The sequence below is a fragment of the Corvus hawaiiensis genome, unplaced genomic scaffold (genome assembly GCF_020740725.1).
Source record: "Corvus hawaiiensis isolate bCorHaw1 unplaced genomic scaffold, bCorHaw1.pri.cur scaffold_32_ctg1, whole genome shotgun sequence".
Taxonomy (NCBI): domain Eukaryota; kingdom Metazoa; phylum Chordata; class Aves; order Passeriformes; family Corvidae; genus Corvus; species Corvus hawaiiensis.
In genome coordinates this window covers 2,485,057-2,554,737 of record NW_025963366.1, presented here as the reverse complement: position 1 = coordinate 2,554,737, position 69,681 = coordinate 2,485,057, and the positions used below count along the sequence as shown (strand labels likewise).

Sequence of the window (69,681 nt, the reverse complement as noted above, 5' to 3'; positions counted from 1 at the left end):
TTTTCTTTTACCTTTTTTTCCCCTTTTCTTTAATTTCCATTAGATTGTTATTCTGACTTGGTGCCTCCCACTGGTTTGTTTTCAAACTAGTACACAGCCACAGCTCTTGACCTTTTTGCTGACCAACCCACTTCAATGAGGAAAGCGGTATTTCAACATTGGATGGTATTAGATTATCTGTTAGCAGAAGAAGGAGGAGTTTGTGGGAAATTCAATGACTCCAGCTGCTGTTTGCAAGCAGATGACAGCGGAAATGTGGTCAAATAACAAAGGAAATAACGTCAGCTCATGGACCTGTCCAAATGTTGAAAGGATGGTAATGGGACATGTTTTCATGGTTAACTGGCCAGCTATGGGCTAAATGAATACCATTTCTCCTTTTATATGCTATAGCAACTCTAATCTTTTGACCATGCGCGACACCATGCTGGGTGCAGCTCTTTCAGCAGGTGGTCAAGGGGATGCTGCTAGCAGCCATGCCTACCTGATCCAGAAAGGACTACAAAAGGACAGAAAAGGATGTCACTGCAAATAATAGCAAAAGCCAAGAAGACTCAAGAAGAAAAAATTAAATCAATGGGAATTAAGGTTTGTAAAGACAAATACAGATCAAATAAAAAGAGGAGGGATTAAAAGGAATGAGATGGATGAGTCTTTACAAACAGACCGTGTGAATCAGCCTGTAGACAAAGCTACGAACTTATGGGGAGTGAAGTAACAGAAGAAATGATTAGTTCTCTAGAACTGTTACTAATCAACAGAGACTGTTGATTAATCAAGGCTGTATTAAATTTCTGAATCTAGAGCAAGGCAACAAAGACTTAATAGCATTAGGAATGGTTTCTTTTTCTTTCTTTTCGATGCCAAAAGGGGGGTGCATATTAGAGGGGGGCATAGAGTAGGCAGTTCCGGAAGTCTGTATCTGCCGAATACCTCAGCCAGTGGGGAAAAGGAAGAGGGCGTTGTGGCCAGGAACTTGGCATAAAAAAGGGGCTGCATCCCGCAACCGTTTGACAGACCCCAGGGGAAAAGCCCCATGGACTCTCCCTGTAGTCGAAGAATGTTGCAGGACTCCTCTGTCTCCTTTTCGGACATCAACCTCAGGCATCGTGGATTAATTTTTCCCTGACGGCAGCGACCTGCCGCGTGGTCTCCGTGCTCCTCCCCAGCCCCCTGGGAGGTGTAAAATAGTTCCCGGCGGCTCCCACCGCGCGTTACAGACGGCTGCGCGGCCCCGGGGCTGCCCGCAGTGCTCCCCTGCCCCGCCAGGGCTGCCCGCGGGCTGCGGAGCCACCTCGCCACCGGCGCGGCCAGGGCCGGGGCCCTTCTCGACAGCAGCCGAGGGGCTGCGGAGCGGGCGGCTGCGGGACGATCAGCCATTTTATGCCGCGCCGTGCTGCCGCCTCCATCTAGTGCTCCATCGCGCCGCCGGCCGACCCCGCCTGGCGCGTTCACGCTCGGCCGCGCTCGCCGCCCGCCCAGCCTCGCCGGAAGCTCTCCGGCCCGGGCCGTGCCCCGGCTCCGCCTGCGGTTCGGCAGGGCCCGGCCGCACGCGTGCTGCGTGGCTCGGAGCACCCGCGTTGCGCCGCAGGCCACGGGGAAGGCGGGGCGGGGCGGGCCGGCGCCATCGTGGTAGCGCGAGGAGAGGAGCGCCCGGGCGGGGCGGCGCGTGGCGCGGCGGTGAGCGCTTCTGCTTCCTGTCGCTCGGCGGCCGCCCTCGGCAGGTGCCGTGTGACCCCGCGGAGCGGCGGGGCCGGCCGGGCGGTGCGCGGCGAGGCTTTCGGCCAGCGGCGGCCGCAGCGAGAGGCTGCTGGCACTGCCCGTGCCGGTGGAGAGAGCGGGGATCCGAGGCCGGCCTTCCTAGGGTAACGCGGGGCGACCGCCTTTGCCGCGCTGCCCTCCGTGCAGCACGTGGCCGATTCCGGCGAACCCGGGGTCCCCGCAGCGGCGCGGGCGGGAGGGAGTGGGGAGCGCGCTCGGTGCTCTGCCGGCCGCTCCCGCCCAGCGCTGCGCTCCGCTGAGGCGTTTTCCCGCCCGTCCTGGGGAGGACACAAGGGACACCAAAGTTGGAGCTTAGCTGTCAGGGGGAGCAACTCCCCTCCATTGTGGATGTCTTTTTCCTGCCCTCCGATTCAGCTACCTTGTGGTAGGTGCGGTGGTGCTGAAGAGGGGCGGTGTCTTGGCACAGTTGCTGGCATAGATGGTGCGAGAGCTCCATGCAAGGAGCTTGGAGTGGCATGTGTGAGGGTAGGAGGGTATGGCACCCGTAGCTGAAGGGAAAAAAGGTCAGGGCATGTCATCAGCCGCAGTCGTGCTAAGTTGTTCATCTTTGCAAACTGCTTGCCGAGTTGTTCCTTTCTTAGGTCATGGGGGTTTGTATCAACCAGAACTGCGTATGGTCAGTATTTGCAGAGAAGGTTCCTTGGACTGTTGTTGAAGTGAGTGTAGCAGTTTCTATGGCATTCTGCAAAAAAAGTGACAGGTCTCTCTGTGTTCCCCAATTCTTAACAAAAATGAAGTTAACAAAGCCCTGAAAAGAGGTTTTGCAAAACTTCAGGGATTTTTTCCTACTCGTACTGTAGAGACAACCATAGTCACCTTGTCTTTCCAAAAGTGAAGGTTACCTATTTTTGTCCAAGAGCATCAAGTGCTTTTGATCAGCGTTTGTGTGCATGCATTAGCCTTGTTCTTGTTCTTCCTTGGAGAACTTTTACAGTACTCAGATGATCTGTGTAGGCTGCAGACTGCAGTGGTGAACTTCAAGGCTTCCAGCAGAAGGGAGATGCTGTCCACGTTTTGGATTCTCCTTAGTCTGAACCTTCAGTGTCCAAGAACGCAGCGTTTGGTGCTCGAGGCACCGACTCTGGCGGGCCCCAGGTCAAAGACAGTCCAGCTGCGTTACCTCCACGCGTCGCTGAAGCGACTTGGGGATCAGGAAAAGAGCTGCTTGCTGGGTTAGCTAGCTGGCTTCTTTGCAGAGGGAAAGACGGCAGGAGCCCATGATGTCGGCTCACATTAGCTCAGAGACAAAGGAAGAGAGAGGCTGTTCAGGTCTGGCTTCTAACAGGTTTAATGCGATAGGATGATGATGAGGTGGGATTGATGGGAATCCGCTCCTCGGAGCCTTGTCCTCAGTTTTATAGGGAATTTGAAAACCCCCTGTAACTATTCCTGAAAAGACCTGCCTTGCTAAATTAGTGCCCTTTAAGTCTTGTGTCCCCAGGATAGAACCAGAAACTCACAAAGATAACAGCAGTGGATCTACGGGACTTCCGCAGGCCTTCTGGACTGCAGACATCTCTGACCAAAGGCCACAGATGACATGTACCCTGATCCTGCCAAACGCCCGTCCGCCCTGGACTCAGCTTTGAGGTTTGATTGATACTGGTGCTGATGTAACTATCATCTCCTTCTCTGCGTGGCCTCCCTCATGGCCTTTACCCCCGGTGGGATCGGCCATCGCAGGATTAGGAGGAACCACACAGAGCTATTGAAGCGAACGGCCTGTGATGGTGAAGGACTCAGAGGGGCACACAGCTACAATTAGGCCTTATGTTGCTACCACTTCCCTTAACCTTTGGGGACGGGACGTGTTGGCAGCTTGGGGCATACGGATTGGGACAAATTATTAGCAGGGGTCACTGTGCGCAAGGGTGCACAGTATCCTACGCTGCCTTTGCAGTGGTTGATGAACACACCAGTCCGAGTCAGACTCTGCTTAGTTAGTTGAATTAAGGGCTGTTATCATGGCTTTTCAACGATTCTCACAGGAGCCTTTGAATTTGGTTCCTGAAGCCGACTAGCAAAAGCTCGTATACAATGAATCACCTTACAGTACCACAAAATTCAAAGAATCCTGTTATTCTGAATCGCTTTCTCTCATTGCAGTCTGCAGGCAAGAGACAACTGCCCTGGGCAAAAGTCTGGGTGTGGAATTGACTCACTAACCAGCGGGAAGGCCTGCGTGAGCTTATCGTTTGGGGTCGTGGGTATGCTTGCGTTTCTACTGAATCATGCCACAACCGGGCCAGGAGACACTTGAGAGACAGAGTCAGAGAAGTGGGTATTTGCTTTATTCGGCGCGCCGGCTGTGTGGGGATCGCTCCTCCAAACACACACACCCGGTGCTCTCTACAACACAGTATTATGGGCTAAATTATGAATATTCATCACATTCCTTGGGACAGGTGTGGTTATACAAATTATTTATCGGCAGTCATTAGCATATGGGCCACACATGCGCTGTGTGTCCTGGTGGTCGCGCTGAGGAAGACCTCTCCTCTTCCTCGGGGGTCTTCTCTGAGGAAGGCCAGTAGTCATCCTCTCATGAACTTTTCACCTTTCTCCCTGGGCATGTGTAGTCCTTTGAGGAATGATTCAGCAGTCTCTGAGATGATCCTTGTCCCCTCTATCTTGACAAGATTAGGGTGAATTTGGCTTCTTAGGCTTTGTAATTAACATCTTCTGTCTCAACTAACATTTGCTGTCTCCCAATAGTTAACTTGTGCTTCCATGAGTTAGTTATTGACTGCCCCTTCTTCAATCCCCCCTTTTCTTTGGTTATTTGTAATTCTTTACAAATCTTGCATGTCTTTAATGTAAGAACCCTTCTCTATTTTATTTCTAAGTTTATGCTTTTGTCATTGAGCATAAGCATTGCGATTCTAAGTACATAATATCATACAACAGTAACTACTAATACAAACAGTAAGTAAGAATGCAGTAACACAAATAGCTATTCCAAACAATTGTTTAAGCCAGGATAAGTTGGGTAAGCATGATGTAAGTTTGTTTCATACCTCTTTAAGCCTTCAAGAAGTCTCATCTAAGGTGATTTGATGCAATGTTCACTTTGGATAAATAATTTTAACAGTTTTCTGGGTATGACTGTGAGACCTTTTTATCTTAGCCCACCCATCTGTGCTCATTTTTTTTTCTTGTATCTAATTTAAATCATAATTAGAGTTAGGGCTTGGATCTGAACTCTACTGGCCACTGCCTTTGCTGTTTTGTCTGCCATAGCATTTCCCAGTTCAGGGATAGTGTTACCCTGGGAGTGTCCCTTACAACGCATTATAGCCACTTTGGAAGGTTTTACCACTGCTTCCAGTAACTGCATGATTGCAGTAGCATGCTTGATTTCTTTCTTCTGTATAGCCCCATGAGCATGTACCACCCCAAAAGCATACCTTGAATCAGTCCAAATGTTGATAGGTTTTCCTTTGGCTAACGCCAAGGCTCAAGTTAGGGCTGTTATTTCAGCCTTTTGAGCTGATGTCCCCACAGGTAACGGTTTTGCCTCAATGACAGCGTCTGTGGTTGTAACTGCATACCCAGCGAGCCGCTTACCATCCTTGACATAACTGCTTTCATCAGTGAACCAGTTGTCTGCATTTTCTAGCGGAGAGTCCTTTAGGTCCAGGCGGCCGGAGTCAACTGCCTCCATGGTTTCGATGCAGTCATGCTGTACAGGCTCCTCAGCAGCCTTGCCCTGGAGGTAGGCTGCTGGGTTTAAAACGTTGGTTACTTGGCTACTCACATCCTCCGATTCTGCTAGGACAGCTTGGTGTTTGAGAAAGCGAGATGGGCTTAACCAGTGATTTCCTTTCTGTGTGAGCACTGCTGACACTGTGTGAGAGACAAAAACAGTTCTCTGCTGGCCCAGTGTGAACTTGAGGGCTTCCTCTATGTTCAGGGTCCCAGCTGCCACTGCACGCAGGCAGGTGGGCTCTCCTTGGCTGACCACGTCCAGCTGCTTGGAGAAATAAGCCACTGGCCTTTTGTGTGGTCCCAGCTTCTGTGCCAAAAGTTCCAGCACCAGTCCTTGTCTCTCATGTGAGAACAACAGAAAAGGTTTAGTGACATCTGGTATGCCCAATACTGGAGCTTGCATTAACTCACGTTTCGGAGTTATCAATGCATTATTAGTCTCTGGTGTCCAGCATAGGTGAGTTCCCCCAGTCTCTTTTAGAAAGAGTTGGTATCAAGGTTTCACAATGAGTCCATAGTTGTAAATCTAGAATCTACACCATCCTGTCATTCTCAGAAAAGTTATCAGTTCTTTGGTTGTGGTTGGCCTGGGCATTTGACAAATTGCCTCTTTCCTGTTGTCTCCCGAGGCTCTCTCCCCTCTTGCTAGTTTATACCTTTGATATGTAACTTTCTGGAGGACTAGCTGAGCCTTTTCAGGGGAGACTCTATATCCACTTAGTCCCAGAAAATTTAGAAGACTTACAGTCTAGTTCTTGCAGTCTTCACGGGTCCTTGTTGCTATCAGCAGGTCATCGACGTACTGCAGAAATGTACCTTCTCTAAGTGGCGGTGTCCAGGCTTCTAGTTCCTTGGCTAATTGATTTCCAAATCTCATGGCTCTTGAATCCTTGTGGCAATACAGTCCACGTAAGTTGGCTTTTTCTCCCTGTTCTGGGGTTTTTCCATTCAAAGGCAAAAATTTCCTGACTGCTTTCAGCTAATGGCAGACAAAAGAGAGCATCTTTTAAATCTGAAACTGAAAATCACACTCAGTCACTTTGTAATTTTGTGAGTAAAGTGTCCTCAGGTCCTGAACTAATCAATCACTTTCATTTGGCTTTCGTACTGGTAGAATTGGGGTACTGCAGGAAGATCTACACTCTCTCAACAACCTCTGATTAATCAATTCAGTAATTATTGGTTCTATTCTTACTCATGGTCCATGCCTTAGTGTATATTGTTTAATTGACACTGGTTGTGCCCCTTCCAGTAGTTCAATAATCACTGGGGGAGCCCGTTTTGATCTCTCTGGAATTTCAACATCTTCTACTAATGGGATCACTTAATTTGTTCTTTTACTATCTATGGGTATTTCTCTTTCTTTTATCTAATCTTAGTGGTTTAACTTACACTTTAAAGTCCTAGTCAGGTATCTTCAGGAGGCTTCTTTGGTTGTAGCTTCTTTCTACAGTTTTTGTTATAATAATATTCTTACTCTGCTGTATAATTCTATACATTATGAAGGATTAGTTTTTATGATACAAAACTAACACACAAAACATTTTCATACAAAATGTTCTCATGCAAACATATCTTTACATTAGGGCTATGCTCTGTTTTCCAGGAGACAGATTATAGCACTCTTGTCATTTAATCTTGACACAAATTACAAACTGTGGCTTTATTTTTGGTGGGATTAAAAATGAAATGAATTCTCTTTCAAATGTAGGGTTGTTTGTTTTTTTGGTTTTTTTTTTTTTGGTGAATAAATTGCCTTCATCCCATTCTGCACCTACAACTGAGATTGCAGAATGTGCTATAAATAGGAGGGGTGAGGAAAAGTTAAAACATCCTCCTAAGACATATGGCATGAGATTGAACAGCACTTTAGTTTGAGAGCTGGTAGAAGGCTTTTCTATATCCCTCTTGGTTTAGGAAGGGGGATTCAATCATTTCTCATGTAGCATTTGCTTGTGATTTGTCAAGATTTTTTAATTCGCTAATTAGAAAATCCAAAAAATTTAGCCAGATTATAATAATTTTGAAGCCTTCTGAGGCAGAACTGGGAAGGTTAGTCCATATTGGTAGGATTTCAAATATGTGTAAATTCTTATACCATCTCTCAGGATAATATTGGTTGAGACAAATGATACATCTATAAGACCTTAACCACACCATTTTTCAGTAAAAAGACAAAACAAGTTAGACAAAAATTAAACTCAAGAATATGTAGAATGCTTTAACTACTATTTGATCTTTCACTAAGTCACTTGCAATGAAAACACAAACAAATTACAAACATTAACCAACTGTCAATGCGAGCAATTATGGTGACACTTTAAATTTCATTGGTTTTCACACAGCTCCATCTCATGTGTTGGTAAATGCCTAGAAAAGAAAAGTGAAAATTTGGTCCACTAGACTGATTATTAAGAAGTAAAACTTTCTGGGGCTAACACAAAGTGACAGTGAAGCAATGGTTATCACATTTAGGTGTGATTTTGCTGCTTGCAGTTTCCTTGCTCTCAAACTGCTTTCTTTATCTTTGATGTCGGGACACTTGACATTCCTAGAAAAGAGAAAAGAAACAAACTTCCCCCACCCCCCCCCCCCCCAGAAAATGAAAAATATGTTTGAGTGAAACAAGAGTTTAATTGCATTAATTTATTCATGTGGAGTTTTAGTTTTTATTCTATGAAGTGCTTGTGTCACCACTTTGATTGTCTCCCACAGGTTTTCAGTGGGGTTTCTTCCAATTGATTCTTCAGTGGAGGGAGTGAGACTGCTTTTAAAAGTTTTGCAAGAGTTGCAGGCTGTGAATCAGGCATTTGGATTGCCTTTTTTTTTTTTCTTTTCTCCTCAGGGTTTTAGTAGGCTTCTGCTTTTCGCCCTGGAGCAGTTTGCCTTATCAGTTTGCTCCTTTTGTTCCAGTGATTTTCCTTTTGGACAAGATCAAGTTCGGCAGCAAGCAATGCTACTGCCTAAAACCCCCTTCTCTCTCCTTTTTTTCTTTTTTTTTTTTTTTTTACACTAAGTCCACCCCAGGAGTAGAGAGGTGACTAACAAATTAACCAAGGAAGGACAGCAAAACACTTTGCCCATAGGTTTCTCTACAGCCCCTGCAGATGAGGCTGCATGACAAATACCTGGGCCTGCACAGGGACAACACCATCCCCACAAGGCTGCAGGATTAGAATCTGCCAGTTCTACTTCTCCACAATAATCCACAGACTGGTGGCTGTTGCAGTGGGGATACTGCAACATGCATATACCAAACCAGGAGTCCCGTGGAAAGGAAATATATATGGACAGACAGATTCTTGATAGCTGTTTCAGAGATGTTTATTTCTCCAGCCGCATGGCCGGAGCTCTGCCGAGGAACTGTTCCAGTCACGGGACCAAGGGTCCTTCTGCCCGCGCAGGGAACACAAACCAACCAATGGGAACGAGGCTGAGCAGGGGCAGGGAAACCCCGTGTCTGTGCCCTCAGGGCCCCTCTGCCAGGGCTACACAGCGGGGAGAGGAGACCCCAACAGGAAAGCCCCGGAGATGCCTCACGAGGAGGGGCTGCAAATGCAGCCCAGAGAGATCCAAGGAGGAAAGAGCCCCCCTGTGCCGGGAAGGCAGCCGGAGATCCAGGGGGAGCTCAGAGGTGGGGGAGAAGCCTCAGGGTGGGGAGAAGCCTCACAAGTGCTTGGAATGTGGGAAGGGCTTCAGGTGGAGCTCCAACCTGTGGGGACACCAGAGGATCCACACTGGGGAGAGGCCCTACAAGTGTTCGGAATGTGGGAAAAGCTTCAGCAACAGCTCCAAGCTGATGGAACACCAGAGCACTCACACTGGGGAATGGCCCCACAAGTGCTTGGAATGTGGGAAGGGCTTCAGCTACAAATCCCAGCTGAGGGAACACGAGAGGATCCACACTGGGGAACGGCCGTACAAGTGTGGGGAATGTGGGAAGAGCTTCAGGCAGAGATCCCACCTGATTCAACACCAGGTGATCCACACCGGGGAACGGCCACGAGTGTGGGGAATGTGGGAAGAGCTTCTGGTGGAGCTCCAACCTGATTCAACACCAGATGATCCACACCGGGGAGAGGCCCTACGAGTGTTCTGAGTGAGGTTTCAGACCAGCTCCACTCTCCTTGTGCACCAGCGCATTCACACGGATGAGAGGCCCTTCCGCTGCCCCGACTGTGGGAAGGCCTTCAAACACAACTTGAACCTCATTAGGCACTGGCACATCCACACCGGGGAGAGGCCCTACGAGTGTCCCCAGTGTGGGAAGAGCTTCTCCAGCAGCTCTCACTTGACCCAACACCAACGGAGGCACCGCTAAGGGAAGCCCTGCGAGTGCTCCGAGTGCGGGAAGAGCTTCGTGCGCTGCTCCAGCTCCATCCCCCGTGGGAGGATCGGCGTTGGATGATCCCCAGTGACCCCCGTTGGGCAGAGCCCTGGTGATCCGTGCTCCTGGTGATCTGTGTTGGGAAGACACCTGGCTGACGGGCTCCACATCTTCCTGGCTCCCCATGGGCACCTGGATGAACCCAGGAGCAGGAACATCCCTCAGGACACAGACTGACATTGGGAATTCATTGGGGAGAGCAGATTTAATGAATATTGACCCCCAAAAATCTTTTCCATTCAATCCTATCTTCTGGTGACATCCAGGAATACTGGACTGTCTTGGAGGTCTTTTCCAACCTCAGTGATTCCATGATTCTGATTTTCTCTGGCCCAAGGGCATCTTCCACAACCAAATGGTGATGGAGTGGGGCAAAGACCAAGATTCTGGAGACAATGGGGTGGAAATCCCTCCAGAACAGGTTCTTCGCTCCAACCCAAGCACAAAGATCCTCAGCCAGCATGGACACAGAAATCCTTTTCTTTTGGCTTTGGTTTTCTTTTCATTTATCTTCATCCCTTCAATACACTTGAAACTGGGGAAAAAATAAAGGCATTGAACCAAGAGATGGGTGGGGACATGGGGGACATTGCATGGAGGGAAACGTGGTGGGGACACAGCCATGGGTGAGGACACGGTGGGACAGGGCCAGGGACATGTGGGGACATGGCCATGGCCGGTGCCATGGGGGGACCTTGCAGGGGATGTGGGGGATGCTGGGTTTGAGGGAGTTGAGGGTTCCTGGGAGGGATTTGGGGGTTGCTGAGGGCTTTGGGGCCCCCAGGCTGAGCGGCTCCGGCTGCGCTGGGAGACCCTGGCGGAGGCTCTGGGGCAGCTGCTCAAGGACCCCCTGAGCTGGACCCCCAGCCAGCATTGGGCTCCTGGAAGGGAATGAAGGTCCTTGTCCCCAGGAAGGAAATCCCAGCACCCCCAGGGTGTCAGGGGCAGCTGAGAAGCCGCAAGAGGGAGGGGAAGGCGAGATACAGCTGTCCCCCTCCAAAACTGCACCCCAAAAATCCTGAAACAGAAAAAAGCTGCCAGGAGCTGCCTGAATTGAGGGAAAGGGGGAATGGGACCCCCAAATTGATTTGGGAGGGGTCCTGCTCCTCCTCCTTCCTCATCCCACCTGCTTCTCTTCTCTCTGTTGTTCCTTCTTCTGCTCCTTCCTCTTAAGGAGGCGCCTTTTGGGGTTCCCTGGGTGCTGTGTTGGGGTTCAGGTGCTTCCCAAAGCCCCCCCAGAGCGGCGTGACACGGGGGGGGCACACAGGGATCCCCATTCCTGATCTATCCCCGGGTTCTCCCCCCACAATCTCAGCCCCCCCCAAGTCCCTCCCCAGTGCCCCCCAATAAACGGGACCGGGTTGAACTGGGAAGCTTTATTGGGAACACTGGGAGCAGCCGGGCGGGGTCAGAGTGACAGCGGGGCGAGGGGGACACACGAACCCCCAAAATCAGCGCGGGGATGGAGCGGGGGGTCCCGGCCGGGCCCGAGGCCACGGGGAGGGGCTGCGGCCGCCGGCGGCTCAGGAGCTCTGTGGGCAGAGCAAAGGGGGTGACACCGGGCTGGGGGGCCCTGGGGGAGCACAGAGCTCGGGGGGAGGGGGGACACGACCCCCGGGACCCCCCCTCCCCCACACCTGCTTGCGCAGATAGAAGCCAAGCCCCAGCGCCAGGAAGACGAAGCCCAACACGAAGCCCCCGATCCCCATCGGCATCTTGCTGTGGGCGGTGTCCAGCGCCATCTGTGGAGGTTCTGCAATGGTCAGGACCCCCAAAATCCTCTCACAGACACCCCAAAACCCTCCAAGCACTTTCCTAGTCACCCCCAGCCCACCCAGGACCTCCTGAAATCTTCTCCTCATCCCTTCCCAGCCTCTCCAGCACCCACCAAAGTCCCTCCTGTCCCTCCCAGTTGCCCCCCACCGCCCCAGGACCCACAGACCCTCTCCCAGTCCCTTCCCAGCCCCACCAGGACTCACCAAGACTCCTCCCAGTCTCTTCCCAGCACAACCAACCTCATTCCAACCCCTACTTTTCCACCCCTGATCTTCCAGCCCCTCCAGGCTCACTCAAATCCCTCCCAGTTACACCCAGAACCCCCAAACTCCCTCCCAGTGTCCATCAGCACCCCTGGAACTCCATCTCACCCTCCCCAACATCCTTCAAACCCCTTCCCAGTGCCCCCAGTGCCTGCCCCGCTCCCCCCGGAGCTGTGGGGCCGGGCCGTACCCCAGTGCAGGCTCAGGGGCTGCTCCAGGCTGTCGTGCTCCACCCGGCAGCTGGAGCTGACCCCGCACTGGGGGGAGTTTCCAGCAGCACCAGGAGCTGGTGGGTCCAGTCCCCGTTGGGGACAATGTCGGTGGCCACCACGTGCCCCGAGAGCTCCTGGAACCACCTGAGCTGCACCTGCACAGGGTAGAAATCCATCCCGGAGCAGAGCAGGCGGCTGGGGCCGGGCTAGGAGCTCGAGGGCACCAGCAAGATGGACACGCTGGGGGGCACTGGGAGAGAGCGGTGAGGTTTCGTGTGGCATTGAGAGGGACTGGGAATGGAGTGGGAGGGACTGGGGGGGCACTGAGAGACAGAGGAGTGGATTGGGGGCCACAGGCATCGGGAGAGAGGGTGGAGGTCTGAGAGTGACCTGAGAAGGGTTAGGAGTGGACAGGGAATGGACTGAGAGGGATTAGGAGGGATTGAGAAGGACTATGGGGACACTGTGAGGGACTGGATTTGCACTGGTTGGGACTGTGGGGGCCCTGGGAGGGACTGGGAATGAACTGGAAGGGACTGGGGGGGGGGGCACTAAGAGAGAGGGGAGGTGGTTGGGGGGCACTGGGAAGGCACTGGGCAGAGGGTGGAGGTCTGGAAATGGGCTGGAAGTGGACTGGGAATGGACTGAGAGGGACTGGGAAGGATTGAAAGGGCCTTAAAGTGACTGTAGGGAAACTGGGAGTGCCTACGGTGTCACTGGGAGGGACTGGGAATGGAGCGCGCGGCACTGGGAGGCCGAGTCCAGCACGGGGCAGTCGGCGCTGCGGGTCTGCCTGGCAACCGATGAGTCATCAGAGAGACGCACTCTGATTGGCTGAGGGGCGTCAGCGCCACGCAGGGCTGGGATGGACACGCGCGGAGGCACTGGGAGAGACTGGGAGGGACTGGGATGGACTGGGAGGGACTGGGAAGGACAAAGAGAGGGACGAAGGTGACTGAGAGGGGCAAGAGGCCCCGGGGATGGGCACAAGGAGAGCTGAGGGCTCTGGGGTGATTCCCAGAGAGGTTTTGAGGGGCTCCAGGGTCATTCCCAGGGCAGGGCCCGAGGGGACACGCTCTGCCCCACGCTCACCTCTGCGGCCCACCAGGAATGGGGTGGACACCTCGAGGCTGTGCCGGCAGTGCCTGTGCACCTGGGCCAGCGTTCTCTGCTTGGCTGAGGGCTGCCTGAGGGCTGGGGCTGCAGCAATGGAGGGACACCCTCCTCCAGTGGGGAGGGACACCCACAACGAGGGACACCCACAAGCCCCTCAGAAACCCCGGGGCTGGGCTGGCCCTGCCTGGATGCCGGGAGACACCAAAACCGCTCTGTCCCTGCCCTCTGCTACTGCACAGGGACAGGAAATACAAGGAAAAGCCCAGGAGCTGCGAGAAGGACCAGGAGAGATCCCGCCCCAAGCACCGGCACGGGCACAACAGACCCAGCCTGGGCACAGGGAGGGAATTTATTACCAACCACATCCCAGCAGCACAAGGAGAAGGCAAAGAAATCTCTCCAACACCTTCCCCCCACCCAGCAGGGATCACCTGGAACGGGGGTCACCAGGGCTCTGCCCAATGGGGGTCACTGGGGATCATCCAACACCGATCCTCCCACGGGGGATGGAGCTGGAGCAGCGCACGAAGCTCTTCCCACACTCGGGGCACTCACAGGGCTTCCCTTAGCGGTGCCTCCGTTGGTGTTGGGTCAAGTGAGAGCTCTGTGAAAAGCTCTTCCCACACTGGGGACACTCGTAGGGCCTCTCCCCGGTGTGGATACGCCGGTGCCTGATGAGGTTGCAGATGCGTTTGAAGCCCTTCCCACAATTGGGGCAGCGGAAGGGCCTCTCATCCGTGTGAATGCGCTGATGTCTGAGGAGATCGGAGCTGATCTTAAACCTCTTCCCACACTCAGAACACTCGTAGGGCCTCTCCCCGGTGTGGATGCGCTGGTGTCCCCACAGGCTGGAGTTCCGCCCGAAGCTCTTCCCACATTCCCTACACCCATAGGGTCGTTCCCCGGTGTGGATCCTCTGGTGCTCCATCAGGTGGGAGCTGTGCCTGAAGCTCTTCCCACACTCCCCACACTTGTAGGGCTTTTCCCCAGTGTGGATCCTCTGGTGTTCCCTAAGGCTGGAGCTCCACCTGAAGCCCTTCCCACATTCCAAGCACTTGTGAGGCTTCTCCCCACCCTGAAGCTTCTCCCCCAGCTCCAACCTCCCCCTGGATCTCCGGCCGCCTTCCTGGCACAGGGGGGCTCTTTCCTCCTTGGATCTCTCTGGGCTGCGTTTGCAGCTCCTCCTCGTGCAGCATCTCCGGGGCTTTTCCTCCTCCTCCATCTGGCCATGCCTTAGGAATGACAAGACAAATCCTGGTTTGGGGGGAGAAACAAGGAGTGTGATGCCATGAAGATTTTTGCCTTTTCTTTTATACCCCTGTTATACCTTTCTACAACTTCTGTATTCCTAGTGCCTTTTGCCTACATTCTTGGATTTGTTTGTCAAGCTAAGAAACTAAACATTTTGGAAGCTTTGTAGCTAGGGATCAGTGTGCCCCAGAGCCCAAGGTCCTCTCCAGAACACATTCTGTAAACCAAGATAGAACCATCCGAGGGAAGGTTCCTTGGGGAAGGGGGCTCACTTGAGCCTCTCATTGGGGAATCTTTGATAGACCTGCTAATTAGTAAAACCTATAATGTTATACCCAGTGTTGGCGGGGGGGGGGGGGACACGGAGAGAGACAGAGAGAGAGACAGACTCGGCAGGGTGCATCTCGATGCATATGACCTGGACGTGTACACCTAAGGATCCTTAAAAATAAATACCAAGGTAAAATCCCTTTTCCCCTTCTAACCGTGTATGCCTCTTGATTTTAAGACCAGGAAAAGGCATCAAGTCAGTGCCTTGGGCTGGGAGTTCCTCCTCCCCAAGTGCATCACTGGGCAACCTGTGTCTGTTAAAACCTCAAAAACACAGAGATTCAGCCCAAAAGTCCCACAAACATCAAGACACAGACCCAGAACTCCCAAAACATCAAGATTCAGACAAAACCCCCTCCAAAATACAAACATTCAGCCCCCACAAAAAAACCAAAGCACCAACATGGAGCCCAAGAAACCTCAGAAACACCAAGATTCACCCCCAGGAAAATTGTGGATCCCCCTCCCTGCTCACCTGCTGGATGGGGGGGGCAACGCTCCTGGGGCTGGGGGGAGGCTGCAGATACAGCGAGTGCTGGAACCTTGCGGTGCCTCCTCTTCCTGCTCCTCCTCCTCCTCCTCTATCCCTACTCTTCCTCACACTCCTCTTCCTCACACTACTCCTTCTCCTGCAGAATCCCACCTGCTGCTCCCACGTGCATCCTTTCACCATTCTGGTCTCCAGCCCTGCTCCTCCAGCCTTTCTCCTCCTCCCCCCAGGCCCAGCACCCACCCCTGGCTCGCTCTGCCCCCCAGAGCTCTCGGATCCCACAGCACCAGCAGGGATGCAGCTGCGGCAGCTCGGGCTGCGGCAGCGCTGGGCTCTCGGCCGCTCCTGCCCGCACTCGGCCCCCGCCGCAGCCACTTCTGCCAGCACAGCACGGGCCGGCCCGGCCTTGGCGCTGCCCCCCTCCCACCTCCCCAAATTCCCCTCGCGGGGGGCGCCAAGGCCGGGCCACACGGGGGCTCCAGCTGGGGAGCGCCGGGCGCTGCGGCTCTGCCTGGCAACTGCTGACTCACCAGCGCCGCGCCTTCTGATTGGCTGAGCGCTGCCTGAGGGCCGCGCCTGCACCAAGGGGGGACACCCTGCTCCAGGGGGGATGGCCCGAAAACCGGGCACCCCCAGCCAAGGAACAACAGCAACGCCTCCCTACAAACACATGCTCTCAATCTGCTCGGACACAGCCACACGGACGTGGACACAAGCAAGTGACAGCACAAACCATCAGCTCCACAAGATGGTACTGATTGACACACACTGCTGCTCAGCCAAGCTCCTGCTCAATTCCTCGACTTCCAGAACAACAACAAAGCCTGAACACAACCATGGACATCGTGTCCTATACAAAAGGGGACAATGTTCACGCAGTTTGCACATTCTCCCAGAGGTAATTAAGGACATGGACACCCAGCGGGGGTAAAAAGGGAAGTCAAGAAGGGGTCTCAGCAACAGGGGATGGATGGTGTTGGTGTGCTGGGAAGGGATTGGTTGAAGGGAGTGTGCAGGAATATGGTTAAGGCAAACAGCAGCAGGAGGAATCTATGTGGCAAGAAAGGAAAAGGAAGATGGAAAAGAGGAGGAAGAGAAAAACCTGAGGACTGGGATATTTTTCAGCACCATCTTATCCTCAAAATTTGCCAGCTGATCCAAATCTTCCGTATTCCTGGTCTCCAGGACAGAGATACAAAGAAGTTCAGGATTTCAGGGTGTTTCTCTGTGGTGGGGAGCAGCAGGACAGGGCAGCATGGGCTGGAGGCCTGTGGGGAGCTGTGGGGCTGGGCAGGGGCTGTGGGGCAGCCGGGGCTCAGCGCCGGGCACTGCCTGACCCCAACCCCCCCCGGGCAGGGCCGGCAGTGGCCCCCGGCCCCCAGGAGGCTGCGGGATGTGGAAGGATCAGGATTTTCTTTTCTCGATCTCGTTTGGGTCACTGGAGAAACGAATGATTTTGCAGAAAGCTCAGCAGCTCTCAGAGGATGAGCACCCACAGGCACTGAGGGGGCTGCAGGAGAGGCACAAGAAGCCCCTGCAGCACTTGGCCAGAAAGGCTCAGCAGGGGAATGCAAGAAGGGATGAGCAAAAGGCCAAGGTGAAGGCAAAGGCCATGGCAGAGTTTCTACAGCCCCCCAGGGATGAACCGCAGGGCCCAAGGGGGCCCCAGCACCCAGGGGACGGCGGCGGCCACAAGCACCTGGCACAGGCATTGCCCTCCTCGGCACGGCAGAGCCCACCCAAACAGCCCCTGCCAAGGAATCAGGGCTCCAGCTGCAGGCCACAAGGACACTGCAAGCACAGACAGCAGCACCCTCAGCACGAGCAAGTCCACCCCTGATGGACATGGATTGTCAGGGCTCTCAGAGCTCCCAGCACACCAGGGACCCACCGCACCAGAGCCCTTGAGAACATTCAGGGCGCGTCTGGATCGAGACGAGGCCGCTCCTGATGGACACAGGGGCCTCTCGATCCACTCCGAATCTGAGACCTAAGGGAGGAAATTGTCAAGAAGTTCTTTCATTATTCAGGCAATAAGTGGGAAACATGAGCAGGTGTGTTTTATTCAACCACTATCAGTAGATGTGGGGGATGGGTTTGAAACGCATCAGTTTCTGTTTGTTCCTAATTGTGATTGTAATTTACTGGGAAGGGATTTGGGGGCTGAAGTGGGAATACAAATTCATATTGTAAATGAGATACAGAGGCTAATGCTGCTGTACCTTGGTGTCAAATGTCTGTGTACTAGTTTGAAAACAAACCAGTGGGAGGCACTAAGTCAGAATAACAATTTAATGGAAATTAAAGAAAAGGGGGGGAAAAAAAAGGTAAAAAGAAAACACTGTCAAACTGACAGAGTCAAGGTACAACCTGACACCCTGTTAGGCAGGGTGGTGGTAGCAGTCTGGTAGAATGGTGGCTGCAGTCCTCTGAAGCAGTGATCCTGTAGTAAAACAGTCTGCTCTTCCTCAGGAAGTCCAATGGTGGCTGTGTAGCTCCTGTCCTCTGGAAATCCAGTGGGAAGCCCGTGTCTCTGGTGTTCAGCCTCAGATTATATCCACGATGGGACGCTTGGTTCCTCCCTCTGGGCGGAGCATCTCACAATGGGGTAACGAGTCATGAGGCAAAGTGTTGATTAGGCTCATTAACAGGAGATAGTCCGGAGGGAGTTATCTCTGAGTCAGGCGGCAGGACAATGATGGGCAATTAACAGAAAGATAGTCTGGGGGGAGGAGGCAAGGAAACACTGCCCCACCTGGTTTCAACGGCTCCTGAGGATGGTAATAGAATACACTGCAACCCAGGACAGTCTGCCAAGGCCTCTGCTGAAGGGAACCCAGAAGTGTGGGCAGCCCCAGGGAAATAGGGAAAATTAGATATGGAGCTTCTCCAAATTCCTCTGAAGCATCCAGGACAAGTGGTGTCTAAAAGCAATACCCTGTTCCAAGGGAGGCAAGGAAGGGGTTACAGCCTCTTACTGAGTCCCTGCTAAAGGCAGCGCTTCTGGAGCCAGGCATCTCTCCCTACAACTCTCCTCTCCTGCCAGGCAAGAAACCCCATCATGGACACCAGAAGGAAAGCACAATTTTCAAGGCTTCAAAAGCAGATTAACTGAGCCTCCTGCCCTGGCCCTCCCAGACAGGGAAAAACCATTTGATTTGCATGTGGATGTTAAACAGGGCCATGCCAAAGGAATTCTTGGGCTCAAGTGTTTAAGCCAGTGGCCAGAGAGTGGCCTCATTGTCTGCAGAATTGTGCAGCCCCGGCTTTAATGGGAACTGAGGCCTGAAAACTGACAGCAGCAGAATCTCTGATTGTTCAAGCCTGGCATCAAGGTAAAGCTTTGTTAACCAAAGGAGCCTCTAAATGGATGAGCAGCGCTTGGTTCTTACAGAATGAAACTCGTTGGATGGAACAGGAGGATTCAGAGTTGAGGACAGGGCAAGGGTTGAACCCAGCCTCCTGCTTGAACGGCCCTGCACAGGGGGCTGGCAAGAAACCCATGGCTGCAGCCAAGTGACAGAGCTCCAGACCCGGGCTAGGAGAGATTTACCAGACATTCCCTGGCCTGAGGGAGAAAAGGTGTTTAGGGATGGGTCTGCAAGGGCAGCAGAAGGGAAAAGAGTGACAAGACACGCTGCTCTGAAGGAAAGGGAATGAGACAAAGCGCAGCTCAGCGCCCGCATGCTCAGCTCAAAGGGCCGAGCTGGGGGTGCTTGGAAGAGCCTGGCACTGAAATGCCCCGAGCAGGAAGGCTTCAACATCTTCTGCTAACAGCATGGCAGCTCACAGCGGGGCAGAAGCATTTCCGACTGCTTCAGCAATCCCTGCATCAGTTCTTAAGGCATGTTTGGAACAAATAATTCCAAGATATGGGATTGTGGAAGCAATGGACTCAGGGGAACTCATTTTACAGGAAAGATCCTTCAGGCCGTTCTGGCTGCTTTAGGAACACAGTGGCACCTCCAAACGCCCTGGCAACCCCAGAGCTCAGGTCGGGTGGAAAGAATGAATGGGGAAATAAGGAAACACCTTCTGAAGCTGCTGAGAGAAACCAAGATGCCACGGGTACGGCTGCTGCCATTGGCTTTGGCACGAAGAAGAGCCAGACCCAGGGCAGATATTCAATTATCTCCCCTGTGTTGGGGTTTTAGTTTAGTCTTAGGTTTTCCTGTTAAAGGAATTTTCTCCCATATGCATGTTGCTAGGGGACAAATAGCTGTACTTAAGAAAGACAAAAAGGGGAGTGGGGCGGGCCTGGCTACTCTTTTGTCTACACCTGGGTGTGGGGACAGTTCGCTCTGAGCGTCCGGAGAGAGAAGCTGCAGAGAAAGGAGCTGCTGCTGCTTTCTTTTTGGCCGTTCTTTCTTCCTGCTGGAAGCAACGCCGGGACCCCAAAAGCCGCTTTCCCTGCCCTGCTGGAGACCGAGCTGTGGCTGCCCTGCCCCGCTGCTGCTTCGAGCTTTCGCTACGCTGTAGCCCTGCTCGCCCTGCCTGCCTGGGCCTCCGTTTTCCCATCTGGATACATCTCGCCTGCCACCCGGGATTTGCGTTCGTCCCTGCCATTCCAGCCTGCTGTTCCTGAGAGCCCGGGATCAGCTGCCCAGGGGTTTGTGAAGCCTTTGTTCCATCCCTTCCCGGGATCCCAGGGCACCAGAGCCGCGGGTTTCCCGAGCTCGCTCCGGAGCGCCCCCTGCAGCCGCGGGGGAACCATCGCACCTGCCCTGCTCACCGGGAGCCGCCAGCGATCCCTGCCGGCTGTGAGCGGAACTGCACCCGAGGGGAAATAGCCTGACAGCCGAGAAGGCTGGCACTGGGTTTGTGATTGCTGTTACTGCCATAGTTGTTGTTGTTTTGTTTGACTGGTTATATACATATATATATATATAGTAAAGAACTGTTATTCCTATTTCCCACATCTTTGCCTAAAGGCCCTTGATTTCAAAATATAATAACTTGGAGGGAAAAGGGGTTATATCTGCCACTTCAAGGGGGGCCTCTGCCTTCCTTAGCAGACACCTGTCTTTCAAAACCGAGACAGATCTTGGCGCCCAACGTGGGGCCTGAGGGCATTAAGAGATAGAGGTGAAAAAAGAATAACAGTTCCTCGATAACTTTATTTTGTGTGCTGGATATTGGAACCTTGTTAGGCAGCACTATGTGGTCTAGTTTACCCTGGTTTGGGTGGCATGTAGCCGTGGCTATATTCTTCCCCTTTGCAGCTTCTTACTTGAATATGGGTCCTCTGACTAAGGCTACTATTGCTGTTATCCAGCTTGCCTTATGGGTCGAGAAGGTGAGGAATTCATGGGTTTTTAACTTCCTCCGGAATGTGGGCACATGGATAAACAGCTATCACACACTGAGCACATGTTTTTGGGGTTATGTTAACAATGGTACCTTCTGTGAGGAAATGACACCAGGGGAAGTTTTCTCCCAACCCCTCAACCAGTTCTTTGGGCCCACCCCATCAATTTTCGAAGGGTTTAAATTCCCTCTGAATACTAACCATCTGCTGCTGATAGGCCTACTCTATTTAGCATTCAAGGATAAGTTGAGATTGGCTTGGATATCTACCCGGACACCAGCCCCAGAGACTAGAGATCCTGCCCCAGAACCTGACATGGCCCCAGAGAGTAGAGTTCCTACCCCAGAGCCTGATCCTGCCCCAGAGCCTGACACGGCCCCAGAGACTAGAGATCCTACCCCAGAGCCAGAGCCTGCCACAGCCCCAGACACTAGAGATCCCGCCCCACAGACTGATACTGCCCAACAGTCCACCTCAGAAATGGACAACCCAAACTGGGTGGGGGTACTGGCAAAAGGGATGCAGGAGATGTGCCAAGAGATGGGTCAGGTGCGCCAGGGGATATGCCAGGAGATGGGTCAGGTGCGCCAGGAGATATGCCAGGAGATGGGCCAGGTGCGCAAGGAGATGTGCCAGGAGATGGGCCAGGTGCGCCAGGAGATATGCCAATTGCTAAGGGAATACACCTCCTCAGCTAGTGAAAAACCCTCTCCCTGCCCCAAAGAGGGTGAGTCCGATGGTGCAGCAGTGGAACCCACGGATGTTACAACCGTCCAGGCTTCAGCTGAACCACAAGGACAACCACAGCCAGCAGCAGTCGCCCCTGTGCAAAGGAGGAAGTATAAGACCAAATCAGTACGACCAGTTAATGATGATGGGCAACCAGGGCCCTCACAACCAGCAGGAGAGCCAGAGCCAGAAGTCATCACTGAGTCCCTGTCGCACGACAGTCTCCGTGCTACGCGAAACGACATTGTGCGAAGGGGGCGTGAGCCTTATACCACCTGGCTGCTTCGGGTTTGGGACCTTATGGGCACAAGTGTGCAACTGGATAGTGGTGAGGCAAGGTATCTGGGATCGTTGACCCAGGACCCAGGTGTGGACCAGATATTTGTGAGGGAGCCAGGGCCTCTCTCTCTCTGGGAGCGGCTCTTAATGAGTGTGAGAGAAAGGTTCATTCACAAAGAAAGAATGCAGGAGTATCATCATAGAATGCAGTGGAAGACACTCGAGCAAGGGATCCAACAGCTAAGAGAGGTGGCAATATTAGAGGTACTCTTTGGGAAGGATGGACAGCATGATAACGACCCCGATAAGGTCAGGTGCACAGGACAGATGATGTGGAACCTGGCAAGGCTAGGGCCATCGCAATACACCACCTTCATTGCAACGATTGATGCTGACAATACCCGAGAAACAGTGGGCTCTGTTGCCAACAGGCTCAGGCATTATGACAGCATGATCAATGGCCCGCTGAAAGCTCATGTCTCTGCTGTGGTCCAAGACCTCAAAGAGGACATGAAGGAGATGAGGAAGGAAATGAGGGAGGAGATGAGGGAGGAGATGAGGGAGGAGATGAGGAGGGTCAGTGTGGCACCAGTGCGAGTCACAGGCCCCCAAGTCAGAGCCCGTCGTCCCCCTGCTAGAGAGAGAGGGTACACCCCACGAGCTGAGCTGTGGTTTTTCCTGTGTGAGCATGGGGAAGACATGAGAAGGTGGGATGGGAAACCCACCTCTGCCCTGGCAGCGCGGGTGCGTGAACTCAAGGAGGGAGGCACTAACCGAGGGGGTTCCGCTAAGGTGAAGGTAGCCTCAGCCTCCCGTGACCGAGCTGCCAGGTATTACAGAAGGGAGGATGATATGTCGGATCCCCTTGAAGGTACCTCGAGCATGTACGCCCAGGGAAAGAATGATAACCAGGGCTAGAGGGGCCCTGCCTCTAGCCAGGAAGAGGCACGGGAGAACCGAGTTTTCTGGATGGTGTGGATCCGATGGCCTGGCACATCAGAGCCACAAAGATATGATGCATTGGTTGATACTGGGGCACAGTGTACTTTAATGCCATCGGGACATGTGGGGGCAGAACCTGTATCCATCGCTGGGGTGACCGGGGGATCACAGCAGTTGACCCTTTTGGAAGCTGAGGTGAGCCTGACTGGGAAGGAGTGGCAAAAGCATCCGATTGTGACCGGCCCAGAGGCCCCGTGTATTCTGGGCATAGACTTCCTCCGGAATGGCTACTACAAAGACCCAAAAGGACTCAGGTGGGCATTTGGGATTGCTGCTGTGGAGGCAGAGGGCATTAGGCAATTGAACACCCTGCCTGGACTATCTGAGAATCCTTCTGCAGTTGGGCTCCTGAAAGTGGAAGAGCAACGAGTGCCAATTGCCACCTCGACAGTGCACCGCCGGCAGTATCGGACAAATCGAGATGCTGTGATCCCCATCCACAAGATGATCCGCGAGCTGGAGAGTCAAGGGGTGGTCAACAAGACCCACTCACCCTTCAACAGCCCCATCTGGCCTGTGCGCAAGTCTGACGGGGAATGGAGATTGACTGTGGACTATCGTGCCCTGAATGAAGTGACTCCACCATTGAGCGCTGCCGTGCCAGACATGTTGGAGCTCCAGTACGAGCTGGAGTCCAAAGCAGCGAAGTGGTACGCCACTATTGACATTGCCAATGCATTCTTCTCCATTCCTCTGGCAGCAGAGTGCAGGCCTCAGTTTGCCTTCACCTGGAGGGGCGTGCAGTACACCTGGAACCGACTGACCCAGGGGTGGAAGCACAGTCCCACCATCTGTCATGGACTGATCCAGACTGCACTAGAAAAGAGTGAGGCTCCAGAACATCTGCAGTACATTGATGACATCATTGTGTGGGGGAACACTGCAACCGAAGTGTTTGAGAAAGGAGAGAGAATAATTCAAATTCTCCTGCAAGCTGGTTTTGCCATCAAGAAGAGCAAGGTCAAGGGACCTGCCCGAGAGATCCAGTTCCTGGGAGTAAAGTGGCAAGATGGACGACGTCAGATTCCCACTGAGGTCATCAATAAGATCACAGCAATGTCTCCGCCGACTAACAAGAAGGAAACACAAGCTTTCCTAGGTGCTATAGGTTTCTGGAGGATGCACATTCCCGAGTACAGCCAGATCGTGAGTCCTCTCTACCTGGTTACCCGCAAGAAGAATGATTTCCACTGGGGCCCTGAACAGCAGCAAGCCTTCGCCCAGATCAAACAGGAAATTGCTCACGCCGTAGCCCTTGGCCCAGTCAGGACAGGACCAGAGGTGAAGAACGTGCTCTACTCTGCAGCCGGGAACAATGGTCTGTCCTGGAGCCTCTGGCAGAAGGTGCCTGGTGAGACTCGGGGCCGACCACTGGGATTCTGGAGCCGAAGCTACAGAGGGTCTGAAGCCAACTACACTCCCACTGAGAAGGAAATCCTGGCAGCTTATGAAGGAGTCCAGGCTGCCTCAGAAGTAATCGGCACAGAGGCACAACTCCTCCTGGCACCCCGACTACCGGTGCTGGGGTGGATGTTCAAAGGAAAGGTTCCCTCCACGCATCACGCCACCGACGCTACTTGGAGCAAATGGATTGCCCTCATCACGCAGCGCGCCCGAATTAGAAACCCAAGTCGCCCTGGGATCTTGGAAATAATTACAAACTGGCCAGAAGGTGAGACTTTTGGGTTATTTTCTGAAGAAGAAGAGGAGCAGGTGACACGTGCCGAAGAAGCCCCACCATATAACGAGCTACCAGAGAGTGAAAGACAATACGCCCTCTTCACTGATGGTTCCTGCCGAATTGTAGGCGCTAGCCGGAAATGGAAAGCCGCTGTATGGAGCCCCACACGACAAGTTGCACAGGCCACTGAAGGAGAAGGTGGATCGAGCCAATTTGCTGAGCTCAAAGCTGTCCAATTAGCTCTGGACATAGCTGAAAGAGAGAAGTGGCCAAAGCTCTACCTCTACACCGATTCATGGATGGTAGCCAATGCTCTGTGGGGTTGGCTGGAAAGGTGGAAGAAGGCAAACTGGCAGCGCAGAGGAAAACCAATCTGGGCTGCTGAAGAGTGGAAAGACATTGCCACTCGGGTAGAGAAGCTATCCGTGAAGGTCCGTCATGTAGATGCTCACATCCCCAAGAGCCGGGCTAATGAAGAACATCGTAACAACAAACAGGTAGATCAGGCTGCGAAAATAGAGGTGTCCCAGATAGACTTGGATTGGCAACATAAAGGAGAACTGTTCCTAGCTCGATGGGCCCATGATGCCTCAGGCCATCAGGGCAGAGATGCCACCTATAAGTGGGCACGAGACCGAGGGGTGGATCTAACCATGGACAGTATCTCCCAGGTTATCCATGACTGTGAGACATGCGCTGCGATCAAGCAGGCCAAGCGGGTGAAGCCTCTGTGGTATGGTGGGCGATGGTCCAAATACAAGTATGGGGAGGCCTGGCAGATTGATTACATCACACTGCCTCAAACCCGCCAAGGCAAGCGCTATGTGCTCACAATGGTAGAAGCCACCACTGGGTGGCTGGAGACCTATCCTGTGCCTCATGCTACTGCCCGGAACACCATCCTGGGCCTGGAAAAGCAAGTCCTTTGGAGGCATGGCACCCCTGAGAGAATCGAGTCTGACAATGGGACTCATTTCAAGAACAGCCTTATAAACACCTGGGCTAGAGAACATGGCATAGAGTGGGTGTACCACATCCCTTACCATGCACCAGCAGCTGGGAAGGTTGAGCGGTGTAATGGACTGCTTAAAACCACCTTGAAGGCACTGGGTGGGGGGACTTTCAAAAACTGGGAGATGCATTTAGCAAGAGCCACCTGGTTAGTTAACACTCGAGGTTCCACCAGCCGAGCAGGCCCTGCCCAATCCGAACCCCTACAAACAACAGATGGAGATAAGGTTCCAGTGGTGCACATGAGAGGTATGCTTGGAAAAACTGTTTGGGTAAAGTCTGCCTTGAGCAAAGACAAACCCATCCGTGGGGTTGTTTTTGCTCAGGGACCAGGTTGCACCTGGTGGGTGATGCAAAAGGATGGAGAGACCCGATGCTTACCTCAAGAGGACCTTGTTTTAGGGTGAACTACCCATGGCTCTGTACTTGTATCAATATCAGCATGTATATTTGTATATAATTTGGGTAATGCATAGATTTATATGGTTAAAAAAAAAAAAAAAAAAAAAAAAAAAGTTAAGTTTCATGTAACATGTTAGTATGGGAAAAATTCGGGGTGGATAATGTTGGGGTTTTAGTTTAGTCTTAGGTTTTCCTGTTAAAGGAATTTTCTCCCATATGCATGTTGCTAGGGGACAAATAGCTGTACTTAAGAAAGACAAAAAGGGGAGTGGGGCGGGCCTGGCTACTCTTTTGTCTACACCTGGGTGTGGGGACAGTTGTCCGGAGAGAGAAGCTGCAGAGAAAGGAGCTGCTGCTGCTTTCTTTTTGGCCGTTCTTTCTTCCTGCTGGAAGCAACGCCGGGACCCCAAAAGCCGCTTTCCCTGCCCTGCTGGAGACCGAGCTGTGGCTGCCCTGCCCCGCTGCTGCTTCGAGCTTTCGCTACGCTGTAGCCCTGCTCGCCCTGCCTGCCTGGGCCTCCGTTTTCCCATCTGGATACATCTCGCCTGCCACCCGGGATTTGCGTTCGTCCCTGCCATTCCAGCCTGCTGTTCCTGAGAGCCCGGGATCAGCTGCCCAGCGGTTTGTGAAGCCTTTGTTCCATCCCTTCCCGGGATCCCAGGGCACCAGAGCCGCGGGTTTCCCGAGCTCGCTCCGGAGCGCCCCCTGCAGCCGCGGGGGAACCATCGCACCTGCCCTGCTCACCGGGAGCCGCCAGCGATCCCTGCCGGCTGTGAGCGGAACTGCACCCGAGGGGAAATAGCCTGACAGCCGAGAAGGCTGGCACTAGGTTTGTGATTGCTGTTACTGCCATAGTTGTTGTTGTTTTGTTTGACTGGTTATATACATATATATATATATAGTAAAGAACTGTTATTCCTATTTCCCACATCTTTGCCTAAAGGCCCTTGATTTCAAAATATAATAACTTGGAGGGAAAAGGGGTTATATCTGCCACTTCAAGGGGGGCCTCTGCCTTCCTTAGCAGACACCTGTCTTTCAAAACCGAGACACCCTGGAATCCATGTCTGCAATTCCGTACCCTGGTGTGATAAATGAGTGAATGTTAAATGTTGTCTTTCACATATATGATTCAAACATTTAGAAGTGATGATGGATTGTGTAGAAATAGCGTTAAGGTAAAATGTAGTTAAGTAGAAACGAGATTAAGGTAAACTGTAATTTCAAAATAGTTGTAATACGCTAAGAAATGTATTAATAAACACATGGTAATAAATGTCTTTTGAGCTGAGAAACTACAGAGCCAGGAACCAAGACATCTTTGAGAAACAAAGAAGATAAACCGCATGCATCCCAGGAAGATTGTTACCTCATCAGAACTCACACCGCCCAAGGGAACTGGCAGCTGCCAATGAGGCTGGAGACTGCGGAGGCACCGGAGAGAGGGGGCCTGTCTGCAGTTCTGAAGCGATCCAGAGGACTGAGGCGGTGTCCTGCTGGGGGAAGGGGCAGAAACCGGAGCGGGGAAAGGCGAGTGAAGTGTAAATTCCTTCCTGGGTTAATGAATATGTAACAGTTCAGGAGAGTACTTAAGTCCGCAGTAAAATGAATGGAGGGCGCCTCTGGCAATATTGCCAAGCGCCCCAGAGCTGTGATTTGCCTTTGTTCTACTAATAAATGTTCAATATTACATTGCTAAAAATTTAGCTTCTGTATTCATTTTCTTCAGCCTTAATCCTCTAACACTAAAAAGGTTGTTGGAGAGTTTCTGTTCTTCCCACAGTTTTGGTAACAAGATGTCATAGGTTAGCAAGCATAGTCCCGGAAGGGATGTCCTTGCTAAGGAGTGCTTACAGCTTCCTCTGGGAACTGATAGAACCTATCAGCTGGCCAGTTTGAATATGGACAATTCTTTAAGCCACTTAAAGTTGTGATCACCTCTGTTATCCACATTTAAGAATAGGCAAACTCCCCCTCCAAGCTCTCTCTCGTTTCCGGCGCTGGGACAGGTGGCTGCGGGCCCCGTGTGGGGGCCAGCGGGCCCGGCCAGGCCCTGCTTGGGCCAGGCCGGGCCGGGCCACGGCCATCCTGAAGCCATGGACCTGTTCCAGCCGTGGAACCCCCCCCCACTGCCTTGCCGTGGGCAGCCGGAGCAGCTCGGCTCTCCCCCCTCTCCACTGCGATAAGAAAAATTCAACATTCCAGCTGCAAAGCTGCAAGGCCGAGGTGAGATTAACCCTTTTATTGCTGTGAAGAGCTGAAAACCTGAGGGAAGAGAGAGAGGAGATGCTTAAAGCTGAAATTCTGTTGTGAAGCTATGATATATCAGAGTATCCCCTTGTCATTTCATGAAGATCTGGGGGGTGGAGTGTTCAACTCATAAGCAAAAGCACCTGCGCTGAGATAGGCAGGTGCTGACGCAGCTGTAATTTCATGACAAGTTTGGACAGGGAGAGATGAACCAGATGAGGACTTTTGCTCCAAACGGGAAAGGAGAAACCTCAGTCCCTAGAGATGCTCCCAGAGATAGTCCTAAAGATGAAGATGATGAAGACCCTTTGCTCCCAGGGAAGGAGAAGGGCCTCTGTTTTTGTTTCTGAACGGCTCAACCTTAAAACTGTACCCCAAAAAACTTCAAGAGTGGACCCTCGAAAGCAGTTGCGGGAAAAGCTGCAAGTCGGGGGAAAGGACGCACACGCAGGCAGAGAGACTCCTCTTCCTAAATGGACTGAACAATATTTGGAAGTGAGCGGCTGTCTCGTTGTGATAATGTTTTCATAGCATGATGTTGGGGTTTTAGTTTAGTCTTAGTTTTTTTTTCCTGTTAAAGGAATTTTCTCCCATATGCATGTTGCTAGGGGACAAATAGCTGTACTTAAGAAAGACAAAAAGGGGAGTGGGGCGGGCCTGGCTACTCCTTTGTCTACACCTGGGTGTGGGGTCAGTTCGCTCTGAGCGTCCGGAGAGAGAAGCTGCAGAGAAAGGAGCTGCTGCTTCTTTCTTTTTGGCCGTTCTTTCTTCCTGCTGGAAACAACGCCGGGACCCCAAAAGCCGCTTTCCCTGCCCTGCTGGAGACCGGGCTGTGGCTGCCCTGCCCCGCTGCTGCTTCGAGCTTTCGCTACGCTGTAGCCCTGCTCGCCCTGCCTGCCTGGGCCTCCGTGGGGTTCTCCCATCTGGATACATCTCGCCTGCCACCCAGGATTTGCGTCCGTCCCTGCCGTTCCAGCCTGCCGTTTCAGCCTGCTGTTCCTGAGAGCCCGGGATCAGCTGCCCAGGGGTTTGTGAAGCCTTTGTTCCATCCTTCCCGGGATCCCAGGGCACCAGAGCCGCGGGTTTCCCGAGCTCGCTCCGGAGCGCCCCCTGCAGCCGCGGGGGAACCATCGCACCTGCCCTGCTCACCGGGAGCCGCCAGCGCCCCTGCCGGCTGCGAGCGGAACTGCACCCGAGGGGAAATAGCCTGACAGCCGAGAAGGCTGGCACTGGGTTTGTGATTGCTGTTACTGCCATAGTTGTTGTTGTTTTGTTTGACTGGTTATATACATATATATATATAGTAAAGAACTGTTATTCCTATTTCCCACATCTTCGCCTAAAGGCTCTTGATTTCAAAATATAATAACTTGGAGGGAAAAGGGGTTATATCTGCCACTTCAAGGGGGGCCTCTGCCTTCCTTAGAAGACACCTGTCTTTCAAAACTGAGACACATGAGCAAGAAGAGACTCCTCTTCCTAAATGGACTGAACAATATTTGGAAGTGGGCGGCTGTCTCGTTGTGATAATGTTTTCATAGCATGAGCAAGAAGAGACTTCTCTTTCTAAATGGACTGAACAAGGTTATTATGGAAGTGGTGAACAGACTGAACATCTTAAGGGTTGTCTTTTCACATTGTCAGTGGGAGAAGGGAGGAAGGTGGGGGGAGGAGGAGAGTTCTGAAGGTGGTATAATTTTTTTTCCTTCTTTTAGGTCTGTTAATAAACTTCTTTATATTCTTTCAAGTTTGGTGCCTGTTTTGCATTTCTCCTAATTCTTATCTCACAGCAGATAAACAGTAATGAGTATTTTGGACCAAACCACTACACAAGATTACATCATTAGAAGGCTTTTTCTTAATAATCCTACTTTGATATTGTCAGCTGGGTTTGGGCCAGTGGTGTGAGAATCAATTTTTAGTCTTAGGGGAAGAAGTAGCAAAAATCTTTATTGCTTTGGGGTTTTTTTGTGTATGTGTGTGCGTGGCTGTTATGGCAGAATGGCTGTTATGGCAGAATTTTGGAATGGGTTTTTCGATATTCACCTGTAGGTTGCATTTTGCAAAACTGGAAGAGCTTTAAAACCGACCCTTTTCCTCATAAACAGTTAAAAAATATGAAAAAAAAAAAAGGGGGGGAAAAAAAAGCCGCTTTTGGGGGGGGCCACTTGTGAGTCACCTGATGGCTGCCCTGGAGGAGAAGCTTCCTTCCAGGCAGCCAGCAGAGGAGCTTTGGAAATGCAAATTAACTCTGCTGGGGGAAGTGTGCACAATGTCCCAGGCTCTCCTTGCCTGCCACAGGAATTGGGCTGATTCCCTCTGCCCCTCACCCCAAGCTCTGCCTCCCTGCACTGACGGAATTTGCATCGCTAAAGGCAGAGCCCACACTGAGCATCTCTGACTCTGCAACAGAAATCCCTGAAGCTGCAAAGGAAAACAGCAAACGGAGAATGTTGGGAGAACTTCACTCACAAAAGCGGGGGGGAATCATCCCTCTCCCCACTCCAACATCTGCTGGCACTGTCTGTGTTATACAGGGTGGGTTTGACCACTGGGCTGCTTTTGCTGCCACAAGTTCAGCGAAATCACTTGGGAAGCCAAGGATGTGATGATTTAATCAGAGAAAAGCAGCCAATTGATGCATCCCTGGCTGGAGGGAGCGCCCAAAAATGGGGAAAAGATCAACGGCCACCAGAACAAATCCTACAACACCATGGAGAAGCCCCTGGGAACCCGAACAAATTCATACCAGGTGCCGGAGAACCCACTGATCATTTCAATGCATCACTAGATTACAAGCTGTCCTCCAAATCATAACCAAGCACACAGCTCCAGCTCCTGACCTTCTCACCCACCAATCCACTCCCATGAGCAGCACCACATTTCACCCTGGGATGGCATCAGATTCTCTTTCAGCAGAAGGACCAGGAGGCTGTGGAAAATTAAATGACTCAAACTGCTCTTGGCAAAGAGATGGCAAAGGAAAAGTGGTGAAACAGAGAAGAAAGGAAATAAGAAAGCAGCTCATGTACCACTCCAAATGTGGAAAGGATGGGAATGGGACACGTTTTCGTGGTTCCCTGGCAGACCATGGGTTAAACCAATGCTGTTTCTCCTCTCAGGTGCTACAGCAACTCTCATCTTTTTGCCATGCACCACACCTTGCTCAGTGCAGCTCATTCAGCAGGGGATCAAGGGCATGCAGGTGGCAGCCAGGCCTCCTGACCCAGAAACGGCTACAGAAGGACACAGAATGAGGTCACTGAGAATAGCCCCAAAACCAAAGAAGGCCCAGGAAGAACAGATTAAGGCATTTCTAGAGTTTGTAAAGAAAAGTACTGAAAAAATAAGAAGAGGGGGGATTAAAAGGAAAAAAATGAACGTGTCTTTACAAACAGATGGTGTGAATCCCATTGGAGATAGGGCCAGGGACTTGGAGGTAAGGAACTAACGAGAGAAACCATAAATTTCAGAAAATGTTACAAATTGACACGAACTGCTGCTCAGCCAAGGTCCAGCGAAATTCCTGAACTTCCCGAAGAAGAACAAAGACTTCACAGAGCCATGAATATCGGATGTTATACAAAGTGGGGGTGCACATTAAGGGGCACATGCAGCAGGCGGATCGGGAAGTCTGTACCTTCCAAGGACCTCAGCCACTGCGGAAAGGGACACGGAGATGCGGCCGGGCAAATCGGCATAAAAAGGAGGCTGCGTCCTCCAACACTCGGACAGACCCCACGGGAAATGCCCCGTGGCCTCTCCCTTTGTCCAGGAACAAAGTTACTTTTACAGGACTCCTCCGGCTCCTCTGGGGACACAAACCTCTGGCCACGGGAACTTTCCCGCACACTCCCGGCCACGGGGCAGCCACCTCTGTCCTACCCACAGCAGCCGGGACGAGCCAGCGCTGCTCCGGCACCGGCTCCTGCCGAGGCAGCAGCGGGAAGGAGACCGCGGGCAGCCGCTCCCGCAGCGCCCTCACGCCAGGGCGAACACGGCGCCCACACGGCACAACGAACCCGCCACAGCCCCCTGCCGCCCCCTCCGCCCGCAGCCAGCCCCGAGCCCCGCCAGAACCGAGCGCGGCTCCCACCTGCGCTGGGGCCGCCTCCGAGCTCCGCCGCTGCCGTCTCACCGGGCTCCGGCCGCCGCCGCCGCCGCCGCCGCTCCCGGGCCCGCACCGACGCTCCGCCAATGGCGCCTCTGCTGCGCCACGGCCGCCCTGCCGGCGGCTCCGGGCCCGGGCTGCTCCCCGCTCCGACCAATCAGCGCGCCAGAACCACGACTGACGGCAGCACCGCCCAATCGGAGCGAGGGGCGGGCTCTGCACACGGCCCAGCCCCGCCCCGCGCTCCCAGCGCCCCCCGGGCTGCGTGAGGGGAAAGCCGCAGCTGAGGAGCAGCCCTGGAACGGGCCCGGCCCGAGCCGCCATTCAGCTGAGAAGAGAAACAAAGCTCTCCGCTGCTCCCGGCCCGACCTGCCCAGCCCTGCGTGTGGGGTGCCTCCGGCTCCTTGGGAAGCCCTGCAGCCTCGCTACTCCCGCCCCTAATTCGGAGCATCAGTGCATGGCTTTGATTTCCCCGAAAAAGGGAAAACCGCCCCAAACCCCTTTGGCTGAGTGCACGGGGGGAGAGATTTGTGGCAGAAAACTCCAAAAACTCAGAGCAGGGTAATGCGAAGTAAAAGAAGACCCTTCCAAACCTCTTCCTCCCACCCCTCCCTCCTTCCAGCTCTACCTCCCACCCCGGCAGTGCAGGACACAGGGAATGGGGGCCGTGCTCAGTTCATCCCCGGTGCCTTCTCCCGCTGCTCAGGGACAGGAGTCGTTCCCCTGCTGCACTCTGGGCTCCCTCCCACCAGACAGCTCTCCAGGAACTTCTCCAGCCTGAGTCCGTCCCACGGGCAGCAGTCCCCTCACACTGCTGCAGCCCCGGGGGTCACTCTGCCCCGGGGTCAGTCCTGCAAGGACAGGCTGCTCCGGCAGGGCCCCTCTGTCCACGGGTCTCGCACGGGGTCACAGCCTCTCCTCAGGCATCCCCCTGCTCCGGTGGGGGCTCCTCCAGGGGCTGCGGGGTATCTCTGCATCCCCATGGATTTCCAAATCTCTTCCACATTCCAAGCACTTGTGGGGCTTCTCTCCACCCTGAGGCTTCTCCATCAGCTCTGAGCTGTGGCTGGATCTCCGGCTGTCTCATGGGGGGTCTTTTCTCCTCGTAGCTCCCTGGGCTGGGTTTGCAGCCACTCCTCGTGGATCTCTTCAGTTTTTCCTCCCCGCTGGATTCCTGCACTGAGGAGCTGCTCAAAGCGGCCTCTTCCACGAGGTTCTGCCGCAGGGATTTGTTCCCCCTGGTCTCCATCTGCAGCTCAGTGCCTGGGGCAGGAAGGAGAAGGAGAGGAAGGGACAGGGAGAAGGGAAGAGGAAAAGGTAGAAGGAGAGGAAGGAACAAGAAGAAGAAACCAGGGAGGAAGGAGAGGAGGAAGGAAAGTGGAAGGAATAAGGACAGAACGAGGAGAGGAAGGAGAGTGGAGAAAGAGAGGATGGGATTTGCCTCCATGCCACAGGGAAGGGCAAGGAGATCCCCCCAGTCCGTCCCCGGCAGGACGGCGTCGGCAGCGGGGCTGTCCTGCAGCCGGGGGCGATGCTGGGCTGGGAGATGGAGCAGGAGAGAGGGGGAAAGGGGCACTGACTTCCTCCCCACCTGCCTGGTGGTCCCGGGACATCTTCCTCTTTCTTGCAGCCTCCTTCTCCATCTGGCCATAGCTTTGGAATGACAAATCCTGTTTTCAGGGCAAAAACAAGGGGTGAGTGTGTTAGGTTGGGGGTTCCTCCAGCCCAAGTCCATCTCTAGAAGTCACCAAGCATTTGTGTTCATAAAACCCTTCAAAATATTAAGATCCAGCCACAAAAGCCCTAAACACAGAGACACAGCCCTAAAACTGCCAAAATCTTGATATAAAGGAAAAACTCCTCCACAATAGGAAAATTCTGCCCTTCAAGAAACCAAACCACCAACATTTAGACCAATAAAGCTCAGAAACAACAGAATTCCCTCCCTCACCCCAAAAATTTAGAAAATATCAAGATTCAGCCCAAGAGATCCAAATTCAAACAGAAAACTCCAAGATTCAGCAAAAATAACCTCTCAGGAGTTCTCTCTCTCTGGGTTTCTGGGGGTCCTGTGTATTTTGAGGTTCCCCCATATCTGGGGTTCCCACCTTCTCTGGGCTATCAGGGGTCCGGGGAATCCCAGGGGTCCCCCCTTTCCAGGCTTCCCACTTCAGTGTCCAGGGGGTCCCTGGTTCCCCCGCTCTCCATCTTCCACCTCCCTTCAGGCTGCCGGGAGTCCCCCAGCTCCAGGATCGCCCCTCTCCACTCTTCCCACTCCGTGACTCTCAGGCTTCCCCCAAACCTGGATTTCCCAGGCAGTCCCCAAAACCGGTGTCCCTGAAACCGGTGTCCCGCTCACGCTGCACCGGCACCGGGCGATCGCCACGTGGTACCAGAGCCTGACCCAGGGAGACCAACCCACACGTGGGGGGAGACCCCGCATCCCCCCACCCACAGCCGGGGCTCTGCTGTGAGCTACCAGCGGGAACCCCCCCCAAAAATCCCTCCCAGGGACCACCCAAGATACTTGGGGCAAGCTTCCCCTCCCCGGTCCCCTGCAGAATGCGGGGGGAGCGATGCTCCCGGGGCAGGGGGGCTGCAGATACGGGGAGCGATGGACGCACGTGCTGCCTCCTCTTCCTCCTCCTGTTCCTGCTCCCGCTCCTCCTCTATCCCTCCTCTTCCTCCCGCTCCTCCTCCACTTCTCCTCCTTCCATCCCTTCTCCCTCTTCTCCTTCATCCCTCCTCCTCCACCCCTGCTCCTCCTCCCACCAGGCCCAGCGCCCACCCTTGGCCCCCTCCCCCCAAACCCATCGCATCCCACAGGAGGAGCAGGGATGGAGCTGGGGCCGGTCAGGCTGGGGCAGCGCTGGGCTCTTGGCTGCTCCCAGCCGCTGGGGGGGAAGCCAGGAAGGGGAAAAGAGGGAAGATTGTTGTGTGGAGAAAGAAGTTTGGTGCTTGTGGTCACACTAGATGGGGATTTGGACCCCTTTGGTCTCCCTGCAGTAGCCTGGAGATTTTGGAGGGGGAATACAGAGATGGGTGGGAGATGCCAAGGGATTTTGGGGACAGGGTGAGGGGTTGTGGGAGCCACTTGCTGGGGGGAGTCAGGCCAGCGACTTCTGGGCTGGACTCCTGGTCTGGGCATTCCAGCTCTGATTTTCTGCTCTCTTCCTCCCTTTTTCCAACCTCTCTCAATATTTTCCCGTTGTCCCCACCACACCCCTGAGACACCCACATTCACCTGAGTCCCACTGCCCCCAGGCACGTGAGCTCCCAGCACCACCAGTACCACCAGTACGGCCCCAGCTGCCAGCACACGCCCCATGGCCAGTGCCGGGCAAGTGCCGCCAGCCCCAAAGCAGCCGCGCTGTGCTGTAGAGGGGTCCCCATGGCCCTGCCCCATGTGGCACTGGGAGCACCAGTCCGGACCAGTGCAGAGCACGGGTGGGCAGCATCAGAACCCACGAAAGTGGTTCCACCATGTAGTGGTTTGGCCCAAAATACTCATTACTGTTTATCTTCTGTGAGATAAGAATTAGGAGAAACGCAAAGCAGGCACCAAACTTGAAAGAATATAAAGAAGTTTATTAACAGACCTAAAGGAAGGAAAAAAAAATTATACCACCTTCAGAACTCTCCTCCTCCCCCCACCTTCCTCCCTTCTCCCACTGACAATGTGAAAAGACAACCCTTAAGATGTTCAGTCTGTTCACCACTTCCATAATAACCTTGTTCAGTCCATTTAGAAAGAGAAGTCTCTTCTTGCTCATGCTATGAAAACATTATCACAACAAGACAGCCGCCCACTTCCAAATATTGTTCAGTCCATTTAGGAAGAGGAGTCTCTCTGCCTGCGTGTGAGTCCCTTCCCCCGACTTGCAGCTTTTCCCACAACTGTTTCAAGGGTCCACTCTTGGAGGTTTTTGGGGTACAGTTTTAAGGTTGAGCCGTTCAGAAACAAAAACAGAGGCCCTTCTCCTTCCCTGGGAGCAAAGGGTCTTCATCATCTTCATCTTTAGGACTATCTCTGGGAGCATCTCTAGGAACTGAGGTTTCTCCTTTCCCGTTCGGAGCAAAAGTCCTCATCTGGTTCATCTCTCCCTGTCCAAACTTGTCATGAAATTACAGCTGCGTCAGCACCTGCCTATCTCAGCGCAGGTGCTTTTGCTTATGAGTTGAACACTCCACCCCCCAGATCTTCATGAAATGACAAGGGGATACTCTGATATATCATAGCTTCACAACAGAATTTCAGCTTTAAGCATCTCCTCTCTCTCTTCCCTCAGGTTTTCAGCTCTTCACAGCAATAAAAGGGTTAATCTCACCTCGGCCTTGCAGCTTTGCAGCTGGAATGTTGAATGCTTCTCATCGAAGTGGAGAGGGGGGAGAGCCAAGCTGCTCAGGCTGTCCACCGAAAGGCGGGGGGGGGGGGGGGGGGGGGGTGCGGTTCCACGGCTGGAACAGGTCCATCGACTCCAGGATGGCCGTGGCCCGGCCCAGCCTGGCCCAAGCAGGGCCTGGCCCGGGCCCGCTGGCCCCCACACAGGGCCCGCAGCCACCTGTCCCAGCACCGAAATGAGCGAGAGCTTGGGGGGGAGTTTGTCTATTCTTAAGTGTGGATCACAGAGGCGGTCACAACTTTAAGTGGCTTAAAGATTTGTCCATATTCAAACTGGCCAGCTGATAGGTTCTATCAAGTCCCAGAGGAAGCTGTAAGCACCCCTTAGCAAGGACATCCCTTCTGGGACTATGCTTGCTAACCTATGACACACCACAAGCCATTTAGAACCCCCCAAAAGTGGTGGAAAGCATCAGGATCCTCCCAAAAAAGGGATCACCTCCGCCTCCTAAAATGACTGGGAAATCTCCCAGAGCCGTTTATATCCCCCGCCAAAATTGGTGGAAAGCAGCAGGATCTACCCTAAAATGGGCTCCCCATGTCCTTCCCCGTGGGGCCAAGTGCAAGAGCCAGGTGTGTCCCCCCTCCCAGTAACACATCCCTCAGGACTGGAGGGTGCTGTAATGTGTGTGAACCCTGTTAGTGTGCCCCAGCCAAACCATCCTTAGTGATTCTTATCAGAGCCACCAGGAATGCATCAAGGTTACCGAAATGTAAGCAGCGCTCAATTGGGAAAGAAGAAGCTGAGAAGCAGAATACCAAGGCAGTGAGAAATAGATAAAGAAGGACTGTGCCGCACTGGACTAGAACCAATCCTGTTTTCTGAAAAGTGCGTGCAGAACACGTGGACAAAATCGAGGGACCAATCAAGAAGTGTGTGATCGTGTGCACAGCAGTTGCAAAATGCATAAGTAGAGTGCAATGTGAACAATAAAATGTCTTCTGTGGAATCATATTGGTTCGTTGTTCAGAAATCCTGAGCTCCCGCATGCTGGTGACCTCGTGATGTGATAAACGCTGCGATAATGAAGCAGACCGGACCCTTTGGATTCTGAAGGGGGTTTGTGGAGTGAAAAGGCAGGAGGCCCCGGTCGGAGCCTGCTGCGGCTGGACCATGGAGGGGAGAGTCGGAGGACGGCTCCATTGGAGTTGGGGGAGCCGAAGAAAGCTCCTGGGGAAAGAACTCCGGAAAACGTACGCTGCAGCGGGTGCACCCAAAGAGGTGAGAGGCCGGGGGCTGGAGGATGGGGAAGGGTCTGTCGAAAGAGGAGCGGGCCACGTTCAGGGTCCTCCAGCATATTCTCTTTGAGAGAAGCATGACCCGGAGGTCTTGAAAAGACTGTTAAGATGGGGTCGGGAGAGAGGATTTTTTGCCACCCATGGGAGTGTTCTCAGCACTTCTTGAGTGGGAAAGGCTGGGAATCACTTTTTGGGACGCCATAAGCGATGGATTAAAAGAGACTAAGGGGCTTAGTACGTTATGGAAGTTAATAATAACGGCGCTGAGGCAAATAGAGGCAGAAAAAACAGCTGCGGTAGAGGTAGCAGCCTGTCTAGAGCCAGGCCGTCCCGCTGCTGCCTTTCCGACGTAAGCACGAGAATTCTTTGGGGGAGTAGACGCAGTTATACCGTCCCTGCCTTCTGCACCCGCGGAGACGGAGTTACAGGCTCCGCAGCCCGCACTGGAACCAGAGAAAATGGGAGTGGATGAGCTCCCCTCTCCTCAAGCACCAGAACTGCCTCGGAGGTGTCCCGTGGTGTCCCCCGAAGAGTTAACTTTAGCACTGGGGGGGCGTGTGTGTCCCCCGCTACCCCCATCGCCGTCTGCCTCACCGCGGCTTAGCCAGACTGGGGATTCCAATGCGAACGGCGGGTGTTCAAGGGCAGAGCGATTGAGCCGCTTTGAGAACACAAGCGGCAGGAGAAAGAAAGAGAAAACCAGAAACCGCCACTGGTGGCGGAGGGGAGAAAGAATCCTGAATCAGCTGCTGAATGTGTGTCGCGGTGCCGAGTTTTCGGACGGCGTTGGCCGCGGGGATCGCGGGCCCGGCTCCCCGGGGGGGTGGCCGCGGTGGGGGTCCGTCCGCCCTGTGACTCCTGCCGAGGAAACAGTTTGGCGAACAGAGAAGGGGGAAAACCGCGGGAGCGAGAAGGGGATGCAGGGAAGTTCCAACCGGGGCAAAAGCTGGAGCGGAGCCGGGGAATGCGAAGAACGACTGATCCTCGGCTCAAAGGCCGGAGCGGAAAAAAGAAAGTCCTGCCCGCGGCTCCGCAAGCCGCCCTGCTTCCGACAATCCTGCTCGGCGGTGGCAGGGAATCATACGGGAAGCTTTGATTGAGGGTGAATTTATTGCACAAGCGTTCCCGGGAATTGCTGCCCCCGGTAATCCGAACCAACGCCAGTGGGCGGGGCTCAATTGGAAGCTCGTCCGAGAAGGACGAAAAGCTGGGATGCAGTATGGATTAACCAAGCCGGACGTGCAAACTTTGTTGCACCATATTTTTACTAGTGGTTTAATGACTCCGTTTGACTGTAGAAAGATGGCAGAAATCTTTTTGAAACCCACACAGAGACTGCTATGGCAAGCGGGTTGGGAAAGGCATATAGATGGTACCGTGATTGAAAATCTTGAGTTGCTGCAGGAGGGTGCCCAAAAACCTGCTCAGTGACGGGACCCCTTCAAACCTCTTCATCCCAACATGTGTCTGTCTCATTCCAGACCCCATCCCAGCCATCCTCCCTCTCCCAAATACAGCCTCGTTCTTAGGGGGGCAGAGCTGCTTCAGGAGGCATCGGTGAGTGCAGGGGATCCTTTATCCCCCTCGTGCCGCTCCAAGCTGCCGAGGGCAAAGCCCTGGTTTCTAGTGCTGTGCCAGCTCCTCAAATCTGTCGGATTTAATACCCAAGTGTGGCCAGGACACAGCCCCGGGAGCTGCGCTAATGCCCGGTGGTGCCTGGGAGGGTCTGAGGGGAGGGGAGTTCATAAGGACTCACCGCGCACCCATCTCTGCGCACGAAAAGCTTTTTTAGTGCATGCCAGCGATTTTTCGTGGTTTCTGGGCTCGGCGGGACCGAGGCGGCGGCAGTGGGAGCCGCGGGGCCCGGCCCGTGGGGGCGGCCGGGGGTGAAAAGTGCGCGGCGACCCCAGCGCGGTGCCCGAGGGCTGAGCGGAGCTGGTCGGGAACAACCCCCGGAACCCCCCGGTGCCCGAGGGCTGAGCGGAGCTGACGGGAACAACTCCCGGAACCCCCCGGTGCCCGAGGGCTGAGCGGAGCTGCTCGGGGACACCCCGCTCGTCTCCGCCGCTCCAAGCCGCTTTCTCGGCTCCGGCTGCCGCCGCCGCCCGGCCCCGGCGCGGTCCCGCGGGGTCGCCGCTCGAGGCGCAGCTGGAGGGGCTCGATCCGAGCCGCGCCCCGCCCGTCCCTCGCTGCGGCTCCTCCAGTGACGCTTGGCGGCCGAGAGCCCTCGGGGCGGCTCCAGAAGATCCCAGAACTGCCCCCGGCTGCGGCTCTTTCGGTGACGCGGGGCGGCCGAGAGCCCCCGCTGCTGCCCCGACGGTCCCTCGGTGCGGCTCTTTCAGTCACGGGCAGCAGCCACACCCAGTGCGGGGGTTTTGTTATTTTTTTATTCTATTCTCTAGAGTTTAGTCCATTCCCACCTCCCATCCCAAGCCCTTCCAGTGCGGCTTTTTCACCACCGTCACCTCTCGCCGCTCTCTCGGTGCAGCTCTTCAGTGACTCGGAGCTGCGGAGATCCCCGGGTGAGGCTCTTTTCTTGTATTTTATTCTATTCGCTCTATTTTTTTTGTTTTTCTATTCACATCTCTCTCCCTCCTCGGCGCGGCCCTTCTGGCCACACCCGACAGCTCCCGTTCCGCCGTGCGGCTCTTCAGTGACACCGGGCGCCGCGGACATCCCGGTGCAGTTTTTTCTTCTATTTTACTCCATTCTCTGGATTTTATTCTACTCACCCCCCGCTTGTCCCTCGGTGCAGCTCCTTCAGACGCGGGCGGGGGAGACGCCTCTCGGTGCGGCTCTTTGATTGTATTTCATTCTCTTCTCTGTATTTCCTTTCGTTCCCAGCTCGCCCGTCCCGCGGAGCGGCTCCTTCAGGGACCCGGGGCGGCACAAACCCCTCGGGGCGGCTCCAGCAGAGCCCCGCCCGCCGCCGCTCCCCGAGGCCTCTCCGCTGCTCCCCGGCCATCGGACACCGCAAGCGGACCCGGCCCCTTCTTCCTCTTCTTCTTCTTCCTCCTCGCTGCTGCCGGGATTCAGCCCCCGCCGCCGCCCGGCTCCTTCTGCCGCTCCTGCCCGGCACGAAGCGGCGGTGCCGCTGACGGGGCCGGAGCGCGGCTGCCCCGCGACTGCCCCGCGCCTCAGGGCCGGGCCGGGGAGTGACCGCACGGCTGGGGAGGGACCCCCGCTGGACACGGCAAGGATTCCTGTCCCTCAGGGGGAAGCACGAACTCGCCGAAACTCCCATCCCTTCTCCGTGCGCCGCTGGGCACAGGAGGGAGGGAAACGGGGATTGCTCTGGAGTTTTACATTCAATCCTTACAAAGCAGAGTCACAGACGGAGCTCCCCTTTCAGCTTCAAACGAGGGAATCCAACGGGAGCGCTGGCGCTTCTGTAACCTCAAGCTGTTCCATGATACTCGACACTTTAGTTCTGGCCATAGGAAGCCCTTCAGCAGCAATGTCTCTCCCAGCCACTGGTTTCTGGCTCACACCCAGCTCGGAGCTTGGACAAGAAACCCAAAGTCCCAGGAGAAGAAGCTCTGCTGTTACTTTCTTTTTTCAGAGTTCTTTTTTATTATATTTTACATATCATCTATATATTTTTTTCTTTTTCTAAAATCTCGTGTTTATTCTCTCTTTGCCCCCTCCAGCCCTTGTCCCCCTCCCGGAGGTTTGTGGGGCGCTGCTGTCCCTCAGCCCTTCCTGCCCCGGCACCCGCGGCCGCTCCGGTGCCCTCAGGCCCCGGCTCGAAGCGAAACCACAAAACCCTCTGGAAAGAAAGCCGGTCTGGGGGAAAACCTTGCAGGGGGGATTGAACCCCACGGACAGCGATTGCTGAGTTGGAGATTCCAAACGCTCCAAGGGGCCCGAGGGAACCGCGCTGCGGCCTCGGGGCCTCCCTGGGGCACCGCGGGGACGCCCCCCCCCGAGCAGAGCGACTCTTCCCACCCCCCAAAATCCGCAGCTTCGGGTCAGCTGAGGAAAAGAGCTGGAAAAAGGGGCTGGAAAGGGGACTGGAGGCCGAGGGGACCCCTCAGCCATGGCCCGGAGCAGCCGCAGGAAAATGCCCCGGAAACCAAGGAAATGGATGGAAGTAATGAGGAATTTTGGAACTCCTTCTGCTGCTGTTTCCAGAAGGTCCCGGCCGGGTCCTGCCGGGAGGAGCCGGGGGCGGGGAGGGGCCTCAGGGCTTAATTGGGGAGAAAAGTTGAATTGGGGCAAGGAAACTTTAATGGTGGGGAGAAAATGTGAACGGAGGGGATTTGAATGGGAGGGGATGATTTGAATTGGGCAGAGAAAATGAAGTGGGGGAGGAGCCCCCCAGCCCTCGGCTGTGCCCCGAAGGTGCTGCCAGCGCTTCCCCTGCTCCCACCCCTCAGGCTGGGGGCGCGGAGCTGCAGCTGCTCCCCGGGAATGCCACGGGATAAAAACTCCACTCAAGCTTTTATGTTCCCAGTCATTCCCAATAAGATCCCACTTGCCCCCAACATGGTCCCAGTTGTTCCCAGTCATGCCCTGTATGGTTCCTTTCACTCTCAGTCCCTCCCAGTAGAGTAAGGTAGGGCCCCAATCACTTCCAGTATGAACCCAGCCACTCCCAGTCAGTCCCTCTATGATGCCTTTTGTCCCATCATGGTCCCAGTTGCTCTAAGCATGATCCCAGTATGAGTCCAGTCACCCCCAGTATGATTCCAGGTAACTTCCCAGTAGGAGTCTGGTTTGATTCCTGTCAGCCCCAGTATGATCCCAGTCACTCCCAGATACTCCCAGAACTATGCCAGTCACTCCAACATGATCCTGTCACTCCAAGTATGATCCCAGTATGACCCCAGTATGGGCCAGCTGCTCCCAGGATGATCCCAGTTGCTCCTTGCATTTTTCCAATTGCGCCCTTTCACCACCACTGTGGTTCCAGTCACTCCCAGTACAATCCCAGTCATTCCCAGTATGATGCAAATCACTCCCAGTATAACCTAGCAGCACCCATTGGCCCTCAGCATGTTCCCAGTAGCTCTCAGTGTGGTCCCAATATATCTCAGTATAATCCCTGGTGCTCCAAATCTGGTCCTGCCCAGTCCCGGTCCTGGTCCCAGTGTATCCTGGTGTCCCATTCTGTCCCAGTCCATTCCGGTCCCTTCTCGCAGCCACCGCCGTTTCCCACATCATTCTGCCCCCCACCCCCCAAAGCTGCACCCCCGCCCCCCAAGATGCTGACGGGGATCGGGGGCTTCATGTTGGGCTTCATCTTCCTGGCGCTGGGGCTCGGCTTCTACCGGCGCAAGCAGGTGACGGGAGGGGCCCGGGGGTCGTGCCCCCCCTCCCCCCGAGCTCTGTGCTCCCCCAGGGCCCCCCAGCCCGGTGTCACCCCCTTTGCTCTGCCCACAGAGCTCCTGAGCCGCCGGCGGCCGCAGCCCCTCCCCGTGGCCTCAGGCTCGGCCGGGACCCCCCACTCCGTCCCCGCGCTAATTTTGGGGGTTCGTGTGTCCCCCCCAGCTCCGCTGTCACTCTGCCCCTGCCCGGCTGCTCCCAGTGTTCCCAGGAAGGCTTCCCAGTTCGCCCCGGTCCCGTTGATTGGGGAACAGTGGGAAGGGACTTGGGGGGATCCCGCGCGGGGACCGAGAGTGGAGGGGGCGGAACCGGCCCCAGGATGGATCGGGAATGGGGACCCCCGTGTGTCACCCTTGTGTCGCCCCCCCGGGGGGGTCCTTGGGAGGCACCTCAACCTCAAATCGGCACCCAGCGAACCCCAAAGGCGCAGAGGCCCCCCGCCTAAGCCGCCCCACAGCCCCCACCGACCAACCAAAATTCCCCGCGAGTATCAGATAATCAGAGAAGGCGCTGAACAACCTTCAGCCAATCAGAGCGCGCGGCGCTGGTGACTCACCAGTTGCCAGGCAGACCCGCAGCGCCCAGCGCTCCCCACCCGGACCCCACCTGCGCCCCCCCTCGCCCCCAGCGCCCCCCGCCAGGGGAATTTGAGGAGGGGGCGCGTGGGGGGCTCCCAGGCCGGGCCCACAGCCCAGCCCTGCCCCAGCTCGACCTGCCCCGACTCCATCCCGGCTCCTCCCGCCGGATGCGACCGCGCTGGGAAAACGGGGGGCCAAGGGTGGGCGCTGGGCCCGGGGGGAGCAGGAGAAGGGATGGGGGAGGAGGAGAAGGAGAAGGAGGCATCTTTTAATGGTATTTTATTGAGTCTCATTTTTTAGAGACCAGGATCAATACTCCCCGGGCGTCAGGGCGAGTCCCTCAGGGCTGTGGGGCCCTGCTGCCGGCTCACCCCGTGCCAGCCCAGCGCCAGCGCTCAGCGGGGCTTTGGCTTCCCGTGCCCTTTCCCGTGTCCCCAGCCCACCGTCACCACCCCCGTGTCCCCAGGTCGTGCCCCACCCCTCCCCCCCTCCCCCTCTGTCGAGACATGGAGGATGAGAATTTCCCCACCATCCACCCCAAAGGTTCCCCCGAGGCCATTTCCTCTCGTCCTTTCCCTTGGGAGCAGAGCCCCAGCCCTCCTGGCTGCCCTCTCCTGTAAGGGACTTGGAGAGAGCCAGGTCCCCCCTGAGCCTCCTTTCCTCCAGGCTCAGCCCCCTCAGATCCCTCAGCTGCCCCTCAGAAGTCCTCCAGACCCTTCCCCAGCTCCATTCCCATCTCTGGACATGCTCCAGCCCCTCCATGTGTTTCTTGAAGTTTGAAGCCCAATCGCTGCCCTGTCGCTGCAGGTGCCAAACCCCCAGGGAGACTCCTTGGAAATGGGGGTAGAGAGGAGCCCTTCAAAGGGAAGCGGGTGCAAAAATGCTCCCAATGGCCGAGCGGGTTTGCTGTGGCTGCGGGAGGAAGAGATGCTCCGGGACTCCGCCTCGGCCCCGGAGCGGAGCGGCCCGTGCTGCCCCGGGGCGCGCGGGGCTCGGCCGTGGGGCGCGCGGGGGGGAACGGACAAACGGGCACCGGACACACGGACACGCGGACAAACGCTCCCAGCGCTTCAGCGGCAGCGGCAGCAGCGGCAGCAGCGGCAGCAGCGGCAGCAGCACAAGAGCAGCACAAGAGCAGCGAGTCCACGAACCCTCTGCGTCCCTTCTCCTGCTCCTCCTCTCCCTCTCCCAGTGTCTCGCACCCTCTCCCGCTCTCCCTTTCGTTCCCCAACCCCCCCTCCCGCGGCCTCCCTCTCCCCACGCCCGGCCGGGCCATGCCCCCGGCCCGCCCCCGGCCCCGGGCGGGGCTGCCCCCTCCCCGCCCCCGGGCGTCCCGCCGCGGTCCCGCCTCCGCCCGGCTCTCGCCGTCCTGGCTGTGGCGCTGCTGGGCGGGCATCAGCGCCTGGCTCCTGGGCACCATCGCCAGCCCCTGGCTCCGGCTGGCCCGACCCCGACCCCGACCCCTACCCCCACCCCGACCCCGGCCTCGGCTCCTCCCGGGGCCCGCCGGGGACACAGGCGGCGCGGCCACTCCCGCCGCCTCCGCAGCGTCTTCCCCGCTCCGAAGTCCGCCGCTCTTGAGCGCGGCCGCCGGCCCCGAGCCGCCGGTGTCCGCTTCAAAAGAGCCAACATGTGGGGATGGCCGGCCCGGGGCGGTTGAGCGGCGCTCGGGGGCCGTTCCTGGCCCCGGGCCGAGCGCTGACGGCCGCGTCTCGCCGGCAGGGAAGGCGCAGCAGGGCCTGAAGGAGCGGTACCGGCTGGCTTCGCTGCTGGGGCGCGGCGGCTTCGGCAGCGTCTTGGCGGCGACGCGGCTCTCGGACGGCGCCCCGGTGAGTGGCGGGGCCGGCGGCGGGCGCAGGAGGCGGGGGGCAAAGGAGGAGGAGAAGGAGCATGGGGCTCGGCACGGCGGGCGGCGAGCTCAGCCCGCTGCTCCCCTTGCCTTGCAGGTGGCCATCAAACGGGTGCCACGGAACCGCATCCACCATTGGGGCCAGCTGGTGAGTGAGCGAGGGGCAGCGGGAGAAGCCGGGGCGCGACGGGCGGGGATGAGCCGAGGCCCGGCAGGGTGGAAGCCGCCAGAACGCCTCGAGGGAGAGCGGCCGTGGGGCCAGCGGAGCGCGCAGAGCGTCCCCGGCTGGCTGAGGGCTTGCCGAGCCCCGGCACGGCATCGGCCCCGCTGACGGCATCGTGCTCCTCCCACAGCCCGACGGCACCCGAGCACCACTGGAGATCGTGCTGCTGGACAAGGTGTCCGCTGGCTTCCCCGGCATCGTCCAGCTCCACGAGTGGCTGGAGCTCCCCAGCAACGTGGTGATGGTGCTGGAGCGCCCGGAGCGGTCTCAGGACCTCCTGCACTTGATTCGGGCACGGGGCTTCCTGTGCGAGGAGGTGGCGCGGCACCTGTTCCGCCAGGTGCTGGAGGCCGTGCGGCACTGCACCAGCTGCGGGGTCCTGCACCGGGACATCAAACCGGAGAACATCCTGGTTGACCTGGCCACCGGGCAGGCCAAACTCATCGACTTTGGCTGTGGCACCTACCTGCAAGCCGCAGCCTACACCAGCTTTGCAGGTGAGCCCACGCAGGGGGAGGCTCCTGGTAGCGGCATCTCAGAGCCCAACAGCTCACAGCCCAAGCCGGCTGTGGCCCGGGGGATTGTCCCTTTTGCTGCCAGTCATGGCAGCCGGAGTCTTCAGCTGAGCTGCTTTTGAGCGGCGCTGGCTGAGGGCCCATCTTCCAGCCCTGCTGGCAGCCTTTGCCAGCCACTCTGCCCAGGACTGGCGCTGGGGCTGGGGCAGCCAGCGCCACAGAAACACCCGTGGGTGGGGGTAGCAGAGAGGGGGGGCCAGAACCTGTGCTCCAGCCCGTTTGGTGTGCAGGCGAGACAGGGCTCGGGCCGCTCTGCTGCCCGTGCTTGCCTTGGCTTAAGAATGGTTTCTGGGGCAGTGCAGGCAGGGAGGATGAAAGCGTGGTTTTTCCCCAGCACCAAGTGCGTTTTTCCTTTGCATGGAATGCTCGGGCCTTGCCAGGGCTTCCGCTGCCCTCTTGCGACACCAGCGGCTTCTTTTCCAACCCCCAGTTTGTACACAAGTCCCCGGTGCTGGCGAGAGGGCAGCGGGTGCGGCCCCCGCAGACCCAGGGATGCTGGGGCGAGGCTCTGGGAGCAGGCAGCGTCCCCCTGAAGAACTCCATCTCTATTCCATAGGAACACCGTCCTACAGCCCCCCGGAATGGACGCACCTCGGCTGGTACCACGGCGAGGCAGCGACCGTCTGGTCCCTGGGCATCGTGCTGCACCAGATGGTCTGCGGGGAGCACCCTTTCAGGAGGGGCTGGAACAGCACCTGGGGCCGGCTCTCGCTCCCACGACGGCTCTCTCCAGGTGGATCCTCGTCTCTGCAGCACGGGGGGAATAGCAGTGCTGGGAGACAGCAGCGGGCTCAGGAGCATGCCACACTGGCAGCTGCTGAGGAGGCGGCAATGTCCTGCTCCCCTCCAAAAGAAAGAATTGATGGCAAAGTTTAGGCACAGCCCTGAGCACACGCAGCACGGCCTGGCCATGGCAAGAGTGGGGCAAAGCGGACAGGAGCCTTCTGCAACTGACTGGTGCTTTCTGCTTTCTCTGCGCAGAGTGCCAGGATCTCATCCGACGGTGTTTATCCGTGCTCTCCTCGGAAAGGCCCTCATTAGAAGACCTGTCCTGTGATCCTTGGATGCAGGATATTCGCGTGCCGTAGGAGAATGGAGAGAGCCACACGCACGCTTTGAGCCAGGGAGCCGGTAAGTTCCAGCTGCACACGCGCCTTGGCAAGAGGCAGCAAAGAAAGGCAGAGTTTTTGTCCTGCCTGAATCGCTGCGCAGGGCTCCTCAGCTGGGCACGCGCAGCCCTGCTGCTGGAGCTGAGCTGCTCTTCCCAGCACTGGTGGCCCCCATGCCAGCTGCTTTTGCTTGTCCTGCTTCAGCGACAGCCGGGGCCCTGGGCAGAGCACTGACAGCCTGCTCCAGCCCCAGGGAAGAAGGAGCCCCTGGAGAAGCTGTGCCAGGTGCGGCTGCTGCTGCTGGAGACATGGAGGGTGACATCAAGGATGACAAGCTCTTCCTCCACCTGGCAAGCTGAAGATGATGGACTTCAATTGTGGCACCTTCTCCAAAGCCAGGCTCCACGGCGAATTAACAGATGAGTCCACACGCAGGGGGCTGCTCCCAGATTTGTGCATTGCACAGCCTGGCCGGGAAGCAAAGGTTCCCCCCTTTGCTGGGGCGGATGCAACCAATTCTTCAGTCGGCTGCCAAGCTGCTTTTTGGCAGGGCTGGGGGGATAGGCTGGGCTGGTTTTGAACTGGGAGTCTGCTCCTGGCCCTGCCAACAGCCCCCAGCACCCACCGTGCCCCGTGCTGGGGCTGGGGCAGCCGGCCCGACACAAAGCAAGCCCCATGGTGGGAGCAGAGGTTGGACACCAGAAGCTGTGCATGGGCTGCTTTGCTCTGCAGGCAAGGAAGGGCTTGGGCTACTCCACTGCCCTTGTTGGCTTTGGGCTCAGCATGACTTTTGGGGGCAGTGCAGGGGGAAGGGAGAAAGCGTGGGCTGCCCTGGCCCGTGGGTGGGTTTTTCCCTCCCATGGCAGGCTTGGGCCTTCCTCAAGGCCCCAGCAGAGAGAAGATTTTTTACCTTTTTCCTTGTTTCCCCTTTTTGTCTGTAATCTCTTTTCATTGATTTATGGTTTGTTTTTCCAAAGGAAGCGTTCTAGGTGCTGTCGGGTCCGGATGGCGAAGTGCTTGGGAGCGGCTGCGGCGTGGGTGGGACGTGCCCTTGGAGAAGGCTGAGGACACCGTTTGGGAGCAGCTTTTCTTCTGGCGGCGGGAGGCGTGAGGTGGGTGCCCGTCCTCTTGGCACAGCTGGGGTAAGGGCTTTTGGGAGACGGCAGCGAGCGCAGCAGCATCCCGCTCTGGGCAGCTGCTGAGGAGGTGGCTGTGCCACGGCCGGCTGCAGGCTGGGCACGTGTCCTGCCCTCCTGCTCTCCTGCCAGAGGCAGCAATGCTGGGCAGCTTTGGGCAGCGCTCTGAGCACGGCCAGCACGGCCTGGGCACCGCGGGCGGCTGGGACAAGGGGAATGGGAGCCTTCAGCCGACGGGCGCTTTCTGCTTTGCCTCCTTGCAGCCGGGCTCTGTGGATGCTGAGGCTGCTCTGGGCTCCGCCAGGGCTCTGCTGCGGCTCAGCCCCGGGGCCACGAGAAGCCAAAGAAGAAACGCCGTGACCTGCAGCAGAGACGTGCTTGAGCAGCTCGGCAGTGCAGCTCACGTTTGCAGAGCGTGCACCTCCAGGGGAAAATATGACACCCCCCAATAACAAACTTGTTCAGTAACTTCTGAAATGAAATCAGTCTGGGATGACCCCAATGGCATTTTTCAGCTTGCTCAAGCTGAAGCTCAGCCCTTCTCTGAACAGTTCTCTCCCCCACCTGCCTTTTGCTCCACAAGTGCTCCCTCTTTCCCCCAGTGAGTTCCCAGCTCACTGCAGTCCCCATTGCACTGTAGCCTTCCTTGATGCCCCTGGCCACGAGGAAGAGTGAGCCCCAGGTTTAGGGACTCATGTAGTCACTGCCTGAAGAACAGCAATGTCTCCGAGGTCTGGTGAGATTTGGGTGTCATTCAGAGCTGCTCTCCAGGCCTCAGCTCTGCTCACTGCTGGGTTCCCACTCCCTTTTCCTCGTTCTTCACAGAGCAGGATGAGCTCTGTGAATGCCCTTGACTCTCGCCACTCTTCCCAGCCCAGCCACCCAGCCCAGTCAGGCTTAAGATGGAGCTTCTTTGTCTCCTCTGGCACCTCAGTGCAGTCCCCTCTGCGGGGAGCAGCAGCCCCAGAGCGCAGCACACAGCAGTGCAGGCCGCACCTGGAGCAGCTCCCTGCAGCCATGGCCTGGCTCTTTGTGGCAACCAAATGCTCCCTGTGTGCAGCTGTCCCTGGAGGATGGTCCCAGGGCAGAGCCCAGCCGGGCTCCCACTGCATCCCCTGGAGCCTGGGGCAGACAGCGCTCGCAGAGCTGAGGTTCATGGTGAGCACCCAGAGCTGTGGCTCGCAGTCGGTGTTTGCAAGCATTGTGATCTCATCTCCTGTGACCTGTGGGGAAAAGGAGATGTGCAGCCAGGCCAGCGCTGCCCCTCTGGGCAGGGACAAGGCTGAAGGCCTTTCCTGTTGCCGAGGAGGCGGCATTAAGCCTTAGCGGGGCCTGGCAGCTGTGGAGCCGGATCTCGCCCGCTGTCCGGGACTCGCTGCCCACCAACCGCCCCCACCCGCCGCGCTCCGTTCTGCAGGGACAGAAGGCTCTGGCTGTGCGAGGGTTTCCATCACGTCTGTGTACCCGTGGCTCTGCAACGCACACGGAGAGGGAAAGTGTCAGTCACGGTGCTGGCACACTCCTTCGTTTCCATACAGGACACGTCCCTGCGCACCCCGTGTGCAGATCTATTCAAAGGACAGGCGTGGATAGAGATTTCCCACGGAGCTCTGACTCTGGCGGAAGTCACCTTGGCAGCCAGCAGCCAGGGGATTTGTTTCCCAGCTCTGTGTCAGTCGGTGCCCAAGAGCTGAAGGGAGCAGCATGTAGAAGCAGTTCCTAGATTTCTAGGCAGGCAGTGGAGCTGACAAGCATCCGCATAACTCGCCGTGTTCATCGGGAGGGGGTGCTGCTTCTTTGGGAATACGGCACAACGGAGACACGAGACTTGGAAAAATCCCAGCTCTCTGTGGATTTGTGCAGGAGGGAGAGCAGCAGAAACACTTTGTGTCTGCTTGTGGGGACACAAGGTGCAAGGAGCGGGGCTGGCAGAGGGTGACCTGGGCTGCTGGCAGCTCAAGTCCCATGTGTTGCGTCTGCCTGAGGGAAAGTTCACGAGCCTTCCAGGGCTGTGCTTTGCATTGGTAGCTGGACGGGTGCTGATAACAGAGCGGCGTTCTGGCTGCTGCCTGTTGCAGTGGGGATCCTGCAACACGCATATATCAAACCAGGAGTCCCGTGGAAAGGAAATATATATGGACAGACAGATTCTTGATAGCTGTTTCAGAGATGTTTATTTCTCCAGCCGCATGGCCGGAGCTCTGCCGAGGAACTGTTCCAGTCACGGGACCAAGGGTCCTTCTGCCCGCGCAGAGAACACAAACCAACCAATGGGAACGAGGCTGAGCAGGGGCAGGGAAACCCCGTGTCTGTGCCCTCAGGGCCCCTCTCCCAGGGCTCCATGGCAGGGGAGGGACCCCAACAACAACCTCCGCCGCCAGCCGCCGCCCGCGCGCCACCCCTCTCGGTCGGGCGTTCCCGGGGCTCGCTCCACCACACGCTGTGCAGGGCCAGGCAGGCACTGCCGGGTCCCGCCGCTCCCGCCGCGCCTCGCTCCGCCACCGACACTGCGGCTCGCGTGGCTCCGCCTGCACGCGGGAACTGCCTCGCTGCTGCTCGCAGAGCGCTCGGCGCACGTGGCCTGGGCCGCACGGTCCCTGCGCCAGGCTTCCCTTCACCAAGACACAGCTGACATGGCTCAACAGTCTCGGTAACTAAATAATATTCACGAAAATATTCTTCCATCGGCATATATTTTGACTCCAATATTAACTGTGTCCAAACGGTTTTCCAAAAGCCCTTGGTAAGAATTAAATCCCAAGAAACATAGAAAAAGTTCTTAAACAACCATGCCAGGAAGTGTTTCAGTTCTTTTTGAGCTTGAATCAAGCTAAAATTTACAAATCGTTGTTCAAGAATCATTTTAAGATAAATGTCCATATGTGGCTCTGAGAGCCAAGAGTCTTCCCACGGTTCCTCCATAGTTTAGATATGGAATAGCAAAGCAAAACCAAGAAAAGGAATTCAAAGTTTCCAGGGTTTACTCACACAAATCAGTCGCTTAGGGATCGGGGATCGTTCTGCTCACAAATCTCCACCATTATGTTGCAGTGGGGATCCTGCAACACGCATATATCAAACCAGGAGTCCCGTGGAAAGGAAATATATAATGGACAGACAGATTCTTGATAGCTGTTTCAGAGATGTTTATTTCTCCAGCCGCATGGCCGGGGCTCTGCCGAGGAACTGTTCCAGTCACGGGACCAAGGGTCCTTCTGCCCGCGCAGGGAACACAAACCAACCAATGGGAACGAGGCTGAGCAGGGACAGGGAAACCCCGTGTCTGTGCCCTCAGGGCCCCTCTGCCAGGGCTACACGGCGGGGGAGGGACCCCAACAGCTGCCCAGCAGCGCTGTCCCTCTGCCATTCCTTCCCCCAGCAGAGAGGATGGGAGTGGGCAGGATCCTGGCAGGGGACACAGCCAGGCCAGCGGACCCAAATCAGCCAAGGGGATGTTCCAACCATATGACTCCAGCTCAGACGTATAAAGCAAAGGGAGAGAGGAGGAAGGGCAGGGGGAGCTTTCGTGATTCCTCAACGTTTCCCTCCCGGAGAGACCATTCCGTGTGCTGAAGCCCAGCTTGCTGGGAAGTGTCCAAACATCGCTGCTAATGGCAAATAGAGCTTGGCTTTTTTCCTTAGCCTGAGCACATGCAGAATCTTCTTTTTTTCTCCTTTTCTTTTCCTTTTTCTTTTTCTCTTTTCTTTTCTTTTCTTTTCTTTTCTTTTCTTTTCTTTTTTCTTTTCTTTTCTCTTTTCTTTTCTTTTCTTTTCTTTTCTTTTCTTTTCTTTTCTTTTCTTTTCTTTTCTTTTCTTTTCTTTTCTTTTCTTTTCTTTTCTTTTCTTTTCTTTTCTTTTCTTTTCTTTTCTTTCTCTGTAATAAAACTGCCTTATCTCACCCTGCTGGTTGTTCTCCATCTTATTCTCTGCCCTGGGCCATTGGGAAAGGGACTGATAGAGCCACTTAGTGGGCACCTGGCACCCAGCCGAGGTCAGCCTGCTCCCTCCTGTTTCATGTCAGCAGAGAGTGGCACAGGACAGAGCTGTATGGCTGAAAAACAGGACTCACTTCACACACTCAGCCCTTTGCCTGCACTAGACTCAGCACAGAACGGAGCAGCCGGGTCTTGCTGACGAAGCACTGATGTCAAGACTCCAGTGGCAGAACACCTTCTTTTTCTAATTGAATCTCTCCAGCAGGACAGCAGTCACCCACAAACACCCCTGATTCCTCAGAGCCTGCCTGGGCTGCCCTGCACCAAACTTCAGAGGAAGAAATGATCGCGTTTCCGCACCCTTTCACTCACCGTGATGCGCCATCGGGATGCTGCTGTTGCCTTTGCCTTGTGAGTTGGAGATCACGGCTGCTGTTGTGCCCTTCTGGCTGCCGCCTGAAGTTCTTCAGCCAAACTGCAATTGCCTCTTTCAGTCAGGGCTACCCACTGTGCTTTCATGGCACTGAAGTCAGTCTTTTTGTTACAGGTGTAAGGATCAGCACACACTGAAATGCCCACCAGCCCCCGAGCACGAAGGCGAGGAGAATGAAAGCCATACAGGCCCCATTGCCAGCACTCAAACACAGTCCTGTTGCTGCTGCTCTTGAAATAGAACCAGCTGAGAGAGGCCAGCACAGCAATTGCCTCTGGAGCATGGAATGAAATTAAAAATCCACCAGGACAAAGAAAAACCAGAACTTCTCGACTCGCTTCCTTGCTTCTTCCCAGCAGCAGGAGACGTGCACGTCCAGAGGCATTTTCCACTGCTGCTGAGCACAGCGAGAGCACAGCCTGCTGCCCGGTGCCAGCGGGAGCCTGAGCCCAGCCTGGGGAGCTCCCGCAGCGTCGGCAGCTCAGCGGACGCGGTGCCAGGGCCGCAGCCCCAAGGACACGGCCACCAATTGCGGGGCAGCGGCGCAGGTGGAATGTCCTGCGGCCCAGACTTCCTGCTGCTGCCACACAGTGCCCATCCTTCTCCCCTCCTCCTCTCCCGGCACGGCACAAATTCCACCTGGCAGGAGGCTTCCCCAGAGGGTGCTTGGGCGCCTCGCTCCCCTTTCCACCCGAGTGTTGCTGCGGAGGAATCTTTCACACAGTTCTGTGAGCCCGGGCTTCTCACCTCGTGCTGAAGCTGGGATGCAAATGGCCTTGTGAAGAAAGTCAAAAGCCAAGGGAAAGGATTAGTAATTATTAGAGAAAATTACCCTTCTTCCAGGCAAGGCTGACCAAGTCATTTCCTGCATTTCTCCTTTGGTTACAACCGGCCCTCTCCCACCAGGTCTGGGAAAAAATATGGTTCCAATCTATCTGTAACACTTCTATCTTTGCAGCCTGATCTACCTGCTTGTTGTTGCGATGTTCCTCATTAGCCCTACTCTTGGGGACATGAGCATCTACATGGGGGACTTTCACAACCAGCTTCTTACTCAGGCAGCGATGTCTTTCCATTCTTCAGCAGCCCAGATTGGTTTTCCCCTATGCTGCCAATTAGCTTTTTCCCACTTTTCCAGCCATCCCCACAGAGCATTGGCTACCATCCATGAATCAGTGCAGAGGTAGAGCTTTGGCCACTTCTCCCTTTCAGCAATGTCCAGGGCTAGTTGAACAGCTTTGAGTTCAGCGAGTTGGCTTGATCCACCTTCTCCTTCAGTAGCTTCTGCAACCCGTCGTGTGGGGCTCCATACGGCTGCTGTCCACTTTCGTTTCATCCCTACGATTCAACAAGAACCATCAGTGAAAAGAGCGCAGCGTGTGTCTTCTGATGGCAGCTGGCTGTACGGTGGAGCTTTTTCAGCACGTGTCACTTGTTCTTCTTCATCAGCGAGACCAAAGTTTTCACTTTCAGGCCAATTTGTGATTATTTCCAAAATCCCAGGGCGATTCAGTTTTCTGATACAGGCGCGCTGTGTGATGAGAACAATCCATTTGCTCCATGTGGCATTGGTGGCATGGTGGGTAGAGGGAACCTTTGCTTTGAACATCCACCCCAGCACCGGTAGTCGGGGTGCCAGGAGGAGTTGTGCTTCAGTGCCGATTACCTCAGAGGCGGCTTGGATTCCTTCATAGGCTGCCAAGATTTCTCTCTGTTGGGGTGTAGGTGGCTTCAGACCTTCTGTAGCTTCAACTCCAGAATCCCAGTGGTCGACCTCGAGTCTCACCAGACACCTTCTGCCAGAGGCTCCAGGACAGACCATTGCTCCCGGCGGCAGAGTAGAGCACGTTCTTCACTCTGGTCTTGTCCTGACTGGGCCAAGGGCTACGGCGTGAGCGATTTCCTGCTTGATTTGGGCAAAAGCTTGTTACTGTTCAGGGCCCCAAAGGAAATCGTTCTCCTTGTGGGTAACCAGGTAAAGAGGACTCACAATCTGGCTGTACTCAGGAATATGCATCCTCCAAAAGAGCAGGATAGGCGTTGGATGATCCCCAGTGACCCCCGTGGGGCAGAGCCCTGGTGACCCCCGTTCCGGGTGATCCCTGCTGGGTGGGGGGAAGGTGTTGGAGAGATTTCTTTGCCTTCTCCTTGTGCTGCTGGGATTCGGTTGGGAATAAATTCCCTCCCTGTGCCCAGGCTGGGTCTGTTGTGCCGGTGCTCGGGACGGGATCTCTCCTGGTCCTTCTCTCAGCTCCTGGGCTTTTCCTTGTATTTCCTGTCCCTGTGCAGTAGCAGAGGGCAGGGACAGAGCGGTTTTGGTGTCTCCCGGCATCCAGGCAGGGCCAGCCCAACCCCGAGGGTTGTGAGGGGCTTGTGGGGGTTCCCTGTTTGTGGGACATCCCTGCTGGAGGAGGTAAAACTGGAAGGAGGGAGGTGTGGGGGAAAGGTGTTTTTAAAAGTCTTCTTCTCATTATCCTACTCTTTGTTAGCAATAAATTCAATTCATATCTCCAATTTCGAGCCTGTTTTGCCTGTGACGGTGTTTGACGAGGGATCTCTCCTGGTCCTTATCTCAGCTCATGAGCCCTTGGTTAAATTTTCTGTCCCCTGTCTGGCTGTGGAGGGCAGGGAGAGAGCAGCTGTGGTGGGTGCCTGACATCGGGCCAGCGTCCCCCCACTCCAATGGCACATGTTCCTGTGTGGCCCTGGGCTATGGTGCCACTGTTGCTGTTGCTTTTGTCTTCCTTATGATTTTATCTTTTGCATGAAATGTTTGTGAAGTGCCCCCGATGTCCCTCGTGTCCCCTGGGCACCGACAGCCCCGGCCCTTGCCCTGCTCCCCTCCCACGTTCCATCCCGGCTGGCGGAGCCTTGGAGCTGCCGTGGGGCTGTGGGGCTGCCCCGGGGGCTGCGCCCCGAGCCGGGGCCCCTTCCCAGTGCTCCCAGTCTGCCCATCCAGCCTGGAGCAGCCAGCGAGGGCTTCAGCTGGGGCGGCAGAGAGGCGCTGCTGGGGGGTCCCACCTCCGCTTGGCTTGGGTTGTTCTTCCCAAGCTGGGCATAAACGACTTTGGGAGTTTTCTGCCACAAATCTCTCCCCCCGTGCACTCAGCCAAAGGGGTTTGGGGCGGTTTCCCCTTTTTCGGGGAAATCAAAGCCATGCACTGATGCTCCGAATTAGGGGCGGGAGTAGCGAGGCTGCAGGGCTTCCCAAGGAGCCGGAGGCACCCCACACGCAGGGCTGGGCAGGTCGGGCCGGGAGCAGCGGAGAGCTTTGTTTCTCTTCTCAGCTGAATGGCGGCTCGGGCCGGGCCCGTTCCAGGGCTGCTCCTCAGCTGCGGCTTTCCCCTCACGCAGCCCGGGGGGCGCTGGGAGCGCGGGGCGGGGCTGGGCCGTGTGCAGAGCCCGCCCCTCGCTCCGATTGGGCGGTGCTGCCGTCAGTCGTGGTTCTGGCGCGCTGATTGGTCGGAGCGGGGAGCAGCCCGGGCCCGGAGCCGCCGGCAGGGCGGCCGTGGCGCAGCAGAGGCGCCATTGGCGGAGCGTCGGTGCGGGCCCGGGAGCGGCGGCGGCGGCGGCGGCGGCCGGAGCCCGGTGAGACGGCAGCGGCGGAGCTCGGAGGCGGCCCCAGCGCAGGTGGGAGCCGCGCTCGGTTCTGGCGGGGCTCGGGGCTGGCTGCGGGCGGAGGGGGCGGCAGGGGGCTGTGGCGGGTTCGTTGTGCCGTGTGGGCGCCGTGTTCGCCCTGGCGTGAGGGCGCTGCGGGAGCGGCTGCCCGCGGTCTCCTTCCCGCTGCTGCCTCGGCAGGAGCCGGTGCCGGAGCAGCGCTGGCTCGTCCCGGCTGCTGTGGGTAGGACAGAGGTGGCTGCCCCGTGGCCGGGAGTGTGCGGGAAAGTTCCCGTGGCCAGAGGTTTGTGTCCCCAGAGGAGCCGGAGGAGTCCTGTAAAAGTAACTTTGTTCCTGGACAAAGGGAGAGGCCACGGGGCATTTCCCGTGGGGTCTGTCCGAGTGTTGGAGGACGCAGCCTCCTTTTTATGCCGATTTGCCCGGCCGCATCTCCGTGTCCCTTTCCGCAGTGGCTGAGGTCCTTGGAAGGTACAGACTTCCCGATCCGCCTGCTGCATGTGCCCCTTAATGTGCACCCCCACTTTGTATAACATCCGATATTCATGGCTCTGTGAAGTCTTTGTTCTTCTTCGGGAAGTTCAGGAATTTCGCTGGACCTTGGCTGAGCCGCAGTTCGTGTCAATTTGTAACATTTTCTGAAATTTATGGTTTCTCTCGTTAGTTCCTTACCTCCAAGTCCCTGGCCCTATCTCCAATGGGATTCACACCATCTGTTTGTAAAGACACGTTCATTTTTTTCCTTTTAATCCCCCCTCTTCTTATTTTTTCAGTACTTTTCTTTACAAACTCTAGAAATGCCTTAATCTGTTCTTCCTGGGCCTTCTTTGGTTTTGGGGCTATTCTCAGTGACCTCATTCTGTGTCCTTTTGTAGCCGTTTCTGGGTCAGGAGGCCTGGCTGCCACCTGCATGCCCTTGATCCCCTGCTGAATGAGCTGCACTGAGCAAGGTGTGGTGCATGGCAAAAAGATGAGAGTTGCTGTAGCACCTGAGAGGAGAAACAGCATTGGTTTAACCCATGGTCTGCCAGGGAACCACGAAAACGTGTCCCATTCCCATCCTTTCCACATTTGGAGTGGTACATGAGCTGCTTTCTTATTTCCTTCTTCTCTGTTTCACCACTTTTCCTTTGCCATCTCTTTGCCAAGAGCAGTTTGAGTCATTTAATTTTCCACAGCCTCCTGGTCCTTCTGCTGAAAGAGAATCTGATGCCATCCCAGGGTGAAATGTGGTGCTGCTCATGGGAGTGGATTGGTGGGTGAGAAGGTCAGGAGCTGGAGCTGTGTGCTTGGTTATGATTTGGAGGACAGCTTGTAATCTAGTGATGCATTGAAATGATCAGTGGGTTCTCCGGCACCTGGTATGAATTTGTTCGGGTTCCCAGGGGCTTCTCCATGGTGTTGTAGGATTTGTTCTGGTGGCCGTTGATCTTTTCCCCATTTTTGGGCGCTCCCTCCAGCCAGGGATGCATCAATTGGCTGCTTTTCTCTGATTAAATCATCACATCCTTGGCTTCCCAAGTGATTTCGCTGAACTTGTGGCAGCAAAAGCAGCCCAGTGGTCAAACCCACCCTGTATAACACAGACAGTGCCAGCAGATGTTGGAGTGGGGAGAGGGATGATTCCCCCCCGCTTTTGTGAGTGAAGTTCTCCCAACATTCTCCGTTTGCTGTTTTCCTTTGCAGCTTCAGGGATTTCTGTTGCAGAGTCAGAGATGCTCAGTGTGGGCTCTGCCTTTAGCGATGCAAATTCCGTCAGTGCAGGGAGGCAGAGCTTGGGGTGAGGGGCAGAGGGAATCAGCCCAATTCCTGTGGCAGGCAAGGAGAGCCTGGGACATTGTGCACACTTCCCCCAGCAGAGTTAATTTGCATTTCCAAAGCTCCTCTGCTGGCTGCCTGGAAGGAAGCTTCTCCTCCAGGGCAGCCATCAGGTGACTCACAAGTGGCCCCCCCCAAAAGCGGCTTTTTTTTCCCCCCCTTTTTTTTTTTTCATATTTTTTAACTGTTTATGAGGAAAAGGGTCGGTTTTAAAGCTCTTCCAGTTTTGCAAAATGCAACCTACAGGTGAATATCGAAAAACCCATTCCAAAATTCTGCCATAACAGCCATTCTGCCATAACAGCCACGCACACACATACACAAAAAAACCCCAAAGCAATAAAGATTTTTGCTACTTCTTCCCCTAAGACTAAAAATTGATTCTCACACCACTGGCCCAAACCCAGCTGACAATATCAAAGTAGGATTATTAAGAAAAAGCCTTCTAATGATGTAATCTTGTGTAGTGGTTTGGTCCAAAATACTCATTACTGTTTATCTGCTGTGAGATAAGAATTAGGAGAAATGCAAAACAGGCACCAAACTTGAAAGAATATAAAGAAGTTTATTAACAGACCTAAAAGAAGGAAAAAAAATTATACCACCTTCAGAACTCTCCTCCTCCCCCCACCTTCCTCCCTTCTCCCACTGACAATGTGAAAAGACAACCCTTAAGATGTTCAGTCTGTTCACCACTTCCATAATAACCTTGTTCAGTCCATTTAGAAAGAGAAGTCTCTTCTTGCTCATGCTATGAAAACATTATCACAACGAGACAGCCGCCCACTTCCAAATATTGTTCAGTCCATTTAGGAAGAGGAGTCTCTTCTTGCTCATGTGTCTCAGTTTTGAAAGACAGGTGTCTGCTAAGGAAGGCAGAGGCCCCCCTTGAAGTGGCAGATATAACCCCTTTTCCCTCCAAGTTATTATATTTTGAAATCAAGAGCCTTTAGGCGAAGATGTGGGAAATAGGAATAACAGTTCTTTACTATATATATATATGTATATAACCAGTCAAACAAAACAGCAACAACTATGGCAGTAACAGCAATCACAAACCCAGTGCCAGCCTTCTCGGCTGTCAGGCTATTTCCCCTCGGGTGCAGTTCCGCTCGCAGCCGGCAGGGGCGCTGGCGGCTCCCGGTGAGCAGGGCAGGTGCGATGGTTCCCCCGCGGCTGCAGGGGGCGCTCCGGAGCGAACTCGGGACACACGCGGCTCTGGTGCCCCGGGATCCCGGGAAGGATGGAACAAAGGCTTCACAAACCCCTGGGCAGCCGATCCCGGACTCTCGGGAACAGCAGGCTGGAATGGCAGGCTGGAACGGCAGGGACGGACGCAAATCCCGGGTGGCAGGCGAGATGTATCCAGATGGGAGAACCCCACGGAGGCCCAGGCAGGCAGGGCGAGCAGGGCTACAGCGTAGGGAAAGCTCGAAGCAGCAGCGGGGCAGGGCAGCCACAGCTCGGTCTCCAGCAGGGCAGGGAAAGCGGCTTTTGGGGTCCCGGCGTTGCTTCCAGCAGGAAGAAAGAACGGCCAAAAAGAAAGAAGCAGCAGCTCCTTTCTCTGCAGCTTCTCTCTCCGGACGCTCAGAGCGAACTGACCCCACACCCAGGTGTAGACAAAGGAGTAGCCAGGCCCGCCCCACTCCCCTTTTTGTCTTTCTTAAGTACAGCTATTTGTCCCCTAGCAACATGCATATGGGAGAAAATTCCTTTAACAGGAAAAAAAAACTAAGACTAAACTAAAACCCCAACATCATGCTATGAAAACATTATCACAACGAGACAGCCGCTCACTTCCAAATATTGTTCAGTCCATTTAGGAAGAGGAGTCTCTCTGCCTGCGTGTGCGTCCTTTCCCCCGACTTGCAGCTTTTCCCGCAACTGCTTTCGAGGGTCCACTCTTGAAGTTTTTTGGGGTACAGTTTTAAGGTTGAGCCGTTCAGAAACAAAAACAGAGGCCCTTCTCCTTCCCTGGGAGCAAAGGGTCTTCATCATCTTCATCTTTAGGACTATCTCTGGGAGCATCTCTAGGGACTGAGGTTTCTCCTTTCCCGTTTGGAGCAAAAGTCCTCATCTGGTTCATCTCTCCCTGTCCAAACTTGTCATGAAATTACAGCTGCGTCAGCACCTGCCTATCTCAGCGCAGGTGCTTTTGCTTACGAGTTGAACACTCCACCCCCCAGATCTTCATGAAATTACAACAGGATACTCTGATATATCATAGCTTCACAACAGAATTTCAGCTTTAAGCATCTCCTCTCTCTCTTCCCTCAGGTTTTCAGCTCTTCACAGCAATAAAAGGGTTAATCTCACCTCGGCCTTGCAGCTTTGCAGCTGGAATGTTGAATTTTTCTTATCGCAGTGGAGAGGGGGGAGAGCCGAGCCGCTCCGGCTGCCCACGGCAAGGCAGTGGGGGGGGGTTCCACGGCTGGAACAGGTCCATGGCTTCAGGATGGCCGTGGCCCGGCCCGGCCTGGCCCAAGCAGGGCCTGGCCGGGCCCGCTGGCCCCCACACGGGGCCCGCAGCCACCTGTCCCAGCGCCGGAAACGAGAGAGAGCTTGGAGGGGGAGTTTGCCTATTCTTAAATGTGGATAACAGAGGTGATCACAACTTTAAGTGGCTTAAAGAATTGTCCATATTCAAACTGGCCAGCTGATAGGTTCTATCAGTTCCCAGAGGAAGCTGTAAGCACCCCTTAGCAAGGACATCCCTTCCGGGACTATGCTTGCTAACCTATGACATCTTGTTACCAAAACTGTGGGAAGAACAGAAACTCTCCAACAACCTTTTTAGTGTTAGAGGATTAAGGCTGAAGAAAATGAATACAGAAGCTAAATTTTTAGCAATGTAATATTGAACATTTATTAGTAGAACAAAGGCAAATCACAGCTCTGGGGCGCTTGGCAATATTGCCAGAGGCGCCCTCCATTCATTTTACTGCGGACTTAAGTACTCTCCTGAACTGTTACATATTCATTAACCCAGGAAGGAATTTACACTTCACTCACCTTTCCCCGCTCCGGTTTCTGCCCCTTCCCCCAGCAGGACACCGCCTCAGTCCTCTGGATCGCTTCAGAACTGCAGACAGGCCCCCTCTCTCCGGTGCCTCCGCAGTCTCCAGCCTCATTGGCAGCTGCCAGTTCCCTTGGGCGGTGTGAGTTCTGATGAGGTAACAATCTTCCTGGGATGCATGCGGTTTATCTTCTTTGTTTCTCAAAGATGTCTTGGTTCCTGGCTCTGTAGTTTCTCAGCTCAAAAGACATTTATTACCATGTGTTTATTAATACATTTCTTAGCGTATTACAACTATTTTGAAATTACAGTTTACCTTAATCTCGTTTCTACTTAACTACATTTTACCTTAACGCTATTTCTACACAATCCATCATCACTTCTAAATGTTTGAATCATATATGTGAAAGACAACATTTAACATTCACTCATTTATCACACCAGGGTACGGAATTGCAGACATGGATTCCAGGGGAGATAATTGAATATCTGCCCTGGGTCTGGCTCTTCTTCGTGCCAAAGCCAATGGCAGCAGCCGTACCCGTGGCATCTTGGTTTCTCTCAGCAGCTTCAGAAGGTGTTTCCTTATTTCCCCATTCATTCTTTCCACCCGACCTGAGCTCTGGGGTTGCCAGGGCGTTTGGAGGTGCCACTGTGTTCCTAAAGCAGCCAGAACGGCCTGAAGGGTCTTTCCTGTAAAATGAGTTCCCCTGTCTGAGTCTATTCCTTCCACAATCCCATATCTTGGAATTATTTGTTCCAAACATGCCTTAAGAACTGATGCAGGGATTGCTGAAGCAGTCGGAAATGCTTCTGCCCCGCTGTGAGCTGCCATGCTGTTAGCAGAAGATGTTGAAGCCTTCCTGCTCGGGGCATTTCAGTGCCAGGCTCTTCCAAGCACCCCCAGCTCGGCCCTTTGAGCTGAGCATGCGGGCGCTGAGCTGCGCTTTGTCTCATTCCCTTTCCTTCAGAGCAGCGTGTCTTGTCACTCTTTTCCTTTCTGCTGCCCTTGCAGACCCATCCCTAAACACCTTTTCTCCCTCAGGCCAGGGAATGTCTGGTAAATCTCTCCTAGCCCGGGTCTGGAGCTCTGTCACTTGGCTGCAGCCATGGGTTTCTTGCCAGCCCCCTGTGCAGGGCCGTTCAAGCAGGAGGCTGGGTTCAACCCTTGCCCTGTCCTCAACTCTGAATCCTCCTGTTCCATCCAACGAGTTTCATTCTGTAAGAACCAAGCGCTGCTCATCCATTTAGAGGCTCCTTTGGTTAACAAAGCTTTACCTTGATGCCAGGCTTGAACAATCAGAGATTCTGCTGCTGTCAGTTTTCAGGCCTCAGTTCCCATTAAAGCCGGGGCTGCACAATTCTGCAGACAATGAGGCCACTCTCTGGCCACTGGCTTAAACACTTGAGCCCAAGAATTCCTTTGGCATGGCCCTGTTTAACATCCACATGCAATTCAAATGGTTTTTCCCTGTCTGGGAGGGCCAGGGCAGGAGGCTCAGTTAATCTGCTTTTGAAGCCTTGAAAATTGTGCTTTCCTTCTGGTGTCCATGATGGGGTTTCTTGCCTGGCAGGAGAGGAGAGTTGTAGGGAGAGATGCCTGGCTCCAGAAGCGCTGCCTTTAGCAGGGACTCAGTAAGAGGCTGTAACCCCTTCCTTGCCTCCCTTGGAACAGGGTATTGCTTTTAGACACCACTTGTCCTGGATGCTTCAGAGGAATTTGGAGAAGCTCCATATCTAATTTTCCCTATTTCCCTGGGGCTGCCCACACTTCTGGGTTCCCTTCAGCAGAGGCCTTGGCAGACATTTGACACCAAGGTACAGCAGCATTAGCCTCTGTATCTCATTTACAATATGAATTTGCATTCCCACTTGAGCCACCAAATCCCTTCCCAGTAAATTACAATCACAATTAGGAACAAACAGAAATTGATGCGTTTCAAACCCATCCCCCACATCTACTGATAGTGGTTGAATAAAACACACCTGCTCATGTTTCCCACTTATTGCCTGAATAATGAAAGAACTTCTTGACAATTTCCCCCCTTAGGTCTCAGATTTGGAGTGGATCGAGAGGCCCCTGTGTCCATCAGGAGCGGCCTCGTCTCGATCCAGACGCGCCCTGAATGTTCTCAAGGGCTCTGGTGCGGTGGGTCCCTGGTGTGCTGGGAGCTCTGAGAGCCCTGACAATCCATGTCCATCAGGGGTGGACTTGCTCGTGCTGAGGGTGCTGCTGTCTGTGCTTGCAGTGTCCTTGTGGCCTGCAGCTGGAGCCCTGATTCCTTGGCAGGGGCTGTTTGGGTGGGCTCTGCCGTGCCGAGGAGGGCAATGCCTGTGCCAGGTGCTTGTGGCCGCCGCCGTCCCCTGGGTGCTGGGGCCCCCTTGGGCCCTGCGGTTCATCCCTGGGGGGCTGTAGAAACTCTGCCATGGCCTTTGCCTTCACCTTGGCCTTTTGCTCATCCCTTCTTGCATTCCCCTGCTGAGCCTTTCTGGCCAAGTGCTGCAGGGGCTTCTTGTGCCTCTCCTGCAGCCCCCTCAGTGCCTGTGGGTGCTCATCCTCTGAGAGCTGCTGAGCTTTCTGCAAAATCATTCGTTTCTCCAGTGACCCAAACGAGATCGAGAAAAGAAAATCCTGATCCTTCCACATCCCGCAGCCTCCTGGGGGCCGGGGGCCACTGCCAGCCCTGCCCGGGGGGGGTTGGGGTCAGGCAGTGCCCGGCGCTGAGCCCCGGCTGCCCCACAGCCCCGGCCCGGCCCCGCAGCTCCCCACAGGCCCCCAGCCCATGCTGCCCTGTCCTGCTGCTCCCCACCACAGAGAAACACCCTGAAATCCTGAACTTCTTTGTTTCCCTGTCCTGGAGACCAGGAATACGGAAGATTTGGATCAGCTGGCAAATTTTGAGGATAAGATGGTGCTGAAAAGCATCCCCGTCGACACCTTTTTCTCTTCCTCCTCTTTTCCATCTTCCTTTTCCTTTCTTGCCACATAGATTCCTCCTGCTGCTGTTTGCCTTAACCATATTCCTGCACACTCCCTTCAACCAATCCCTTCCCAGCACACCAACACCATCCATCCCCTGTTGCTGAGACCCCTTCTTGACTTCCCTTTTTACCCCCGCTGGGTGTCCATGTCCTTAATTACCTCTGGGAGAATGTGCAAACTGCGTGAACATTGTCCCCTTTTGTATAGGACACGATGTCCATGGTTGTGTTCAGGCTTTGTTGTTGTTCTGGAAGTCGAGGAATTGAGCAGGAGCTTGGCTGAGCAGCAGTGTGTGTCAATCAGTACCATCTTGTGGAGCTGATGGTTTGTGCTGTCACTTGCTTGTGTCCACGTCCGTGTGGCTGTGTCCGAGCAGATTGAGAGCATGTGTTTGTAGGGAGGCGTTGCTGTTGTTCCTTGGCTGGGGGTGCCCGGTTTTCGGGCCATCCCCCCTGGAGCAGGGTGTCCCCCCTTGGTGCAGGCGCGGCCCTCAGGCAGCGCTCAGCCAATCAGAAGGCGCGGCGCTGGTGAGTCAGCAGTTGCCAGGCAGAGCCGCAGCGCCCGGCGCTCCCCAGCTGGAGCCCCCGTGTGGCCCGGCCTTGGCGCCCCCCGCGAGGGGAATTTGGGGAGGTGGGAGGGGGGGAGCGCCAAGGCCGGGCCGGCCCGTGCTGTGCTGGCAGAAGTGGCTGCGGCGGGGGCCGAGTGCGGGCAGGAGCGGCCGAGAGCCCAGCGCTGCCGCAGCCCGAGCTGCCGCAGCTGCATCCCTGCTGGTGCTGTGGGATCCGAGAGCTCTGGGGGGCAGAGCGAGCCAGGGGTGGGTGCTGGGCCTGGGGGGAGGAGGAGAAAGGCTGGAGGAGCAGGGCTGGAGACCAGAATGGTGAAAGGATGCACGTGAGAGCAGCAGGTGGGATTCTGCAGGAGAAGGAGTAGTGTGAGGAAGAGGAGTGTGAGGAAGAGTAGGGATACAGGAGGAGGAGGAGGAGCAGGAAGAGGAGGCACCGCAAGGTTCCAGCACTCACTGTATCTGCAGCCTCCCCACAGCCCCAGGAGCGTTGCCCCCCCCATCCAGCAGGTGAGCAGGGAGGGGGATCCACGATTTTCCTGGGGGTGAATCTTGGTGTTTCTGAGGTTTCTTGGGCTCCATGTTGGTGCTTTGGGGATTTTTTGTGGGGGCTGAATGTTTATCTTTTGGAAGGGGTTTTGTCTGAATCTTGATGTTTTGGGAATTTTCTGTCTATGTCTTGATGTTTGTGGGACTTTTGGTTTGAATCTTTGTGTTTTGGAGGTTTTTACAGACACAAGATGCCCGGTGATGGCCTTGGGCAGGAGGAACCCCCAGCCCAAGGAGCTCACCCCTTGTTTTCCCCCCAAACCAGGATTTGTCATTCCCAAGGTGTGGCCGGATGGAGGAGGAGGAAAAGCCCCGGAGATGCCGCACAAGGAGGGGCGGCAAACACAGCCCAGAGAGATCCAAGGAGGAAAGAGCCCCCCTGTGCCAGGAAGGCGGCCGGAGATCATGGGGGAGCTTGGAGCTGGGGGAGAAGCTTCAGGGTGGGGAGAAGCCCCACAAGTGCTTGGAATGTGGGAAGGGCTTCAGCCGGAGCTCCAGCCTTAGGGAACACCAGAGGATCCACACTGGGGAAAAGCCCTACAAGTGTGGGGAGTGTGGGAAGAGCTTCAGGTGGAGCTCCAGCCTGATCCAGCACCAGAGGATCCACAATGGGGAGAGGCCCTACGAGTGTGGGGAATGTGGGAAGGGCTTCACCAACAGTTCCTGCCTGATCCGGCACCAGGTGGTCCACACTGGGGAACGGCCCTATGAGTGCTTGGATTGTTGGAAGAGCTTCGGACAGAGCTCTGAACTGAGGGGACACCAGCGCACCCACACCAGGGAGAGGCCCTACGAGTGTTCTGAGTGTGGGAAGAGGTTTCAGAGGAGCTCCCAGCTCCTTGTACATCAGCGCATTCACACGGATGAGAGGCCCTTCCGCTGCCCCAATTGTGGGAAGGGCTTCAAACACAACTCCATCCTCGCCAGGCACCAGCGCATTCACACCGGGGAGAGGCCCTACGAGTGTCCCCAGTGTGGGAAGAGCTTTTCACAGAGCTCTCACTTGACCCAACACCAACGGAGGCACCGCTAAGGGAAGCCCTGTGAGTGCCCCGAGTGTGGGAAGAGCTTCGTGCGCTGCTCCAGCTCCATCCCCCGTGGGAGGATCGGCGTTGGATGATCCCCAGTGACCCCCGTTGGGCAGAGCCCTGGTGACCCCCGTTCCGGGTGATCCCCGCTGGGTGGGGGGAAGGTGTTGGAGAGATTTCTTTGCCTTCTCCTTGTGCTGCTGTGATTTGGTTGGTAATAAATTCCCTCCCTGTGCCCAGGCTGGGTCTGTTGTGCCCATGCCGGTGCTCAGGGCGGGATCTCTCCTGGTCCTTCTCGCAGCTCCTGGGCCTTTCCTTGTATTTCCTGTCCCTGTGCAATAGCAGAGGGCAGGGACAGAGCGGTTTTGGTGTCTCCCGGCATCCAGGCAGGGCCAGCCCAGCCCCGGGGGTTGTGAGGGGCTTGTGGGGGTCCCCCATTTTCGGGACATCCCCTCTGACGGAGGGTGTCCCCCCCATTCTTGCTGCTCCAGCCCTCAGGCAGCGCTCAGCCAAGCAGAGAACACCCTCAGCTGGGGCCTCGTTTTTGGCACACCTGAGACCCTGGACATCTCCATCCTCATCTTGGAGTGCACCTGAGCTCCTGGATATCTGGGACTGGGCAACTCCAGGAGTTAAAATGCTGGAAAAGGGGATTTTGGCCACTGCCAGCACTGAAAATCCCAGGAACAGGGGGGTTGGGGAACAGACAGACCCCAAAAATCCTGGGGACAGGGGGCTTAGGGAACACCAAAACTCTGAAAATCCTGGAAAATGATGATTTTGGGCCTCCTCAACGGTTGGAAAAAAAAAAGGTCCATTCCGATGACTCCGGCGGGGGGAGAAGTACTGCAGTCCGAACCAATGTGGTTGATAAAAGCAAGCTCCGTTTATTAGCAGTCCAGAGGCACTTACATAATATACCAGCTTGTTAACTCTTTTTTCAGGTTAACCCTATCACAGCACATTTCTGCTTCTACATAATTAGACTACCTTGTCAAGCTTCTACAGCTATGTTATGATTAAAAGAATTCAGAGTTTCACCCTCCCTTCTCCTGCTCAGTACCTTATCTCTACACAGCTGTACATTTTCAAAACTCCCTTTTTTGTTCTCAGGCCTGTTTCTCACACAGAGATGTTCTCATGGAGACAGTTTTTCTCACACAGGCCTTTTGCTTGCAGGCTCTTGCTTGTACAGTTTCCTTATTGATCCCATAATTCTATCAATGATCCATGCCCCTGATCCTCTAACCATCCTTCAATACTCAACCTCCCAAAATCCTGGAAAAAGAGGATGTGGGAAACCCAGTTCCCCAAATCCTGGATATAAGGGGTGTGTTGACACTCCCAGACCCCCAAAATCTCAGGAAATGAGGGGTTTGAGCACTCCCAGAGCCCCAAAGTGGTGGAAGAAGAGGAGTTTGAGTATCCTCAGTCTCTAAAAATCCTGGGATCAGGGAGGTCTGGGCACTCCCAGCACCTTCCAAAATCCTGGGAACAGGGCGGTTGAGGAAAACCCAGAGCCCTAAAATCATGGGAAAAGAGGAGTTTGGCCACTGCAAACCCCAAAAATCGTGGGAAAGGGGAACAACCGTCAAAAAAGAGGAGATTGGGACAACGCCCTTCCCCCAAAAATCCCCAAATGATGAGGAAGGAGCGGGAGAAGGGCCTGGAGAGAAAACCAGAAGGAGGCGGGATTAGGAAGGAGGAGGAGCAAGAGGAGAGATGGAGGAGGAGGCGGGGGAGGATGAGCGGGAGGAAGAGGAGCAAGAGAGGAAGAGGAGGAGCAGGAAGAGGAAAAGCAGCAGGGGAAGCGCGGGGTCGGAGCCCGCTCTGTCTGCCGCGGCCCCGGGAGCATCCCGCAGGTGAGCGGGGAGGGGGAGCTCGGCCCAAATCTCTCGGGGGGTCTGTAAGAGACGGTCCGAAGATCCCTCATCTGCCTCACGATCATCGCCAGGGACAGAGACTGAACACAGGAGGCCTGGCCTGGCTGAGGTGGAGTGTCTGGAAATTGATGCAGGTCACAATGGACTGGGCTGTTCTCGCTGCCCAGGCGGGAGGGACTGCGCTGAAGCGGAAAGGAATGACCTGTCCTGTCCACCTGTCCTGTACCTGCTTCCCAAAGCAACAGGGCCCCATAACAATGGCTGGCGGTTTCCCCAGCTCTTGGCCAGCTGCCCCTCACTTCTGAAAAGGGCTATAAAGGGACTTTCTGAAATAACTGGGACGAGATCTCCCCACGGAAAGAAGACGAATCTGTTGGCAGGAGACCACGAGGACTTTGTCTCATCTGTTGGTAGCTATTCCCCCCGCCTTCTTCCTCTCTACTCTTTGTTTTCTTTATCTCTCTCTCTCCTCTATCACATTACCGTGTTGTGGGCACTTAATAAAGGTGCACTGTTCTGATTAAAACTGAAATCCCTTGTATCCTTTTACACTCTGAGATGGATGAACGAACCATCACGACCCTCGCTTGTATTAGCAGATCGTGACAGGGTCCCCGAGCGGTGTTTTCTCTTGGGGGGTATTTGGAGCTCACAGCTTCCAGAATGGAGCCCCAAATCTCTGTGGGTCCCTGGGAGAGTTTCGTTTTGGGGCAGGGGAGGGGGGTGCGATGTTTGGATCCTGCGGGACCCCAAAGCTGAGCCACAAATGGCCCTTCCGGGGATATTTTGGGGGCTCCATCCTGGTGCGGGGTGGGAGGGGGACATCGGTCTTGGGGCCCGGGAGTATGGTGGATGGGAACGCCGGGAGCCCTGGGGTGGGGTGAGGGGAGAGGGGCGATCCCAGAGCTGAGGGACCCCCGGCAGCCTGTAGAGGGGGTGAGCCTGGATAAGGGGGGACCCATGGGATCGCTGGAAGCCTGGAGCAGAGAATCAGGGAGAAGGGACCCCTGGGACCCCCAAAATCCCTGGATCATCCCTGAGTGGGACCCCAGAGAGGGGGGATCCCCAGGAGCCACGGGACCCCAATGAGGCCAGGGAAAGGAGAGCCCCAGAACACCAAAGTGGAGAGATCAGAGAGGGGGAAGTGCTGGGAGGGTTTTTTGGCCTGAATTGTGGTGGTTTGGGGTTTTTATAGACACAAAAACCCTGGAGACTCCCAGAGATGGACCTGTGCAGGAGGAATCCCCAGCCCAAGGTGCTCACTCCTTTTTTCTCCCCCCAAACCAGGATTTGTCATTCCCAAGGTGTGACTGGATGGAGGAGGAGGAAAAG

The 69,681-nt window shown here is 55.3% G+C and overlaps 2 protein-coding genes and 1 pseudogene across 2 annotated transcripts in view; 2 read left to right on the top strand and 1 right to left on the bottom strand.

Annotated features, from left to right (window-relative positions):
* Window positions 1-11,857: 11,857 nt before the first annotated feature.
* Window positions 11,858-16,159, bottom strand: LOC125320974 (annotated as a pseudogene).
* Window positions 16,160-44,957: 28,798 nt separating this feature from the next.
* On the top strand, window positions 44,958-47,633 carry LOC125320997 (serine/threonine-protein kinase pim-1-like; the record flags this gene model as incomplete). The annotated part of the gene is made up of 6 exons (XM_048293437.1): window positions 44,958-45,464; window positions 45,582-45,632; window positions 45,838-46,204; window positions 46,839-47,015; window positions 47,264-47,413; window positions 47,596-47,633. Coding segments are annotated over 5 exons (1,209 nt in total), but the record flags the coding sequence as incomplete, so codon positions are not given.
* Window positions 47,634-65,756: 18,123 nt separating this feature from the next.
* The window catches only part of LOC125320972 (zinc finger protein 418-like), a gene marked incomplete at its 3' end in the record, with an annotated part of 4,630 nt that continues 705 nt past the window's right edge, over window positions 65,757-69,681 (top strand). Inside the window, exons 1-2 of the mRNA XM_048293402.1 lie at window positions 65,757-65,776; window positions 65,841-66,466. Coding sequence (XP_048149359.1) covers window positions 65,757-65,776; window positions 65,841-66,466 — 646 coding nt within the window. The remainder of the gene's footprint in view (window positions 65,777-65,840; window positions 66,467-69,681) is intronic.